This window comes from Bos indicus x Bos taurus, chromosome X (assembly GCF_003369695.1).
Source record: "Bos indicus x Bos taurus breed Angus x Brahman F1 hybrid chromosome X, Bos_hybrid_MaternalHap_v2.0, whole genome shotgun sequence".
Taxonomy (NCBI): Eukaryota; Metazoa; Chordata; class Mammalia; order Artiodactyla; family Bovidae; genus Bos; species Bos indicus x Bos taurus.
Window position 1 is genome coordinate 10,786,037 of NC_040105.1, and position 52,265 is coordinate 10,838,301.

A 52,265-nucleotide genomic window follows, 5' to 3' on the forward strand; every position below is an offset into this window, starting at 1 on the left:
TAAAATGAGACTTTAAAACTTTAAATAGGGGCATTTTTAAAATGCAGGTTCTGGAATGTTATACCAGATTAGTCAAATTTTTAAAGGTGATTCTAGGAATCTGTTTCTCTTTCAATATATTTCTAACAAGTCTGCCAGGAAATTCTATTGATCAAAGTCAGATTTGGGAGTTAAATAGGCCAGGTCTCTGGTTACTTTATGTTAAGGTCATTAGCCAATTATTTTTTGATTCACTTCTTAAGAAAGACCCTCAGTACATGGGGACCAAAGCTTGCTTAACTTAGTCCAAATCTTATTTCTTTGGTATAAGAAAGAATATAAGCAAACTGAACTTTCTCCCTCATCCTACTCCAGGTGCAATATATCACTTATGAATTTAGAATCTCGTCTCAAGCAACATTTTGGCATGTCAGTTACTGAAATAACCTGGACTTTGATTTGGAGTATAAGTGTTTTTCAGTTCAGTTCAGTCACTCAGTCATGTCCAACTCTTTGCACCCCCATGGACTGCATCACACCAGGCTTCCCTGTCCATCCCCACTCCTGGAGCTTGCTTAAATTCATGTCCATCGAGTTGGTGATACCATTCAACCATCTCATCCTCGTTGTCCCTTCTCCTCCAGCCTTCAATCTTTCCCAGCATCGGGTCTTTTCCAGTGGTCACTTCTTTGCATCAGTTTGGCCAAAGATATATAATAAAGGACATGTAGTTATTCTGTATGTTAGAAGTCTCTAAGCAGATTGGCTTTTTGCAGTGTTGTGTTTTCTTTAGGAATTAGGCAATGCTAATTTTCATGGGTACATTTGTGAAAGTATAGTCATGATAGAAAATCAAATGATAGGGCCTCTACAAAGACTTGGCTAATTTACGTGCAAGAGCGTACATGAATTTTAGCAATAACATGGCATGTTCTAGTTAAAGAAAAACAAAAACCTGATCTGTTCTTCTATAAATGAGTTCAGTAGAGCAGTAAGATATAAGTAATTTACTTGGAAAGAAAACGGAAACTAATTTGCTTCTCCTGTTACATAAGTATTTGTAGGCCACCTTTATTTAGGCAAAGAAAGAGTCCTGATGTATCTATTTTTTCCTGATCTTTAATAGATCATGTGCTAGTGGAAATAGAATTACACTGAGCTATTCTTTTTATTGTCTGGTTGCCCTTGTTAGCAGTATCATTTATTTTCAAGGTGACTGGCGCTGGTTAAGGGCTTATTCCATGACCTTGAAGCAAAGCAGAGTTAATTGATGTAGCGAAGGATTTGTTAGCACTGTAGCCTCAAACCATGAAACCAGATGGGCAGGGTAACCTAACTGAGAAATTAACTGTATCTTTTCTTTGCCTGTGGACTTTTCACACACAGATAAAGGAAGCATTTTTTCTTCTTCTTCTTTTAATGTAGGAAGGCAGGTATGGCAATTCTGTTTTGTCAAACTATAGTCCCACACATGGTCCTCTAGAACCATGCCATAATCCTATCAAGAGGTACAATCAATTTCCCTCCTCTGAGCCTGAGTAGAATTTTGATGGGTCGACAGATAGAATGTAGGGAAGGGACACTGTGTGAGTTCTGAGGCTAGGTCATAAGTAGTGTTATGACTGTACCTGGCTCTCTCTCTCTTCGGGACAGTGATCCTTGAAACCAGCCACCATGGTGTGACGATGTGTCAGCCACACGAGGAGACCATGTGCTCATTACTGACTTGGCAGCACCAGCCGGGACCTCTGGCCCCCACTCTGCCCCACCAGCCACCAGAAAACGTTAGTGTCCTAGCCTCCAGATAATTCCATATCCCAGTCCTCAGCCTTTGAGCAGTCCCAAGTCGAGGGGTTCCAGGCAAAATAGGAGTTGTTTATGCTTAAGATGCAAAGTTGGGATAATTTGTTAATCAGGATGACAGCATTCTGGAACCTCAGGGCTTCCTCTCTGGAGGTGTGTAGGTTTTTTCTTCAAGGGACAGCAAAGAGGCCCTTGTTTTGAGAAGTCAGGGAGGACAAGATCAGGCTCAAAGAGTTGAAGAAGTGAGGCAGCAGTCCAGCCCTGAGGAGCAAAGTTCCCAGCTCTGTGGGCTTCCCAGGTGGTTAAGTGGTAAAGAATCCGCCTGCCAATACAGGAAACTCAGCTTTGATCCCTGGGTCAGGAAGATCCCCTGGGAGCGAGGAAATGGCAGCCACTCCAGTATTCTTGCCTGGGAAATCCCGTGGACAGAGAAGCCTGGCGGGTTACAGTCCATGGGGTTGCAAAAGAGTTGGACATGAGTGAGCAACTAAACAACAACCATGTGGATAAGAGCTGGGAATTCTGAGAGCAGTGGATAAGGTGTCCCACTTCCAACTGGGCCTTACGGAGTGGCAGAACCTCTGACAGAACTGGCAATGTGGGAGCCTGTGGACCAAATACCGAGCTCAGTGATCTTGGAAGTAGTGGTAAAGGCTGTCATGATCTCTTAGGTGTGCGTGTAGGTTGTAGTGGGCAGAGGGTGTCAGAAAAGCCAGCTGCCTTCAGATGTGAGAACCAGAGCAAAGAGAAATGGCAGAGATACAACCAAATACTGAAAGATGTCCTTGGAATTCTCTTCTGATCCTGAGAAGTGGTAGGGACTCTCAGAATTCTTTTCAATATTTATTTATTTGGCTGCACCAGGTCTTAGTTGAGGCATGCAGAACATTTAGCTGCAGCATGTGGGATCTAGTTCCATGACCAGGGATCAAACCGGGACCCCCTGCATGAGAGTGTGGAGTCTTAGCCACTGTACCATCTGGGAAGTCCATCAGAATTTATTCTGATGAAGGCTTTATACATACATATATAAAAATTATTAGTTATTTGTTTATAACGTCATGTTCAACTGGCAAATTTGCAGGTTAATCCTTTTCTTACACTTGAAGAATGGATTATCATATACCAAATATTTTTATGTATTTGATTTTGCTATTTTCATTCTATTAATTTATCTGTAACCACTAAAATGACTCCATTTTAGTAATTATGTACTTATATTTTTTTCCTGAAAGTCTCTTGACTCTCTCATGAGTGAATTCCTCCAGACAGGCTCTCAAATCATTTGGAGAGATTATCCTTGCAAACTCTGATTGTGATGGTCTTCTATGCAAATAGTTAAGAATGGCAGATTGAAACACATACGTACTTTCATGTCTCTTCTTCCCAGAATTCCACTAAATGAGAGGAAAGGAATGTTAAAAAGAAGATACGAATAGACAAGGACCAAGAATGAGGAGACAATAGCGACAAATCTTAGAGGCCAGTAGGAAGGTAGATGGGAGTTAAATGACTTCCCAGACATGAGAAGCTGAATCCTAAGCTGGAAGTTGGGAAAGGAGAGAAATGACCTAATGTCCATTGCAGAATCCTCCAAAGGAGCATTATTTGGCAGGTGGAAGAACTGGTTGAAAGACTGTTTAAGAATTTAGCCCCTCATATCTCCATTCCAAATTTCGGCAGCTGAGCAAACATCCCTCTCCTGTTCTGGCCAGAGACTTGAGGTTTTATTCTGTAAAGGAGATAAACAGATGATCTTTGAATGAGGCAATATGAGGCACATGCTAAAACAGACCAAGTAGAAAGCATGGGGATTAAGATAAACCTTATATATGAGACTTGAGATCTCCAGCCTTCTCCCCTCCCATAGCTCAAGAGTTTTGGCAGCCAGACATGTACTTTCAACGCAGGAGGTCAGAAGTTTCTTCTCTGGAAATCTAAGTTGCAAAGAAGTGAACAGAAGATACTCAAATCAGAGATCTTCCAAATATCACCATAGAGACAAAAGCACCATTGACAACCATTGTCCCCAAGAGCTCCCAGTTATCTTTTTAGTGCCTCATCCTTAAATATGACCAGATGGTCAAGGACTGCCAGTTACTTTAGTTACTTTTAAAAAATAACTTGAAATTACCAATAACAATGGAAAGAAAATATGCAAAATGATTTTTATTAATATCTTCAGAGAAGATATAAATCTATGAAGCAAGAAGTGGATACTATAAAAAAATTTAGTGAACAGAAAATCTTAGACATTAAAAATATGGTAACACACACTGTTAGAAGACAAAATCAAGGGAACTGTCCAGAAAATAGGATAGAAAATACAGAAGAAAATAAGACAAAAGTTTTAAAAAGATAGAGATCCATATAGGGTGTTCTAGAATAATTGCTGTTCTATGACTTGAGGACAGATATCAGAGAAAAAGAAATCATCAATAAAATAATTTAAAAAATTCCCCAGAATTAGAGAACTTGAATGTTCCAGTTGAAAGGGATGTCTAAATGTACAGAACAAAGGATGAAGCAGACCAAATCCAAGGCACATTATCAACAAGTTTCAGAAACCCAGGGACAGAAAATAGATTCTACAAATTCTCAGGAAGGAAAAAAAAATTATACTAAGTATTAAGTATTTGAAGACATTAGAGTTACTACTAGCAACAGTGGAAGCAAAAAAGCAGTGTAGTAACACACAGTGAGAATTCTGAGGAAAAAGCAACTTCAAACTGAAAATTCCACTGCCAGTGTCTGCAAAACAGAACTTAGCTTCCCAAGCAATCCTTTTCAGGAAGCTATTTGAGACATGCTTCTGCAAATTAGGGAGTTAATCAAGAAAGAAGTCAAAGGGCCATGGAAACAGGGACTCCAACCCAAGAGAAAGTCTAAGGAAATTCCCATGATAGTAATGGAACAGGTTCTTGATGGCTTCCAGTTACTAGGTGTAGTAGTAGACAGAATTCTAAGACATGTCCTGTCCAGGATTTCCAATCCCTGATAGACATGCTCTAAATAGTCCCCTCCCTTGTATCTAGGTATGACCTGTGACCCTAATGTCACTTTCATGATTAAGTTTTACGGTGAAGGTGAAGAGATTTTGCAGATGTAATTAAAGCCCCTAATCAGTTGATTTTAAGCTCCTCAAAATGGAGGTTATTTTTGGTGGGACTGACTGGATCAGGTGAGCCCATTCAGAGGGTACAGAGATCATCAAGTGAAGAAGTCAGATTTGAGGTAGCAGATTGACTCTGCTGTTGGCTTTAAAGAAGCAGACAGCCATTTTATGGAGAGGACCACATGTTAGGGATTGGTGGGTGGTCTGTAGAAACTGAGGGTCTGTTTTATAACCTTAAGGAAATGAATTCTGCCAAGAGCCACATGAGCTTGGACGAGAACTCTGCCTCAGATGAGAATGCATCCCTGACCACCTTCTTGATTTCAGCCCCCTAAGACTCTGAATAGAGAATCAGTTATGCCACGCCTGGACCCCTGACCTAGAAAAACGTTGTGGTAATGAATGAGTATTGTTTTAAGCTAGTAAACTTATGTCAGTAGATAAATAATGAGGGTAGAGTTAGAAGTGGATCCAGATTGGAGCAGCTCAGAACATTCTGGAGGGATTTATCCAGAGGCGTCAGTATGTCCTAATGTCTGGAAAGGTGTACACAGCTTGAGGATAATTAGATGTGCTGATATTAAGTACATACAGAACTAAGCAGTCAACCACAAGACCATTAATAACTTTAAGAAAAACAAAATGTTGCATGGGAAAGCAGTCATAGTATATAACATGACTCAGTTATAAATAGGATTTACAGAGACATAATAATCTAAAAAGCACATGACAGTCTAAGCAAAATCACAGGATGAATACTGTTGAGGAGGAAAAAATTTTCCTCCATCCTCGTTGGGTCCCTGGCTGGGTCTGAAAATTGGACAAAAACAGGTTGACAGGAGAACAGCATACAAATTTATTTAGCATGAGTTTTATATGACAAGAGCCTTCATAAGGAAATGACCCAAAGAAATGATTGAATGGTGAGTGTTTTTGTGCCAGGTTTGATGAAGAGTAGACAGTTGTGGAAAGATATGAGAGGACAAAGGGTATGAAATTGGTGTAGTGAAGTGAGGGAAACTGAGCAAGACATTGATTCAGATTCCTGTCTTGGTCCCTTCGACTTTGGAGATAGGGATGCTCTTTTCAGTGGCACTAGGGGTCAAGAACCTGCCTGCCAGTGCAGGAGATGCAGGAGATCTGGATTGATCCCTGGGTTGGGAAGATCCCCTGGAGAAGGAAATGCAAACCCACTCTGGGATTCTTGCCTGGAGAATCCCATGGACAGAGGAGCCTGGCAGGCTACAGTCTATGGGGTCACAAAGAGTTGGATATGACTGAGTGACTAAGCTACACTTGCACGCATGTGTAGGGAGGTTACCTCTCACAGGAGGGTTTTCTGACCTGCTCCAGGGCAAGGTCAGAAAATTCTTCGCACACGTGCCTTTCCTCAAATCCCTTCAGCTGGAAAATGCACTGTGATAAGGTGCCATGTTTGGGGGTAGCGTGTCCTGAGCCCTCTGAGTACTTTGAAGGGTTGGAGATGGGAGCTGTCTGCGGGTGGGAAGAGGTGGGCGGAGGAGAGGCAGGAACCAAAACCTTCGTCTTCCATAATAGATAATGACTAGAGTGAAAATATTCAGAAGTAGCAATACATGTGTCTATAGGAAGGAGAAAATTGGAGTTGAGAGACTTTTCAGTGAATCGGAGACCTTGTTAAAAACTTGTGGAGGTACCTGACTCTCCATGTGATTGTACAGATGGGACAAAAATGAAAGTGAATCTGAAAGAATTGAAAGTTCAGTAGATGAATTTTAAGGTACCCAAGATTGGTTCTTGAGATGACATTTTCATATAATTGCACTTTCAAATTCGTCTCCCTTATGGGTTGTTGATAAATGAACAAGATTATAAGCAGTGAAATTCAATTAGCCTCTTCGATGTGTAAACAGATACCACAAAATAAAAGAATTTCTTTTTCTCCCAATTACATGCAGTGCCCTTGAAAAATGACCTTCAGGAAGCTAACCTGACAAAATAAACAAGAGCTGCCACTTCTCAATTTTTAGCCCATCATAGAGTGAAGGGGGTTGTATCTGTTTACCCATTTGTTCCTGAGAGTAGTTAAAATACTTGTGATATATTAACAAGCTCTGGTGAAAGATAGAACACTTCTTCAATGTCTGCCTTTTCGACAATCAGCTTCTTTTTTGAAATAGCAGGAACTCTAAATTCATTTATTTTCACTTTGTACTCTCCAATGGACATGAATTTGAGCAAACTCTGGGAGATAATGCAAGACAGGGAAGCCTGGTGTGCTGCAGTCCTTGGGGTCACAGAGTCAGACACAACTTAGCAACTGAACAACAGCAGTAACTATCCAGGAGCTGTGATTCAGCTAGATCAGGAAGGCCATGTGTTGTAGTTGTTCCTGTGTTTTCTAGTGAATAGTATTGACTAGCTGTGCATCAGCAGTGTGTACCTTTTACTGTTATACACAGTTTCTGTGCAAGTTTCTAAACTCTGTTACACAGCTATTGCTGTTTTCATCTGAAGGATATAGTGATGGCATGTAGGATTCTTGACTGGCTTAAATGAGGTAAGGGCGTGAGGACTTGTTAGCACAGTGACTCACACAAACTAAGCTTCACTGGTGGCTCAGACAGTAAAAGATTTGCTTGCAATGAGGGAGACCCGGGTTCAATCCCTGGGTTGGGAATATCCCCTAGAGAAAGGAAAGGCAACCCAATCCAGTATTCTTGCCTGGAGGATTCCATGGACAGAGGAGCTTGGCAGGCTACAGTCCATGGGTTACAAAGAGTCAGACATGACTGACTTTCACTTTCGCTTTTCACATAAAGTGAAGGTGAGAAATCAACAAGTGTTAGCTGTTGTTATCATTGTCTTTCAGGGGAACAGAATAGTTAGTAATAAGCATTTGTATTTGTGTTAAGTAAGTGGAAGAATGAAATTCTAACTCTAATCCAGTAGAGGCTGTTCAGTTCTGTAGATGGAAGTTTTGGCACCCACTCCAGGAAATAAACAGTGAATAGATCCATTTCTACCCTCTTTCTGAAACTAAATTAAACCTACAAAGCATGGTAATTCACATGTTATGGGAAAACTTTAAGCAACTTTTTGGCCAACCCAATACATTCATGAAAGATGGAACTTTGCAGACTTAGAATTTAGTAACAAATTTTGTTTAAAATCCTCATGCTCTTCAGGAAGCTGATAAGGAAATTATGTTTAGATATCATTGATTTCTAATTCTTAGCTGATATAAAATAATTATTTTATCTCATCTAGAAAACCACAGCACTCACTATCTGAGACCACTATTTGCATATGGAAAGCAAGAAGAAAGTGCTAAAGATTTATCCTTGTGAAAAATGTGGCTCTTTAGTTATTAAGGCTTTGTTCAGGAAAAGAGAGGGCAAAAATGGATATGAATGAGTTTCCAAGTTCAGCTTTTCTCATCAATTTTACCCATTTATTTCTTGCTCAAAAACAAAATTTAAAGCACAGATACAAGGGGTTTCATATTTCTGAAAAAAAATAAAAGATTAAAAATTCACTTCAGCAGAATGGTCATTTCTCAGGAAAGATTCCTAATATGAATGTAAAGAGTAAGAACCTACAAAGACATATTAATTTTTGTTCTGATTTATTCCTGTTGTTCCATTGCAATCCCATAAAGACACATGAATTAAGAACTTTTGAGTTAGGGACTGCTAAGTCGAAGATGTCTCTTGAATAGTTTCTTCCTTTAATAAGCCCATGGAGCCTAAATGCAAATATTGCTACCACAATATCTATGTGCACAGTTCAGTTTTTAGAACAGTTGTTAGGAAATTCCAAAAGTTCTCCAGCCCAATTACGTGGGTGTTGTGGCCTGAATGTAATTTTTCTACTCCTCTCTCCCTTGTAAGCTTATACTTTCAGTGCAGTTCTGTTCATGTGGTAAAAACTGTGTCATAATTTACCCAGACTATATAATATGTCCAAATTCTCATTGTTCCTAAGATCCTTAACTAGGCATTTCCTGACTTTTGATTCTTCACCCTTTTAAACACTTTTGCATTCATGCATTCCATACAGAATATCAGCTTGAGAGAATAGGAGGTAGGAGGATAAGTAGATTTATAAACTCATGGCGTCCACAAAAAACAGTTCAGTAAGACCACGTTTGCTGTTAGAATAAATACGCTTTGTGGGGCAGTCACCTGGTCCTTCTAAGCATAATGAGAGGAAGAGAAAGACATCATTATTTTGTATTTTGTACAAAAGCTAGACAAGACTTGCCTCATTTATCATAGAGCTACAAAATGGAAAGTTTTCCTGTGTTCACTCACAACTCTAATTTTTCAAGAAAATGGTGCAGAGGTTTGAACAACTCCCACTTCTTCTGAGTGGTCAACATGAAACCCAAAGTTTTTGGAACTTAGAAAAAAATAGAAAAAAATTTCAACAAGATAAGAAAGAGTTTTATTTGGAGATTCAAACCATTAAATAATGGGGATCTTGAAGGGGATTGGCAATGAAGAGAGATCAGAGCTGTCCACAAACCACAGTTGAAATAAAGTAGTTCTGATGTGATGCAAAGATAAACTGATGTTACCATAATTGGTTAGTATCAAACATGAGTTTGAGCAGACTCCAGCAGATAGTGAAGGACAAGGAAGCCTGTTACCCAGCCTGGCATGGTTAGCAGGTTCCCACTCTCTTGGGTGATCCCAGACTCCCAATTTTGTTCCATGAGACTTAGGAGACTGTCAGAAGTTCTGCTCAATTTCTCAGCTCCTCATTCCCTTCTCGTGGACTTGACAAATGTTCCAAAGGGAGAAAGAGCACCCAAAAGGCAAGATTACCTCTTTGCGACTCTCTCTCTAGTTCCTTGATTTTAAAATGGTTTTCTCCCTTGTTAGTTGCTGAATACCATAAATCAGCTGTTTTAAATACTCTCACCACTACGGTTCAACATAGTTTTGGAAGTTTTAGCCACAGCAATCAGAAAAGAAAAAGAAATAAAAGAAATCCAGATTGGAAAAGAAGTAAAACTCTCACTGTTTGCAGATGACATAATCTTCTACATAGAAAACCCTAAAGACACCACCAGAAAATTACTAGAGCTAATCAATGAATATAGTAAAGTTGCAGGATATAAAATTAACATACAGAAATCCCTTGCATTCCTATACACTAACAATTAGAAAACAGAAATTAAGGAAACAATTCCATTCACCATTGCAACAAAAAGAATAAAATACTTAGGAATAAATCTACCTAAAGAAACAAAAGACCTATATATAGAAAACGATAAAACACCAATGAAAGAAATCAAAGATGACTCAAATAGATGGAGAAATATACCATGTTCATGGCTCAGAAAAATCAATAGAGTGAAAATGAGTATACTACCTAAAGCAATCTTTTAATACAATCTCTAACAAGCTACCAATGGTATTTTTCAGAGAACTAGAACAAATAATTTCACAGTGTGTATGGAAATATAAAAAACCTCGAATAGCCAAACCAATCTTGAGAAAGAAGAATAGAACTGGAGGAATCAACCTGCCTGCCTTCAGACTATACTACAAAGCTACAGTTATCAAGACAGTATGGTACTGGCACAAAGACGGAAATAGAAATCAATGGAACAAAATAGAAAGCACAGAGATAAATCCATGCACCTGTGGACACCTTATCTTTGACAAAGGAGGCAAAAATATACAAGCAGCTCATGCAGGTCAATACCAAAAAAATAAACGACCATATCAAAAAATGGGCCAGGAACTAAACAGGCACTTCTCCACAGAAGACATACAGATGGCTAACAAACACATGAAAAGATGCTCAACATCATTCATGATCACAGAAATGCAAATCAAAATCACAATGAGGTACTATCTCACACTGGTCAGGATGGCTGCTATCCAAAAATCTACAAGCAATAAATGCTGGAGAAAAGGGAACCCTCTTACACTGTTGGTGCGAATGCAAACTAGTACAGCCACTATGGAGAACAGTGTGGAGATTCCTGAAAAACTGGAACTAGAACTGCCATATGACCCAGCAATCACACTGCTGGGCATACACACCGAGGAAACCAGAATTGAAAGAGACATGTGGACCCGAATGATCAACACTGCACTGTTTAAAATATGCAGGACATGGAAGCAACCTAGATGTCCATCAGCAGACCAATGGACAAGAAAGCAGTGGTACATATACACAATGAAATATTACTCAGACATTAAAAAGAATACACTTGAATCCGTTTTAATGAGGTGGATGAAACTGGAGCCGATTATACAGAGTGAAGTAAGTCAGAATGAAAAACACCAATATAGTATACTAACACATATATATGGAATTTAGAAAGATGGTAATGATAACCCTGTATGCGAGACCGCAAAAGAGACACAGACGTACAGAACAGTCTTTATTTTGGACTCTGTGGGAGAAGGCGAGGGTGGGATGATCTGAGAGAATAGGTTTTAAACATGTATATTATCATATGTGAATCAGATCACCAGTCCAGGTTCGATGCATGAGACAGGGTGCTCGGGGCTGGTGCACTGGGATGACCCAGAGGAATGGGATGCGGAGGGAGGTGGGAGGGGGGTTTAGGATGGGGAAGACGTGTACACCCGTGATGGATTCATGTCAAGTATGGCAAAAACCACTACAGCATTGTAAAGTAATTAGCCTCCAATGAAAATAAATGAATTAAAAAAAATAAACTACATTCCTTTGCTAAAAATGGCCTAATCAATGTTGGCTTTGTGATGTCCAAAAACACCATGCTTTCCTTCCTTTCTTCCCTCCTTCCTCCCCCCTCTTCCTTTCCTTTTCTTTCTTATTATACAACTGTTAACGTTTGCTTTCCATTTATAGTTAATACAGAGTACTGGCACTCTTCCCCACGTTGTACAATACATCCTTGAGCTCATCTTACACCTAACACGGTGTGCCTCCCACTCCCCCACCTCTGTATAGCCCTTCCCTCATCCCCTCCCCGCTGGTAACCAGTAGATTGTTCTCTGTATTTGTGAGCCTCCATTTTTGTTATATTCTCTACTTGGTGGTGTTTTTAGATTCTATAAGTGATATCATACAGTATTTGTCTATCTCTGTCTGAGTTATTTTACTTCATAGTATACCTTCCATGTTGCTGCAAATGTCAATATTCCATTCCTTTTATGGGGCAACTTCCTTCTATGCCTTTTTAGCAAATGGCACTGCCACCGCACACATGACACGGCTCCCCGGCTCAGTTTCCATCTCTGCACGCACGCAGAAAAACACCAAGTCCTCTTCCTCTTCTCCCATGGGAAGTGTATCTTTGAAGCTGAGTCTGGAACCAGTTCTTTCCCCCCCTACTTTCTGGCAAACTGGACCTTCTGGGCCCATCTCCAACCCCACAGGACCCATCTCTCTCCCTCTTCACACATTTATCCCTGCCCTGCCCTCTCTGCCCCCACTCTCAGAGAACTCAGAGACAAACATAATTTCACATCAGGTTGATTTTATTTTCATTCTTAATGTATGGAGTTGGTATAATAGTCACGTCTGTACTGTTGGCCAGTACTCAGCAGCAAGACCCCCGAAGAATTCTGAGGTCTCGAGCCATGCCTTCAAGTCACTGGCTGCCCACTGGTCCCGCTGGAATGACAGGGATCTCCACACTCTCTGGGACCTCCTCTGGTCCGTTCTGATTCAGCTCTTCATTCACCTTGCAACACTGGCTACAGAGCTTTGAGCCTCCGTTTTTGCTAAGGTTCCTTGTGGTGGGTGGTTTCTGAGAAGTTTTCTTGGTCAGCTTTGCCCGAAGGTGATTATTCACTCTCGCACTTGCCCTGGCCACCTGGAGAAAACAAGAGAGGGGTAGAGAATGGCATTGGTTTGGGGAAGAGGGTGAAGGTGGACAGGAACGACAGCTTCAGGAGAAGGGGTGTGGGCAGAGAAGGGTTATGTGCCAGGCAAGGCCAGGGCAGGGGTCTGATGGGGTGGGGTCAATGGGAAGAGGAGTTTGGGTGGCCTCAGCTGACCTTGACATTTTTTGGGGCCTCAGTTGAGAGGAGGTCTTCATCCTTTTGTCCCGGGTAACAGGAGGCAGGTGTTTCCTAACTACTCTGGAGCCTTGGGGCTTCCCAGTCCGCTTAGTCATTTTGAGGCCTCCCAGTGGTCTGCTCCAGAGCCCCTGAGCACCGCTATATATACCCCTCCCCAGGGAGACACACCCTCATGCTTTATGAGGTCAGCAAGTCTCCTGCCCAGCCAATGGTGGCCCTGGGTGGGCCTTGACATCACAAAGCCCCATCCTGACACCTCTAGCGGAGGATGGGGAGCAATTCAGATGTTTCGGTGGAGAAATGAGGCATTTGTAATTCCCCTAAAGAGGCCTCCAAACTCCCTGCCAGCCTCATCTCTCTAAGTCAACTCTGATGGGTCACATGGCAGGGAGAGTGTGTCTCCTCCAAACCTTGTCTATTCTATCTATTTATGACTGTAAAAGTGTAAAGGAAATAAAAAAAAAATCTGAAAAAGATACAGCTTAAGCAGCCCCAGTGAACATAAGTTTATTTTCTTTGTTCCATAGTCTCAAAATAACTGACAATTAAGTATGAATTTCATTTAAAACCTATTTTTCAAATTCTGCAAGATACTTTGTGTTCAAATATAAGACGATTTTGTTCTTTGCAAGCTCAAAAAAGTTTGTACCTTGCAGTGAATACTTTGTTTCACTGATTTAGACCTAAATAAAAGTGCATCGTGTGCATTACCTTGACAATTTTTGTGGTATCACCGTGTATTTAGAATCAACTGTTTGAATGTGGGGTGCGTATTAGTACATTCCCTCGGGGACTGCAGGCTGTGCAGGAAGTGATCTCAAGGCCTTGCAAACCATTAAGGATGCTCTGGGGAAGGGAGCAGTGGTAACCATGGCAGCCTGTGTTGGTGACAATTGTTGAACAGGGTCTTCTCTTAATGAACTCCCTCATAGAAGACAATGAATTGTTAAAGATAAGTACTAAGACTGTGGCCGTATGAATTTATATATATATATATATATATATATATATATATATATATTTATACATACATACACATGCACACACTTGTGTGCGTTTATATATATGTACACTAAACTTTATACCTTGTGAATAATATGTAAAATATTAAAACCTGACATATATGACAACCAACTTTTCAAACTTAAACCAACACAATTTGGTTTTGCAGAGGAAACGTATTTAATTACTGACATTATTTTAGAATACTGGAGTATGGAGATGGTAATCAAAACAGAACCAGCGTTTACTTGGGTTTATTCTTGTAATAAAAGTCTTCGTGGGCAATGCCCCCCAGTATTGCCTGCACGGGAGGTGGGAGGTGGGCTACTCCCCCTGCTCCACCTGTGGGAGCCCATTGCTCCATTCTAAAGGCCTTTGGTCCAAAGAAGACATACAGATGGATAACAAACACATGAAAAGATGCTGAACATCACTCATTATCAGAGAAATGCAAATCAAAACCACAATGAGGTACCATCTCACGCCGGTCAGGATGGCTGCTATCCAAACATCTACAAGCAATAAATGCTTGAGAAAAGGGAACCCTCTTACTCTGTTGTGGGGAATGCAAACTAGTACAGCCACTATGGAGAACAGTGTGGAGATTCCTTAAAAAACTGGAACTGGAACTGCCATAGGACCCAGCAATCTCACTGCTGGGCATACACATCGAAGAAACCAGAATTGAAAGAGACCGCGTGTACCCCTTTGTTCATCACAGCACTGTTTCCAATAGGCAGGACATGGAAGCAACCTAGATGTCCATCAGCAGGCGAACGGACAAGAAAGCACTGGTGCATATACACAATGGAATATTACTCAGCCATTCAAAAGAATACACTTGAATCCGTTCTAATGAGGTGGATGAAACTGGAGCCTATTATACAGAGTGAAATAAGTCAGAAAGAAAAACACCAATACAGAATACTAACGCATATATATATGGAATTTAGAAAGATGGTAATGATAACCCTGTATGCGAGACCATTAAAGAGACACAGATGTACAGAACAGTCTTTTGGACTCTGTGGGAGAAGGCGAGGGTGGGATGGTCTGAGAGAATAGGTTTTAAACATGTATATTATCGTAAGTGAATCAGATCGCCAGTCCAGGTTCGATGCATGAGACAGGGTGCTCGGGGCTGGTGCACTGGGATGACCCAGAGGAATGGGATGGGGAGGGAGGTGGGAGGGGGGTTTAGGATGGGGAAGACGTGTACACCCGTGATGGATTCATGTCAAGTATGGCAAAAACCACTACAGCATTGTAAAGTAATTAGCCTCCAATGAAAATAAATGCATTAAAAAAAAATAAACTACATTCCTTTGCTAAAAATGGCCTAATCAATGTTGGCTTTGTGATGTCCAAAAACACCATGCTTTCCTTCCTTTCTTCCCTCCTTCCTCCCCCCTCTTCCTTTCCTTTTCTTTCTTATTATACAACTGTTAACGTTTGCTTTCCATTTATAGTTAATACAGAGTACTGGCACTCTTCCCCACGTTGTACAATACATCCTTGAGCTCATCTTACACCTAACACGGTGTGCCTCCCACTCCCCCACCTCTGTATAGCCCTTCCCTCATCCCCTCCCCGCTGGTAACCAGTAGATTGTTCTCTGTATTTGTGAGCCTCCATTTTTGTTATATTCTCTACTTGGTGGTGTTTTTAGATTCTATAAGTGATATCATACAGTATTTGTCTATCTCTGTCTGAGTTATTTTACTTCATAGTATACCTTCCATGTTGCTGCAAATGTCAATATTCCATTCCTTTTATGGGGCAACTTCCTTCTATGCCTTTTTAGCAAATGGCACTGCCACCGCACGCATGACATGGCTCCCCGGCTCAGTTTCCATCTCTGCACGCACGCAGAAAAACACCAAGTCCTCTTCCTCTTCTCCCATGGGAAGTGTATCTTTGAAGCTGAGTCTGGAACCAGTTCTTTCCCCCCCTACTTTCTGGCAAACTGGACCTTCTGGGCCCATCTCCAACCCCACAGGACCCATCTCTCTCCCTCTTCACACATTTATCCCTGCCCTGCCCTCTCTGCCCGCACTCTCAGAGAACTCAGAGACAAACATAATTTCACATCAGGTTGATTTTATTTTCTTTTCATTCTTAATGTATGGAGTTGGTATAATAGTCACGTCTGTACTGTTGGCCAGTACTCAGCGGCAAGACCCCCGAAGAATTCTGAGGTCTCGAGCCATGCCTTCAAGTCACTGGCTGCCCACCGGTCCCGCTGGAATGACAGGGATCTCCACACTCTCTGGGACCTCCTCTGGTCCGTTCTGATTCAGCTCTTCATTCACCTTGCAACACTGGCTACAGAGCTTTGAGCCTCCGTTTTTTCTAAGGTTCCTTGTGGTGGGTGGTTTCTGAGAAGTTTTCTTGGTCAGCTTTGCCCGAAGGTGATTATTCACTCTCGCACTTGCCCTGGCCACCTGGAGAAAACAAGAGAGGGGTAGAGAATGGCATTGGTTTGGGGAAGAGGGTGAAGGTGGACAGGAACGACAGCTTCAGGAGAAGGGGTGTGGGCAGAGAAGGGTTATGTGCCAGGCAAGGCCAGGGCAGGGGGTCTTATGGGGTGGGGTCAATGGGAAGAGGAGTTTGGGTGGCCTCAGCTGACCTTGACATTTTTTGGGGGCCTCAGTTGAGAGGAGGTCTTCATCCTTTTGTCCCGGGTAACAGGAGGCAGGTGTTTCCTAACTACTCTGGAGCCTTGGGGCTTCCCAGTCCGCTTAGTCATTTTGAGGCCTCCCAGTGGTCTGCTCCAGAGCCCCTGAGCACCGCTATATATACCCCTCCCCAGGGAGACACACCCTCATGCTTTATGAGGTCAGCAAGTCTCCTGCCCAGCCAATGGTGGCCCTGGGTGGGCCTTGACATCACAAAGCCCCATCCTGACACCTCTAGCGGGGGATGGGGAGCAATTCAGATGTTTCGGTTGGAGAAATGAGGCATTTGTAATTCCCCTAAAGAGGCCTCCAAACTCCCTGCCAGCCTCATCTCTCTAAGTCAACTCTGATGGGTCACATGGCAGGGAGAGTGTGTCTCCTCCAAACCTTGTCTATTCTATCTATTTATGACTGTAAAAGTGTAAAGGAAATTAAAAAAAAAAAATCTGAAAAAGATACAGCTTAAGCAGCCCCAGTGAACATAAGTTTATTTTCTTTGTTCCATAGTCTCAAAATAACTGACAATTAAGTATGAATTTCATTTAAAACCTATTTTTCAAATTCTGCAAGATACTTTGTGTTCAAATATAAGACGATTTTGTTCTTTGCAAGCTAAAAAAGTTTGTACCTTGCAGTGAATACTTTGTTTCACTGATTTAGACCTAAATAAAAGTGCATCGTGTGCATTACCTTGACAATTTTTGTGGTATCACCCGTGTATTTAGAATCAACTGTTTGAATGTGGGGTGCGTATTAGTACATTCCCTCGGGGACTGCAGGCTGTGCAGGAAGTGATCTCAAGGCCTTGCAAACCATTAAGGATGCTCTGGGGAAGGGAGCAGTGGTAACCATGGCAGCCTGTGTTGGTGACAATTGTTGAACAGGGTCTTCTCTTAATGAACTCCCTCATAGAAGACAATGAATTGTTAAAGATAAGTACTAAGACTGTGGCCGTGTGAACTTTATATATATATATATATATATATATATATATATATATACATACATACACATGCACACACTTGTGTGCGTTTATATATATGTACACTAAAACTTTATACCTTGTGAATAATATGTAAAATATTAAAACCTGACATATATGACAACCAACTTTTCAAACTTAAACCAACACAATTTGGTTTTGCAGAGGAAACGTATGTCATTACTGACATTATTTTAGAATACTGGAGTATGGAGATGGTAATCAAAACAGAACCAGCGTTTACTTGGGTTTATTCTTGTAATAAAAGTCTTCGTGGGCAATGCCCCCCAGTATTGCCTGCACGGGAGGTGGGCTACTCCCCCTGCTCCACCTGTGGGAGCCCATTGCTCCATTCTAAAGGCCTTTGGTCCAAAGAAGACATACAGATGGATAACAAACACATGAAAAGATGCTGAACATCACTCATTATCAGAGAAATGCAAATCAAAACCACAATGAGGTACCATCTCACGCCGGTCAGGATGGCTGCTATCCAAACATCTACAAGCAATAAATGCTTGAGAAAAGGGAACCCTCTTACTCTGTTGTGGGGAATGCAAACTAGTACAGCCACTATGGAGAACAGTGTGGAGATTCCTTAAAAAACTGGAACTGGAACTGCCATAGGACCCAGCAATCTCACTGCTGGGCATACACATCGAAGAAACCAGAATTGAAAGAGACAGCGTGTACCCCTTTGTTCATCACAGCACTGTTTCCAATAGGCAGGACATGGAAGCAACCTAGATGTCCATCAGCAGGCGAACGGACAAGAAAGCACTGGTGCATATACACAATGGAATATTACTCAGCCATTCAAAAGAATACACTTGAATCCGTTCTAATGAGGTGGATGAAACTGGAGCCTATTATACAGAGTGAAATAAGTCAGAAAGAAAAACACCAATACAGAATACTAACGCATATATATATGGAATTTAGAAAGATGGTAATGATAACCCTGTATGCGAGACCATTAAAGAGACACAGATGTACAGAACAGTCTTTTGGACTCTGTGGGAGAAGGCGAGGGTGGGATGGTCTGAGAGAATAGGTTTTAAACATGTATATTATCGTAAGTGAATCAGATCGCCAGTCCAGGTTCGATGCATGAGACAGGGTGCTCGGGGCTGGTGCACTGGGATGACCCAGAGGAATGGGATGGGGAGGGAGGTGGGAGGGGGGTTTAGGATGGGGAAGACGTGTACACCCGTGATGGATTCATGTCAAGTATGGCAAAAACCACTACAGCATTGTAAAGTAATTAGCCTCCAATGAAAATAAATGCATTAAAAAAAATAAACTACATTCCTTTGCTAAAAATGGCCTAATCAATGTTGGCTTTGTGATGTCCAAAAACACCATGCTTTCCTTCCTTTCTTCCCTCCTTCCTCCCCCCTCTTCCTTTCCTTTTCTTTCTTATTATACAACTGTTAACGTTTGCTTTCCATTTATAGTTAATACAGAGTACTGGCACTCTTCCCCACGTTGTACAATACATCCTTGAGCTCATCTTACACCTAACACGGTGTGCCTCCCACTCCCCCACCTCTGTATAGCCCTTCCCTCATCCCCTCCCCGCTGGTAACCAGTAGATTGTTCTCTGTATTTGTGAGCCTCCATTTTTGTTATATTCTCTACTTGGTGGTGTTTTTAGATTCTATAAGTGATATCATACAGTATTTGTCTATCTCTGTCTGAGTTATTTTACTTCATAGTATACCTTCCATGTTGCTGCAAATGTCAATATTCCATTCCTTTTATGGGGCAACTTCCTTCTATGCCTTTTTAGCAAATGGCACTGCCACCGCACGCATGACATGGCTCCCCGGCTCAGTTTCCATCTCTGCACGCACGCAGAAAAACACCAAGTCCTCTTCCTCTTCTCCCATGGGAAGTGTATCTTTGAAGCTGAGTCTGGAACCAGTTCTTTCCCCCCCTACTTTCTGGCAAACTGGACCTTCTGGGCCCATCTCCAACCCCACAGGACCCATCTCTCTCCCTCTTCACACATTTATCCCTGCCCTGCCCTCTCTGCCCGCACTCTCAGAGAACTCAGAGACAAACATAATTTCACATCAGGTTGATTTTATTTTCTTTCATTCTTAATGTATGGAGTTGGTATAATAGTCACGTCTGTACTGTTGGCCAGTACTCAGCGGCAAGACCCCCGAAGAATTCTGAGGTCTCGAGCCATGCCTTCAAGTCACTGGCTGCCCACCGGTCCCGCTGGAATGACAGGGATCTCCACACTCTCTGGGACCTCCTCTGGTCCGTTCTGATTCAGCTCTTCATTCACCTTGCAACACTGGCTACAGAGCTTTGAGCCTCCGTTTTTTCTAAGGTTCCTTGTGGTGGGTGGTTTCTGAGAAGTTTTCTTGGTCAGCTTTGCCCGAAGGTGATTATTCACTCTCGCACTTGCCCTGGCCACCTGGAGAAAACAAGAGAGGGGTAGAGAATGGCATTGGTTTGGGGAAGAGGGTGAAGGTGGACAGGAACGACAGCTTCAGGAGAAGGGGTGTGGGCAGAGAAGGGTTATGTGCCAGGCAAGGCCAGGGCAGGGGGTCTTATGGGGTGGGGTCAATGGGAAGAGGAGTTTGGGTGGCCTCAGCTGACCTTGACATTTTTTGGGGCCTCAGTTGAGAGGAGGTCTTCATCCTTTTGTCCCGGGTAACAGGAGGCAGGTGTTTCCTAACTACTCTGGAGCCTTGGGGCTTCCCAGTCCGCTTAGTCATTTTGAGGCCTCCCAGTGGTCTGCTCCAGAGCCCCTGAGCACCGCTATATATACCCCTCCCCAGGGAGACACACCCTCATGCTTTATGAGGTCAGCAAGTCTCCTGCCCAGCCAATGGTGGCCCTGGGTGGGCCTTGACATCACAAAGCCCCATCCTGACACCTCTAGCGGGGGATGGGGAGCAATTCAGATGTTTCGGTTGGAGAAATGAGGCATTTGTAATTCCCCTAAAGAGGCCTCCAAACTCCCTGCCAGCCTCATCTCTCTAAGTCAACTCTGATGGGTCACATGGCAGGGAGAGTGTGTCTCCTCCAAACCTTGTCTATTCTATCTATTTATGACTGTAAAAGTGTAAAGGAAATTAAAAAAAAAAAATCTGAAAAAGATACAGCTTAAGCAGCCCCAGTGAACATAAGTTTATTTTCTTTGTTCCATAGTCTCAAAATAACTGACAATTAAGTATGAATTTCATTTAAAACCTATTTTTCAAATTCTGCAAGATACTTTGTGTTCAAATATAAGACGATTTTGTTCTTTGCAAGCTAAAAAAAGTTTGTACCTTGCAGTGAATACTTTGTTTCACTGATTTAGACCTAAATAAAAGTGCATCGTGTGCATTACCTTGACAATTTTTGTGGTATCACCCTGTATTTAGAATCAACTGTTTGAATGTGGGGTGCGTATTAGTACATTCCCTCGGGGACTGCAGGCTGTGCAGGAAGTGATCTCAAGGCCTTGCAAACCATTAAGGATGCTCTGGGGAAGGGAGCAGTGGTAACCATGGCAGCCTGTGTTGGTGACAATTGTTGAACAGGGTCTTCTCTTAATGAACTCCCTCATAGAAGACAATGAATTGTTAAAGATAAGTACTAAGACTGTGGCCGTGTGAATTTATACATATATATATATATATATATATATATATATATATATACACATACACATGCACACACTTGTGTGCGTTTATATATATGTACACTAAAACTTTATACCTTGTGAATAATATGTAAAATATTAAAACCTGACATATATGACAACCAACTTTTCAAACTTAAACCAACACAATTTGGTTTTGCAGAGGAAACGTATGTCATTACTGACATTATTTTAGAATACTGGAGTATGGAGATGGTAATCAAAACAGAACCAGCGTTTACTTGGGTTTATTCTTGTAATAAAAGTCTTCGTGGGCAATGCCCCCCAGTATTGCCTGCACGGGAGGTGGGCTACTCCCCCTGCTCCACCTGTGGGAGCCCATTGCTCCATTCTAAAGGCCTTTGGTCCAAAGAAGACATACAGATGGATAACAAACACATGAAAAGATGCTGAACATCACTCATTATCAGAGAAATGCAAATCAAAACCACAATGAGGTACCATCTCACGCCGGTCAGGATGGCTGCTATCCAAACATCTACAAGCAATAAATGCTTGAGAAAAGGGAACCCTCTTACTCTGTTGTGGGGAATGCAAACTAGTACAGCCACTATGGAGAACAGTGTGGAGATTCCTTAAAAAACTGGAACTGGAACTGCCATAGGACCCAGCAATCTCACTGCTGGGCATACACATCGAAGAAACCAGAATTGAAAGAGACAGCGTGTACCCCTTTGTTCATCACAGCACTGTTTCCAATAGGCAGGACATGGAAGCAACCTAGATGTCCATCAGCAGGCGAACGGACAAGAAAGCACTGGTGCATATACACAATGGAATATTACTCAGCCATTCAAAAGAATACACTTGAATCCGTTCTAATGAGGTGGATGAAACTGGAGCCTATTATACAGAGTGAAATAAGTCAGAAAGAAAAACACCAATACAGAATACTAACGCATATATATATGGAATTTAGAAAGATGGTAATGATAACCCTGTATGCGAGACCATTAAAGAGACACAGATGTACAGAACAGTCTTTTGGACTCTGTGGGAGAAGGCGAGGGTGGGATGGTCTGAGAGAATAGGTTTTAAACATGTATATTATCGTAAGTGAATCAGATCGCCAGTCCAGGTTCGATGCATGAGACAGGGTGCTCGGGGCTGGTGCACTGGGATGACCCAGAGGAATGGGATGGGGAGGGAGGTGGGAGGGGGGTTTAGGATGGGGAAGACGTGTACACCCGTGATGGATTCATGTCAAGTATGGCAAAAACCACTACAGCATTGTAAAGTAATTAGCCTCCAATGAAAATAAATGCATTAAAAAAAATAAACTACATTCCTTTGCTAAAAATGGCCTAATCAATGTTGGCTTTGTGATGTCCAAAAACACCATGCTTTCCTTCCTTTCTTCCCTCCTTCCTCCCCCCTCTTCCTTTCCTTTTCTTTCTTATTATACAACTGTTAACGTTTGCTTTCCATTTATAGTTAATACAGAGTACTGGCACTCTTCCCCACGTTGTACAATACATCCTTGAGCTCATCTTACACCTAACACGGTGTGCCTCCCACTCCCCCACCTCTGTATAGCCCTTCCCTCATCCCCTCCCCGCTGGTAACCAGTAGATTGTTCTCTGTATTTGTGAGCCTCCATTTTTGTTATATTCTCTACTTGGTGGTGTTTTTAGATTCTATAAGTGATATCATACAGTATTTGTCTATCTCTGTCTGAGTTATTTTACTTCATAGTATACCTTCCATGTTGCTGCAAATGTCAATATTCCATTCCTTTTATGGGGCAACTTCCTTCTATGCCTTTTTAGCAAATGGCACTGCCACCGCACGCATGACATGGCTCCCCGGCTCAGTTTCCATCTCTGCACGCACGCAGAAAAACACCAAGTCCTCTTCCTCTTCTCCCATGGGAAGTGTATCTTTGAAGCTGAGTCTGGAACCAGTTCTTTCCCCCCCTACTTTCTGGCAAACTGGACCTTCTGGGCCCATCTCCAACCCCACAGGACCCATCTCTCTCCCTCTTCACACATTTATCCCTGCCCTGCCCTCTCTGCCCGCACTCTCAGAGAACTCAGAGACAAACATAATTTCACATCAGGTTGATTTTATTTTCTTTTCATTCTTAATGTATGGAGTTGGTATAATAGTCACGTCTGTACTGTTGGCCAGTACTCAGCGGCAAGACCCCCGAAGAATTCTGAGGTCTCGAGCCATGCCTTCAAGTCACTGGCTGCCCACCGGTCCCGCTGGAATGACAGGGATCTCCACACTCTCTGGGACCTCCTCTGGTCCGTTCTGATTCAGCTCTTCATTCACCTTGCAACACTGGCTACAGAGCTTTGAGCCTCCGTTTTTTCTAAGGTTCCTTGTGGTGGGTGGTTTCTGAGAAGTTTTCTTGGTCAGCTTTGCCCGAAGGTGATTATTCACTCTCGCACTTGCCCTGGCCACCTGGAGAAAACAAGAGAGGGGTAGAGAATGGCATTGGTTTGGGGAAGAGGGTGAAGGTGGACAGGAACGACAGCTTCAGGAGAAGGGGTGTGGGCAGAGAAGGGTTATGTGCCAGGCAAGGCCAGGGCAGGGGGTCTTATGGGGTGGGGTCAATGGGAAGAGGAGTTTGGGTGGCCTCAGCTGACCTTGACATTTTTTGGGGGCCTCAGTTGAGAGGAGGTCTTCATCCTTTTGTCCCGGGTAACAGGAGGCAGGTGTTTCCTAACTACTCTGGAGCCTTGGGGCTTCCCAGTCCGCTTAGTCATTTTGAGGCCTCCCAGTGGTCTGCTCCAGAGCCCCTGAGCACCGCTATATATACCCCTCCCCAGGGAGACACACCCTCATGCTTTATGAGGTCAGCAAGTCTCCTGCCCAGCCAATGGTGGCCCTGGGTGGGCCTTGACATCACAAAGCCCCATCCTGACACCTCTAGCGGGGGATGGGGAGCAATTCAGATGTTTCGGTTGGAGAAATGAGGCATTTGTAATTCCCCTAAAGAGGCCTCCAAACTCCCTGCCAGCCTCATCTCTCTAAGTCAACTCTGATGGGTCACATGGCAGGGAGAGTGTGTCTCCTCCAAACCTTGTCTATTCTATCTATTTATGACTGTAAAAGTGTAAAGGAAATTAAAAAAAAAAATCTGAAAAAGATACAGCTTAAGCAGCCCCAGTGAACATAAGTTTATTTTCTTTGTTCCATAGTCTCAAAATAACTGACAATTAAGTATGAATTTCATTTAAAACCTATTTTTCAAATTCTGCAAGATACTTTGTGTTCAAATATAAGACGATTTTGTTCTTTGCAAGCTAAAAAAAGTTTGTACCTTGCAGTGAATACTTTGTTTCACTGATTTAGACCTAAATAAAAGTGCATCGTGTGCATTACCTTGACAATTTTTGTGGTATCACCCTGTATTTAGAATCAACTGTTTGAATGTGGGGTGCGTATTAGTACATTCCCTCGGGGACTGCAGGCTGTGCAGGAAGTGATCTCAAGGCCTTGCAAACCATTAAGGATGCTCTGGGGAAGGGAGCAGTGGTAACCATGGCAGCCTGTGTTGGTGACAATTGTTGAACAGGGTCTTCTCTTAATGAACTCCCTCATAGAAGACAATGAATTGTTAAAGATAAGTACTAAGACTGTGGCCGTGTGAATTTATACATATATATATATATATATATATATATATATATATACACATACACATGCACACACTTGTGTGCGTTTATATATATGTACACTAAAACTTTATACCTTGTGAATAATATGTAAAATATTAAAACCTGACATATATGACAACCAACTTTTCAAACTTAAACCAACACAATTTGGTTTTGCAGAGGAAACGTATGTCATTACTGACATTATTTTAGAATACTGGAGTATGGAGATGGTAATCAAAACAGAACCAGCGTTTACTTGGGTTTATTCTTGTAATAAAAGTCTTCGTGGGCAATGCCCCCCAGTATTGCCTGCACGGGAGGTGGGCTACTCCCCCTGCTCCACCTGTGGGAGCCCATTGCTCCATTCTAAAGGCCTTTGGTCCAAAGAAGACATACAGATGGATAACAAACACATGAAAAGATGCTGAACATCACTCATTATCAGAGAAATGCAAATCAAAACCACAATGAGGTACCATCTCACGCCGGTCAGGATGGCTGCTATCCAAACATCTACAAGCAATAAATGCTTGAGAAAAGGGAACCCTCTTACTCTGTTGTGGGGAATGCAAACTAGTACAGCCACTATGGAGAACAGTGTGGAGATTCCTTAAAAAACTGGAACTGGAACTGCCATAGGACCCAGCAATCTCACTGCTGGGCATACACATCGAAGAAACCAGAATTGAAAGAGACAGCGTGTACCCCTTTGTTCATCACAGCACTGTTTCCAATAGGCAGGACATGGAAGCAACCTAGATGTCCATCAGCAGGCGAACGGACAAGAAAGCACTGGTGCATATACACAATGGAATATTACTCAGCCATTCAAAAGAATACACTTGAATCCGTTCTAATGAGGTGGATGAAACTGGAGCCTATTATACAGAGTGAAATAAGTCAGAAAGAAAAACACCAATACAGAATACTAACGCATATATATATGGAATTTAGAAAGATGGTAATGATAACCCTGTATGCGAGACCATTAAAGAGACACAGATGTACAGAACAGTCTTTTGGACTCTGTGGGAGAAGGCGAGGGTGGGATGGTCTGAGAGAATAGGTTTTAAACATGTATATTATCGTAAGTGAATCAGATCGCCAGTCCAGGTTCGATGCATGAGACAGGGTGCTCGGGGCTGGTGCACTGGGATGACCCAGAGGAATGGGATGGGGAGGGAGGTGGGAGGGGGGTTTAGGATGGGGAAGACGTGTACACCCGTGATGGATTCATGTCAAGTATGGCAAAAACCACTACAGCATTGTAAAGTAATTAGCCTCCAATGAAAATAAATGCATTAAAAAAAATAAACTACATTCCTTTGCTAAAAATGGCCTAATCAATGTTGGCTTTGTGATGTCCAAAAACACCATGCTTTCCTTCCTTTCTTCCCTCCTTCCTCCCCCCTCTTCCTTTCCTTTTCTTTCTTATTATACAACTGTTAACGTTTGCTTTCCATTTATAGTTAATACAGAGTACTGGCACTCTTCCCCACGTTGTACAATACATCCTTGAGCTCATCTTACACCTAACACGGTGTGCCTCCCACTCCCCCACCTCTGTATAGCCCTTCCCTCATCCCCTCCCCGCTGGTAACCAGTAGATTGTTCTCTGTATTTGTGAGCCTCCATTTTTGTTATATTCTCTACTTGGTGGTGTTTTTAGATTCTATAAGTGATATCATACAGTATTTGTCTATCTCTGTCTGAGTTATTTTACTTCATAGTATACCTTCCATGTTGCTGCAAATGTCAATATTCCATTCCTTTTATGGGGCAACTTCCTTCTATGCCTTTTTAGCAAATGGCACTGCCACCGCACGCATGACATGGCTCCCCGGCTCAGTTTCCATCTCTGCACGCACGCAGAAAAACACCAAGTCCTCTTCCTCTTCTCCCATGGGAAGTGTATCTTTGAAGCTGAGTCTGGAACCAGTTCTTTCCCCCCCTACTTTCTGGCAAACTGGACCTTCTGGGCCCATCTCCAACCCCACAGGACCCATCTCTCTCCCTCTTCACACATTTATCCCTGCCCTGCCCTCTCTGCCCGCACTCTCAGAGAACTCAGAGACAAACATAATTTCACATCAGGTTGATTTTATTTTCTTTTCATTCTTAATGTATGGAGTTGGTATAATAGTCACGTCTGTACTGTTGGCCAGTACTCAGCGGCAAGACCCCCGAAGAATTCTGAGGTCTCGAGCCATGCCTTCAAGTCACTGGCTGCCCACCGGTCCCGCTGGAATGACAGGGATCTCCACACTCTCTGGGACCTCCTCTGGTCCGTTCTGATTCAGCTCTTCATTCACCTTGCAACACTGGCTACAGAGCTTTGAGCCTCCGTTTTTTCTAAGGTTCCTTGTGGTGGGTGGTTTCTGAGAAGTTTTCTTGGTCAGCTTTGCCCGAAGGTGATTATTCACTCTCGCACTTGCCCTGGCCACCTGGAGAAAACAAGAGAGGGGTAGAGAATGGCATTGGTTTGGGGAAGAGGGTGAAGGTGGACAGGAACGACAGCTTCAGGAGAAGGGGTGTGGGCAGAGAAGGGTTATGTGCCAGGCAAGGCCAGGGCAGGGGGTCTTATGGGGTGGGGTCAATGGGAAGAGGAGTTTGGGTGGCCTCAGCTGACCTTGACATTTTTTGGGGGCCTCAGTTGAGAGGAGGTCTTCATCCTTTTGTCCCGGGTAACAGGAGGCAGGTGTTTCCTAACTACTCTGGAGCCTTGGGGCTTCCCAGTCCGCTTAGTCATTTTGAGGCCTCCCAGTGGTCTGCTCCAGAGCCCCTGAGCACCGCTATATATACCCCTCCCCAGGGAGACACACCCTCATGCTTTATGAGGTCAGCAAGTCTCCTGCCCAGCCAATGGTGGCCCTGGGTGGGCCTTGACATCACAAAGCCCCATCCTGACACCTCTAGCGGGGGATGGGGAGCAATTCAGATGTTTCGGTTGGAGAAATGAGGCATTTGTAATTCCCCTAAAGAGGCCTCCAAACTCCCTGCCAGCCTCATCTCTCTAAGTCAACTCTGATGGGTCACATGGCAGGGAGAGTGTGTCTCCTCCAAACCTTGTCTATTCTATCTATTTATGACTGTAAAAGTGTAAAGGAAATTAAAAAAAAAAAATCTGAAAAAGATACAGCTTAAGCAGCCCCAGTGAACATAAGTTTATTTTCTTTGTTCCATAGTCTCAAAATAACTGACAATTAAGTATGAATTTCATTTAAAACCTATTTTTCAAATTCTGCAAGATACTTTGTGTTCAAATATAAGACGATTTTGTTCTTTGCAAGCTAAAAAAAGTTTGTACCTTGCAGTGAATACTTTGTTTCACTGATTTAGACCTAAATAAAAGTGCATCGTGTGCATTACCTTGACAATTTTTGTGGTATCACCCTGTATTTAGAATCAACTGTTTGAATGTGGGGTGCGTATTAGTACATTCCCTCGGGGACTGCAGGCTGTGCAGGAAGTGATCTCAAGGCCTTGCAAACCATTAAGGATGCTCTGGGGAAGGGAGCAGTGGTAACCATGGCAGCCTGTGTTGGTGACAATTGTTGAACAGGGTCTTCTCTTAATGAACTCCCTCATAGAAGACAATGAATTGTTAAAGATAAGTACTAAGACTGTGGCCGTGTGAATTTATACATATATATATATATATATATATATATATATATATATATATACATACACATGCACACACTTGTGTGCGTTTATATATATGTACACTAAAACTTTATACCTTGTGAATAATATGTAAAATATTAAAACCTGACATATATGACAACCAACTTTTCAAACTTAAACCAACACAATTTGGTTTTGCAGAGGAAACGTATGTCATTACTGACATTATTTTAGAATACTGGAGTATGGAGATGGTAATCAAAACAGAACCAGCGTTTACTTGGGTTTATTCTTGTAATAAAAGTCTTCGTGGGCAATGCCCCCCAGTATTGCCTGCACGGGAGGTGGGCTACTCCCCCTGCTCCACCTGTGGGAGCCCATTGCTCCATTCTAAAGGCCTTTGGTCCAAAGAAGACATACAGATGGATAACAAACACATGAAAAGATGCTGAACATCACTCATTATCAGAGAAATGCAAATCAAAACCACAATGAGGTACCATCTCACGCCGGTCAGGATGGCTGCTATCCAAACATCTACAAGCAATAAATGCTTGAGAAAAGGGAACCCTCTTACTCTGTTGTGGGGAATGCAAACTAGTACAGCCACTATGGAGAACAGTGTGGAGATTCCTTAAAAAACTGGAACTGGAACTGCCATAGGACCCAGCAATCTCACTGCTGGGCATACACATCGAAGAAACCAGAATTGAAAGAGACAGCGTGTACCCCTTTGTTCATCACAGCACTGTTTCCAATAGGCAGGACATGGAAGCAACCTAGATGTCCATCAGCAGGCGAACGGACAAGAAAGCACTGGTGCATATACACAATGGAATATTACTCAGCCATTCAAAAGAATACACTTGAATCCGTTCTAATGAGGTGGATGAAACTGGAGCCTATTATACAGAGTGAAATAAGTCAGAAAGAAAAACACCAATACAGAATACTAACGCATATATATGGAATTTAGAAAGATGGTAATGATAACCCTGTATGCGAGACCATTAAAGAGACACAGATGTACAGAACAGTCTTTTGGACTCTGTGGGAGAAGGCGAGGGTGGGATGGTCTGAGAGAATAGGTTTTAAACATGTATATTATCGTAAGTGAATCAGATCGCCAGTCCAGGTTCGATGCATGAGACAGGGTGCTCGGGGCTGGTGCACTGGGATGACCCAGAGGAATGGGATGGGGAGGGAGGTGGGAGGGGGGTTTAGGATGGGGAAGACGTGTACACCCGTGATGGATTCATGTCAAGTATGGCAAAAACCACTACAGCATTGTAAAGTAATTAGCCTCCAATGAAAATAAATGCATTAAAAAAAATAAACTACATTCCTTTGCTAAAAATGGCCTAATCAATGTTGGCTTTGTGATGTCCAAAAACACCATGCTTTCCTTCCTTTCTTCCCTCCTTCCTCCCCCCTCTTCCTTTCCTTTTCTTTCTTATTATACAACTGTTAACGTTTGCTTTCCATTTATAGTTAATACAGAGTACTGGCACTCTTCCCCACGTTGTACAATACATCCTTGAGCTCATCTTACACCTAACACGGTGTGCCTCCCACTCCCCCACCTCTGTATAGCCCTTCCCTCATCCCCTCCCCGCTGGTAACCAGTAGATTGTTCTCTGTATTTGTGAGCCTCCATTTTTGTTATATTCTCTACTTGGTGGTGTTTTTAGATTCTATAAGTGATATCATACAGTATTTGTCTATCTCTGTCTGAGTTATTTTACTTCATAGTATACCTTCCATGTTGCTGCAAATGTCAATATTCCATTCCTTTTATGGGGCAACTTCCTTCTATGCCTTTTTAGCAAATGGCACTGCCACCGCACGCATGACATGGCTCCCCGGCTCAGTTTCCATCTCTGCACGCACGCAGAAAAACACCAAGTCCTCTTCCTCTTCTCCCATGGGAAGTGTATCTTTGAAGCTGAGTCTGGAACCAGTTCTTTCCCCCCCTACTTTCTGGCAAACTGGACCTTCTGGGCCCATCTCCAACCCCACAGGACCCATCTCTCTCCCTCTTCACACATTTATCCCTGCCCTGCCCTCTCTGCCCGCACTCTCAGAGAACTCAGAGACAAACATAATTTCACATCAGGTTGATTTTATTTTCTTTTCATTCTTAATGTATGGAGTTGGTATAATAGTCACGTCTGTACTGTTGGCCAGTACTCAGCGGCAAGACCCCCGAAGAATTCTGAGGTCTCGAGCCATGCCTTCAAGTCACTGGCTGCCCACCGGTCCCGCTGGAATGACAGGGATCTCCACACTCTCTGGGACCTCCTCTGGTCCGTTCTGATTCAGCTCTTCATTCACCTTGCAACACTGGCTACAGAGCTTTGAGCCTCCGTTTTTTCTAAGGTTCCTTGTGGTGGGTGGTTTCTGAGAAGTTTTCTTGGTCAGCTTTGCCCGAAGGTGATTATTCACTCTCGCACTTGCCCTGGCCACCTGGAGAAAACAAGAGAGGGGTAGAGAATGGCATTGGTTTGGGGAAGAGGGTGAAGGTGGACAGGAACGACAGCTTCAGGAGAAGGGGTGTGGGCAGAGAAGGGTTATGTGCCAGGCAAGGCCAGGGCAGGGGGTCTTATGGGGTGGGGTCAATGGGAAGAGGAGTTTGGGTGGCCTCAGCTGACCTTGACATTTTTTTGGGGCCTCAGTTGAGAGGAGGTCTTCATCCTTTTGTCCCGGGTAACAGGAGGCAGGTGTTTCCTAACTACTCTGGAGCCTTGGGGCTTCCCAGTCCGCTTAGTCATTTTGAGGCCTCCCAGTGGTCTGCTCCAGAGCCCCTGAGCACCGCTATATATACCCCTCCCCAGGGAGACACACCCTCATGCTTTATGAGGTCAGCAAGTCTCCTGCCCAGCCAATGGTGGCCCTGGGTGGGCCTTGACATCACAAAGCCCCATCCTGACACCTCTAGCGGGGGATGGGGAGCAATTCAGATGTTTCGGTTGGAGAAATGAGGCATTTGTAATTCCCCTAAAGAGGCCTCCAAACTCCCTGCCAGCCTCATCTCTCTAAGTCAACTCTGATGGGTCACATGGCAGGGAGAGTGTGTCTCCTCCAAACCTTGTCTATTCTATCTATTTATGACTGTAAAAGTGTAAAGGAAATTAAAAAAAAAAAATCTGAAAAAGATACAGCTTAAGCAGCCCCAGTGAACATAAGTTTATTTTCTTTGTTCCATAGTCTCAAAATAACTGACAATTAAGTATGAATTTCATTTAAAACCTATTTTTCAAATTCTGCAAGATACTTTGTGTTCAAATATAAGACGATTTTGTTCTTTGCAAGCTAAAAAAAGTTTGTACCTTGCAGTGAATACTTTGTTTCACTGATTTAGACCTAAATAAAAGTGCATCGTGTGCATTACCTTGACAATTTTTGTGGTATCACCCTGTATTTAGAATCAACTGTTTGAATGTGGGGTGCGTATTAGTACATTCCCTCGGGGACTGCAGGCTGTGCAGGAAGTGATCTCAAGGCCTTGCAAACCATTAAGGATGCTCTGGGGAAGGGAGCAGTGGTAACCATGGCAGCCTGTGTTGGTGACAATTGTTGAACAGGGTCTTCTCCTAATGAACTCCCTCATAGAAGACAATGAATTGTTAAAGATAAGTACTAAGACTGTGGCCGTGTGAATTTATATATATATATATATATATATATATATATATATATATATATACATACACATGCACACACTTGTGTGCGTTTATATATATGTACACTAAAACTTTATACCTTGTGAATAATATGTAAAATATTAAAACCTGACATATATGACAACCAACTTTTCAAACTTAAACCAACACAATTTGGTTTTGCAGAGGAAACGTATGTCATTACTGACATTATTTTAGAATACTGGAGTATGGAGATGGTAATCAAAACAGAACCAGCGTTTACTTGGGTTTATTCTTGTAATAAAAGTCTTCGTGGGCAATGCCCCCCAGTATTGCCTGCACGGGAGGTGGGCTACTCCCCCTGCTCCACCTGTGGGAGCCCATTGCTCCATTCTAAAGGCCTTTGGTCCAAAGAAGACATACAGATGGATAACAAACACATGAAAAGATGCTGAACATCACTCATTATCAGAGAAATGCAAATCAAAACCACAATGAGGTACCATCTCACGCCGGTCAGGATGGCTGCTATCCAAACATCTACAAGCAATAAATGCTTGAGAAAAGGGAACCCTCTTACTCTGTTGTGGGGAATGCAAACTAGTACAGCCACTATGGAGAACAGTGTGGAGATTCCTTAAAAAACTGGAACTGGAACTGCCATAGGACCCAGCAATCTCACTGCTGGGCATACACATCGAAGAAACCAGAATTGAAAGAGACAGCGTGTACCCCTTTGTTCATCACAGCACTGTTTCCAATAGGCAGGACATGGAAGCAACCTAGATGTCCATCAGCAGGCGAACGGACAAGAAAGCACTGGTGCATATACACAATGGAATATTACTCAGCCATTCAAAAGAATACACTTGAATCCGTTCTAATGAGGTGGATGAAACTGGAGCCTATTATACAGAGTGAAATAAGTCAGAAAGAAAAACACCAATACAGAATACTAACGCATATATATGGAATTTAGAAAGATGGTAATGATAACCCTGTATGCGAGACCATTAAAGAGACACAGATGTACAGAACAGTCTTTTGGACTCTGTGGGAGAAGGCGAGGGTGGGATGGTCTGAGAGAATAGGTTTTAAACATGTATATTATCGTAAGTGAATCAGATCGCCAGTCCAGGTTCGATGCATGAGACAGGGTGCTCGGGGCTGGTGCACTGGGATGACCCAGAGGAATGGGATGGGGAGGGAGGTGGGAGGGGGGTTTAGGATGGGGAAGACGTGTACACCCGTGATGGATTCATGTCAAGTATGGCAAAAACCACTACAGCATTGTAAAGTAATTAGCCTCCAATGAAAATAAATGCATTAAAAAAAATAAACTACATTCCTTTGCTAAAAATGGCCTAATCAATGTTGGCTTTGTGATGTCCAAAAACACCATGCTTTCCTTCCTTTCTTCCCTCCTTCCTCCCCCCTCTTCCTTTCCTTTTCTTTCTTATTATACAACTGTTAACGTTTGCTTTCCATTTATAGTTAATACAGAGTACTGGCACTCTTCCCCACGTTGTACAATACATCCTTGAGCTCATCTTACACCTAACACGGTGTGCCTCCCACTCCCCCACCTCTGTATAGCCCTTCCCTCATCCCCTCCCCGCTGGTAACCAGTAGATTGTTCTCTGTATTTGTGAGCCTCCATTTTTGTTATATTCTCTACTTGGTGGTGTTTTTAGATTCTATAAGTGATATCATACAGTATTTGTCTATCTCTGTCTGAGTTATTTTACTTCATAGTATACCTTCCATGTTGCTGCAAATGTCAATATTCCATTCCTTTTATGGGGCAACTTCCTTCTATGCCTTTTTAGCAAATGGCACTGCCACCGCACGCATGACATGGCTCCCCGGCTCAGTTTCCATCTCTGCACGCACGCAGAAAAACACCAAGTCCTCTTCCTCTTCTCCCATGGGAAGTGTATCTTTGAAGCTGAGTCTGGAACCAGTTCTTTCCCCCCCTACTTTCTGGCAAACTGGACCTTCTGGGCCCATCTCCAACCCCACAGGACCCATCTCTCTCCCTCTTCACACATTTGTCCCTGCCCTGCCCTCTCTGCCCGCACTCTCAGAGAACTCAGAGACAAACATAATTTCACATCAGGTTGATTTTATTTCTTTTCATTCTTAATGTATGGAGTTGGTATAATAGTCACGTCTGTACTGTTGGCCAGTACTCAGCGGCAAGACCCCCGAAGAATTCTGAGGTCTCGAGCCATGCCTTCAAGTCACTGGCTGCCCACCGGTCCCGCTGGAATGACAGGGATCTCCACACTCTCTGGGACCTCCTCTGGTCCGTTCTGATTCAGCTCTTCATTCACCTTGCAACACTGGCTACAGAGCTTTGAGCCTCCGTTTTTTCTAAGGTTCCTTGTGGTGGGTGGTTTCTGAGAAGTTTTCTTGGTCAGCTTTGCCCGAAGGTGATTATTCACTCTCGCACTTGCCCTGGCCACCTGGAGAAAACAAGAGAGGGGTAGAGAATGGCATTGGTTTGGGGAAGAGGGTGAAGGTGGACAGGAACGACAGCTTCAGGAGAAGGGGTGTGGGCAGAGAAGGGTTATGTGCCAGGCAAGGCCAGGGCAGGGGGTCTTATGGGGTGGGGTCAATGGGAAGAGGAGTTTGGGTGGCCTCAGCTGACCTTGACATTTTTTGGGGGCCTCAGTTGAGAGGAGGTCTTCATCCTTTTGTCCCGGGTAACAGGAGGCAGGTGTTTCCTAACTACTCTGGAGCCTTGGGGCTTCCCAGTCCGCTTAGTCATTTTGAGGCCTCCCAGTGGTCTGCTCCAGAGCCCCTGAGCACCGCTATATATACCCCTCCCCAGGGAGACACACCCTCATGCTTTATGAGGTCAGCAAGTCTCCTGCCCAGCCAATGGTGGCCCTGGGTGGGCCTTGACATCACAAAGCCCCATCCTGACACCTCTAGCGGGGGATGGGGAGCAATTCAGATGTTTCGGTTGGAGAAATGAGGCATTTGTAATTCCCCTAAAGAGGCCTCCAAACTCCCTGCCAGCCTCATCTCTCTAAGTCAACTCTGATGGGTCACATGGCAGGGAGAGTGTGTCTCCTCCAAACCTTGTCTATTCTATCTATTTATGACTGTAAAAGTGTAAAGGAAATTAAAAAAAAAAATCTGAAAAAGATACAGCTTAAGCAGCCCCAGTGAACATAAGTTTATTTTCTTTGTTCCATAGTCTCAAAATAACTGACAATTAAGTATGAATTTCATTTAAAACCTATTTTTCAAATTCTGCAAGATACTTTGTGTTCAAATATAAGACGATTTTGTTCTTTGCAAGCTCAAAAAAGTTTGTACCTTGCAGTGAATACTTTGTTTCACTGATTTAGACCTAAATAAAAGCGCATCGTGTGCATTACCTTGACAATTTTTGTGGTATCACCGTGTATTTAGAATCAACTGTTTGAATGTGGGGTGCGTATTAGTACATTCCCTCGGGGACTGCAGGCTGTGCAGGAAGTGATCTCAAGGCCTTGCAAACCATTAAGGATGCTCTGGGGAAGGGAGCAGTGGTAACCATGGCAGCCTGTGTTGGTGACAATTGTTGAACAGGGTCTTCTCTTAATGAACTCCCTCATAGAAGACAATGAATTGTTAAAGATAAGTACTAAGACTGTGGCCGTATGAATTATATATATATATATATATTATATATACATACACATGCACACACTTGTGTGCGTTTATATATATGTACACTAAAACTTTATACCTTGTGAATAATATGTAAAATATTAAAACCTGACATATATGACAACCAACTTTTCAAACTTAAACCAACACAATTTGGTTTTGCAGAGGAAACGTATTTAATTACTGACATTATTTTAGAATACTGGAGTATGGAGATGGTAATCAAAACAGAACCAGCGTTTACTTGGGTTTATTCTTGTAATAAAAGTCTTCGTGGGCAATGCCCCCCAGTATTGCCTGCACGGGAGGTGGGAGGTGGGCTACTCCCCCTGCTCCACCTGTGGGAGCCCATTGCTCCATTCTAAAGGCCTTTGGTCCAAAGAAGACATACAGATGGATAACAAACACATGAAAAGATGCTGAACATCACTCATTATCAGAGAAATGCAAATCAAAACCACAATGAGGTACCATCTCACGCCGGTCAGGATGGCTGCTATCCAAACATCTACAAGCAATAAATGCTTGAGAAAAGGGAACCCTCTTACTCTGTTGTGGGGAATGCAAACTAGTACAGCCACTATGGAGAACAGTGTGGAGATTCCTTAAAAAACTGGAACTGGAACTGCCATAGGACCCAGCAATCTCACTGCTGGGCATACACATCGAAGAAACCAGAATTGAAAGAGACAACGTGTACCCCTTTGTTCATCACAGCACTGTTTCCAATAGGCAGGACATGGAAGCAACCTAGATGTCCATCAGCAGGCGAACGGACAAGAAAGCACTGGTGCATATACACAATGGACTATTACTCAGCCATTAAAAAGAACACCCTTGAATCCGTTCTAATGAGGTGGATGAAACTGGAGCCTATTATACAGAGTGAAATAAGTCAGAAAGAAAAACACCAATACAGAATACTAACGCATATATATGGAATTTAGAAAGATGGTAATGATAACCCTGTATGCGAGACCATTAAAGAGACACAGATGTACAGAACGGTCTTTTGGACTCTGTGGGAGAAGGCGAGGGTGGGATGATCTGAGAGAATAGGTTTTAAACATGTATATTATCGTAAGTGAATCAGATCGCCAGTCCAGGTTCGATGCATGAGACAGGGTGCTCGGGGCTGGTGCACTGGGATGACCCAGAGGAATGGGATGGGGAGGGAGGTGGGAGGGGGGTTTAGGATGGGGAAGACGTGTACACCCGTGATGGATTCATGTCAAGTATGGCAAAAACCACTACAGCATTGTAAAGTAATTAGCCTCCAATGAAAATAAATGAATTAAAAAAATAAACTACATTCCTTTGCTAAAAATGGCCTAATCAATGTTGGCTTTGTGATGTCCAAAAACACCATGCTTTCCTTCCTTTCTTCCCTCCTTCCTCCCCCCTCTTCCTTTCCTTTTCTTTCTTACTATACAACTGTTAACGTTTGCTTTCCATTTATAGTTATTACAGAGTACTGGCACTCTTCCCCACGTTGTACAATACATCCTTGAGCTCATCTTACACCTAACACGGTGTGCCTCCCACTCCCCCACCTCTGTATAGCCCTTCCCTCATCCCCTCCCCGCTGGTAACCAGTAGATTGTTCTCTGTATTTGTGAGCCTCCATTTTTGTTATATTCTCTACTTGGTGGTGTTTTTAGATTCTATAAGTGATATCATACAGTATTTGTCTATCTCTGTCTGAGTTATTTTACTTCATAGTATACCTTCCATGTTGCTGCAAATGTCAATATTCCATTCCTTTTATGGGGCAACTTCCTTCTATGCCTTTTTAGCAAATGGCACTGCCACCGCACACATGACACGGCTCCCCGGCTCAGTTTCCATCTCTGCACGCACGCAGAAAAACACCAAGTCCTCTTCCTCTTCTCCCATGGGAAGTGTATCTTTGAAGCTGAGTCTGGAACCAGTTCTTTCCCCCCCTACTTTCTGGCAAACTGGACCTTCTGGGCCCATCTCCAACCCCACAGGACCCATCTCTCTCCCTCTTCACACATTTATCCCTGCCCTGCCCTCTCTGCCCCCACTCTCAGAGAACTCAGAGACAAACATAATTTCACATCAGGTTGATTTTATTTTCATTCTTAATGTATGGAGTTGGTATAATAGTCACGTCTGTACTGTTGGCCAGTACTCAGCGGCAAGACCCCCGAAGAATTCTGAGGTCTCTAGCCATGCCTTCAAGTCACTGGCTGCCCACCGGTCCCGCTGGAATGACAGGGATCTCCACACTCTCTGGGACCTCCTCTGGTCCGTTCTGATTCAGCTCTTCATTCACCTTGCAACACTGGCTACAGAGCTTTGAGCCTCCGTTTTTGCTAAGGTTCCTTGTGGTGGGTGGTTTCTGAGAAGTTTTCTTGGTCAGCTTTGCCTGAAGGTGATTATTCACTCTCGCACTTGCCCTGGCCACCTGGAGAAAACAAGAGAGGGGTAGAGAATGGCATTGGTTTGGGGAAGAGGGTGAAGGTGGACAGGAACGACAGCTTCAGGAGAAGGGGTGTGGGCAGAGAAGGGTTATGTGCCAGGCAAGGCCAGGGCAGGGGGTCTGATGGGGTGGGGTCAATGGGAAGAGGAGTTTGGGTGGCCTCAGCTGACCTTGACATTTTTTGGGGGCCTCAGTTGAGAGGAGGTCTTCATCCTTTTGTCCCGGGTAACAGGAGGCAGGTGTTTCCTAACTACTCTGGAGCCTTGGGGCTTCCCAGTCCGCTTAGTCATTTTGAGGCCTCCCAGTGGTCTGCTCCAGAGCCCCTGAGCACCGCTATATATACCCCTCCCCAGGGAGACACACCCTCATGCTTTATGAGGTCAGCAAGTCTCCTGCCCAGCCAATGGTGGCCCTGGGTGGGCCTTGACATCACAAAGCCCCATCCTGACACCTCTAGCGGGGGATGGGGAGCAATTCAGATGTTTCGGTGGGAGAAATGAGGCATTTGTAATTCCCCTAAAGAGGCCTCCAAACTCCCTGCCAGCCTCATCTCTCTAAGTCAACTCTGATGGGTCACATGGCAGGGAGAGTGTGTCTCCTCCAAACCTTGTCTATTCTATCTATTTATGACTGTAAAAGTGTAAAGGAAATAAAAAAAAAAAATCTGAAAAAGATACAGCTTAAGCAGCCCCAGTGAACATAAGTTTATTTTCTTTGTTCCATAGTCTCAAAATAACTGACAATTAAGTATGAATTTCATTTAAAACCTATTTTTCAAATTCTGCAAGATACTTTGTGTTCAAATATAAGACGATTTTGTTCTTTGCAAGCTCAAAAAAGTTTGTACCTTGCAGTGAATACTTTGTTTCACTGATTTAGACCTAAATAAAAGCGCATCGTGTGCATTACCTTGACAATTTTTGTGGTATCACCGTGTATTTAGAATCAACTGTTTGAATGTGGGGTGCGTATTAGTACATTCCCTCGGGGACTGCAGGCTGTGCAGGAAGTGATCTCAAGGCCTTGCAAACCATTAAGGATGCTCTGGGGAAGGGAGCAGTGGTAACCATGGCAGCCTGTGTTGGTGACAATTGTTGAACAGGGTCTTCTCTTAATGAACTCCCTCATAGAAGACAATGAATTGTTAAAGATAAGTACTAAGACTGTGGCCGTATGAATTTATATATATATATATATTATATATACATACACATGCACACACTTGTGTGCGTTTATATATATGTACACTAAAACTTTATACCTTGTGAATAATATGTAAAATATTAAAACCTGACATATATGACAACCAACTTTTCAAACTTAAACCAACACAATTTGGTTTTGCAGAGGAAACGTATTTAATTACTGACATTATTTTAGAATACTGGAGTATGGAGATGGTAATCAAAACAGAACCAGCGTTTACTTGGGTTTATTCTTGTAATAAAAGTCTTCGTGGGCAATGCCCCCCAGTATTGCCTGCACGGGAGGTGGGAGGTGGGCTACTCCCCTGCTCCACCTGTGGGAGCCCATTGCTCCATTCTAAAGGCCTTTGGTCCAAAGAAGACATACAGATGGATAACAAACACATGAAAAGATGCTGAACATCACTCATTATCAGAGAAATGCAAATCAAAACCACAATGAGGTACCATCTCACGCCGGTCAGGATGGCTGCTATCCAAACATCTACAGGCAATAAATGCTTGAGAAAAGGGAACCCTCTTACTCTGTTGTGGGGAATGCAAACTAGTACAGCCACTATGGAGAACAGTGTGGAGATTCCTTAAAAAACTGGAACTGGAACTGCCATAGGACCCAGCAATCTCACTGCTGGGCATACACATCGAAGAAACCAGAATTGAAAGAGACAACGTGTACCCCTTTGTTCATCACAGCACTGTTTCCAATAGGCAGGACATGGAAGCAACCTAGATGTCCATCAGCAGGCGAACGGACAAGAAAGCACTGGTGCATATACACAATGGACTATTACTCAGCCATTAAAAAGAACACCCTTGAATCCGTTCTAATGAGGTGGATGAAACTGGAGCCTATTATACAGAGTGAAATAAGTCAGAAAGAAAAACACCAATACAGAATACTAACGCATATATATGGAATTTAGAAAGATGGTAATGATAACCCTGTATGCGAGACCATTAAAGAGACACAGATGTACAGAACGGTCTTTTGGACTCTGTGGGAGGAGGCGAGGGTGGGATGATCTGAGAGAATAGGTTTTAAACATGTATATTATCGTAAGTGAATCAGATCGCCAGTCCAGGTTCGATGCATGAGACAGGGTGCTCGGGGCTGGTGCACTGGGATGACCCAGAGGAATGGGATGGGGAGGGAGGTGGGAGGGGGGTTTAGGATGGGGAAGACGTGTACACCCGTGATGGATTCATGTCAAGTATGGCAAAAACCACTACAGCATTGTAAAGTAATTAGCCTCCAATGAAAATAAATGAATTAAAAAAAATAAACTACATTCCTTTGCTAAAAATGGCCTAATCAATGTTGGCTTTGTGATGTCCAAAAACACCATGCTTTCCTTCCTTTCTTCCCTCCTTCCTCCCCCCTCTTCCTTTCCTTTTCTTTCTTACTATACAACTGTTAACGTTTGCTTTCCATTTATAGTTATTACAGAGTACTGGCACTCTTCCCCACGTTGTACAATACATCCTTGAGCTCATCTTACACCTAACACGGTGTGCCTCCCACTCCCCCACCTCTGTATAGCCCTTCCCTCATCCCCTCCCCGCTGGTAACCAGTAGATTGTTCTCTGTATTTGTGAGCCTCCATTTTTGTTATATTCTCTACTTGGTGGTGTTTTTAGATTCTATAAGTGATATCATACAGTATTTGTCTATCTCTGTCTGAGTTATTTTACTTCATAGTATACCTTCCATGTTGCTGCAAATGTCAATATTCCATTCCTTTTATGGGGCAACTTCCTTCTATGCCTTTTTAGCAAATGGCACTGCCACCGCACACATGACACGGCTCCCCGGCTCAGTTTCCATCTCTGCACGCACGCAGAAAAACACCAAGTCCTCTTCCTCTTCTCCCATGGGAAGTGTATCTTTGAAGCTGAGTCTGGAACCAGTTCTTCCCCCCCTACTTTCTGGCAAACTGGACCTTCTGGGCCCATCTCCAACCCCACAGGACCCATCTCTCTCCCTCTTCACACATTTATCCCTGCCCTGCCCTCTCTGCCCCCACTCTCAGAGAACTCAGAGACAAACATAATTTCACATCAGGTTGATTTTATTTTCATTCTTAATGTATGGAGTTGGTATAATAGTCACGTCTGTACTGTTGGCCAGTACTCAGCGGCAAGACCCCCGAAGAATTCTGAGGTCTCTAGCCATGCCTTCAAGTCACTGGCTGCCCACCGGTCCCGCTGGAATGACAGGGATCTCCACACTCTCTGGGACCTCCTCTGGTCCGTTCTGATTCAGCTCTTCATTCACCTTGCAACACTGGCTACAGAGCTTTGAGCCTCCGTTTTTGCTAAGGTTCCTTGTGGTGGGTGGTTTCTGAGAAGTTTTCTTGGTCAGCTTTGCCTGAAGGTGATTATTCACTCTCGCACTTGCCCTGGCCACCTGGAGAAAACAAGAGAGGGGTAGAGAATGGCATTGGTTTGGGGAAGAGGGTGAAGGTGGACAGGAACGACAGCTTCAGGAGAAGGGGTGTGGGCAGAGAAGGGTTATGTGCCAGGCAAGGCCAGGGCAGGGGGTCTGATGGGGTGGGGTCAATGGGAAGAGGAGTTTGGGTGGCCTCAGCTGACCTTGACATTTTTTGGGGGCCTCAGTTGAGAGGAGGTCTTCATCCTTTTGTCCCGGGTAACAGGAGGCAGGTGTTTCCTAACTACTCTGGAGCCTTGGGGCTTCCCAGTCCGCTTAGTCATTTTGAGGCCTCCCAGTGGTCTGCTCCAGAGCCCCTGAGCACCGCTATATATACCCCTCCCCAAGGAGACACACCCTCATGCTTTATGAGGTCAGCAAGTCTCCTGCCCAGCCAATGGTGGCCCTGGGTGGGCCTTGACATCACAAAGCCCCATCCTGACACCTCTAGCGGAGGATGGGGAGCAAATTAAGATGTTTCGGTGGGAGAAATGAGGCATTTGTAATTCCCCTAAAGAGGCCTCCAAACTCCCTGCCAGCCTCATCTCTCTAAGTCAACTCTGATGGGTCACATGGCAGGGAGAGTGTGTCTCCTCCAAACCTTGTCTATTCTATCTATTTATGACTGTAAAAGTGTAAAGGAAATAAAGAAAAAAAATCTGAAAAAGATACAGCTTAAGCAGCCCCAGTTAACATAAGTTTATTTTCTTTGTTCCATAGTCTCAAAATAACTGACAATTAAGTATGAATTTCATTTAAAACCTATTTTTCAAATTCTGCAAGATACTTTGTGTTCAAATATAAGACGATTTTGTTCTTTGCAAGCTCAAAAAAGTTTGTACCTTGCAGTGAATACTTTGTTTCACTGATTTAGACCTAAATAAAAGCGCATCGTGTGCATTACCTTGACAATTTTTGTGGTATCACCGTGTATTTAGAATCAACGGTTTGAATGTGGGGTGCGTATTAGTACATTCCCTCGGGGACTGCAGGCTGTGCAGGAAGTGATCTCAAGGCCTTGCAAACCATTAAGGATGCTCTGGGGAAGGGAGCAGTGGTAACCATGGCAGCCTGTGTTGGTGACAATTGTTGAACAGGGTCTTCTCTTAATGAACTCCCTCATAGAAGACAATGAATTGTTAAAGATAAGTACTAAGACTGTGGCCGTATGAATTTATATATATATGTGTATATACATACACATGCACACATATGTGTGTGTGTTTGTATATATATACACTGAAACTTTATACCTTGTGAATAATATGTAAAATATTCCAGTTGGTTACCTTGCTCACTCTTTACTATGGCACCCTACCTACACTTGGTCCCTAAGATATATAGTCACTCTCACTCAGGAGTCGTTCAAAGTATTGCGTTTTGGAAGAACCAATTAAGTGAATTTGGAAATGCTATTGTCTAATTTTAACTAGAATAAATCATTTCTAGTAACCACATACAGGTGTGAGAGTTGGACCATAAAGGTCGAGCACTGAAGAATTGATGCTTTTGAACTGTGGTGCTGGAGAAGACTGTTGAGAGTCCCTTGGACAGCAAGGAGTTCCAACCTGTCATCCTAAGAGTACAGGGTGGAAAGATTAAAACATCTACTCATATTTATTTTAAACCAGAAAATAAGAAAGAAATTAAAATTTGAAAATTTAATCTTTCCACCCTGTACTCCAGTTGGTTAACTTGCTCACTCTCAGTAGTATATATACCTCACTTTGGAGATGAAGAGAGGGGTCCTAGGGATCTGGACTCTTGAGAACCTACAGTGTGAATTGCTTCTCATCAAATGAGAGCTCAAATGTCCCCTCTCCAGAGATATCTTCCCTTAGAATTCCCTTCCCTCTGCCACAAACACAGCCCAACCCATCACTGTCACCATAGCTTTTACCCTTCTTAGAATTACACTGTTCCTGTGTTGGCTCACTTATCTGTTTGTATATTACTTCCCTGTCATCTTCCACTCAGATGTAGGCACCACGAAAGAAGGTGCCCTTTCTGCTTACACCACCCTTGTCCCTTAACCTGGCAATCAGTTAGCCTTTGGATCAATACAAATTTTGTCAGGTAGCCATTTACTGCACTGTTTTCCCTATAGTATGCTGCTGATACCTCCTCAGTGCTAGGACAACCTGGCCTTCTTCACATCTGGCAATCACCTTCTCAGTTGCTCAAATGGATAATCACGTATGATGGTTGGCTTCTTCTTTGGGGCAAGAATTCCAAGCTGCTGCCACAGAAACCTAAAAATGTTTCTAGTTCCTATCTTGTAGAAAGCCAAACCCCAAACTACATATAAGTGAAAATTATATGTAGACTCAAAAATTGTGTTTCTCTTGTATTAATTTTGAAGATGAGAGGATACCAAGTATGAACTTGTTTCATGGAGCTTTCCAATCACAAATTAACATCTGAAAGCTAAACAGTTATCATTATCACTACTGAAATCTTTATGTTTCCTAACTCAGGGAAAATGGTTTGTGATGACTGTGGAACGATTTCAAGCACTGTCTCTATAACAGTAATTTTACCTACATTATTAATTTCAAATTCAAAAATTAAAACCCTTTGAAGTGGTTGTTTTTATACTCTTTTAAGATGTAAAGACATCAGGCAACAGATGTGTCTAGGGAATTTTTGTGGCTATAGAGAAAAACTAAAAACACTCATAAAATAGCTTTAATTTCCACTACTTTTCATTATTTATAACTTCAAAAGGAGAGGTTTCAAAATTTTTAAATAATTATTCAATAGGAGCTGTAGTAGACAGAGTAAAGGCCCCCAAGGATGTTCCCATCCTAACTTCTGGAGCCTATAGCTATGTTACCTTATGTGACAAAAGGGACTTACCAGATGTCATTTAGTTATGATCTTGAGATGGGGAGGTTATCCTGGATTATCCAGGTGAGTTCAGTATAATTAGAAGGATCCTATAAGTGAAAGAGGGAGACAGGAGAGGTGGAGAAGGAGATGTGAGAATGAGGCAGTATCACAGTGATATAATATGAGAAAGGTTTGGCCAGCCATTGCTGGCTTTGAAGATGGAAAAGGGGGCCATGAGCCAAGGAATGCAGGCAGCCTCTCAAAGCTGGAAGAGACAAGGAAATGGATTCCCCCCAGAGCCTGCAGAAAGAGCACAGCCCCACCGACACCTTGAATTTCATCCAGTGAGACCCATTTTGGACTTCTGATGTCCAGAACTGTAAAACAATAAGTTGGCTTTGTTTTAGGTCACTAAATTTGTGAAAATTTGTTACAGCAGCCATAGGAAAGTAGCACAGCAGTGTTTTTAGAAGACATGATTTGTAAATTCACCAATTCCTCATGTAGCCTCTCACATTTAGTACGTGACACATTTTGATGGCTTCAACAAAACAGTTCAGTTAGAGCTTTTGAAATCTGAGCTTTGATCATATTAGAGAAACACTGCAAATGGTGAAAATGGGGTAATAATGCCAAGTCCTTGTGGGTGATTATTAATAACTCGAAGTTCACATGCAAAAAGACACTGACTTGACACAAAGGGATGGTTATATCATAAACTATTTGAATATTCAGTCCAAGCCTCCTATTTCTATGGAATTGAGCAAGTAAGGCTGTGGTCTGTAAGGAGTGTGTGCTCAACAGACACTAACAGATCAACACAAGACACACAGGTGTCTGGGAGGTGGTCTTTGGACCTACAGATCTTCCCCGGTTTTTCAGTCTGATACATGTCTGTCTGGAGCCTATTCTTATAATGGAACTTATGGTATCACATATCAGCTTTGTTTTTCAAGTGGAACTAGAAATAACTGCCTGGAGAATGTACCATTAGTTGGAACTGAAAAAAAAAAATCATGATACTTGAAGAGTTTTAGCACTTGGGATGGACTATGATTTTCCATTAAGCAAGTCAAATGCTACTACCCAGTCGTCATGAGGAAAGTGCACTATAGCAAGATCCACAGGTCCAATGCTTTAAGAACATTCCATATGGAAACCATTGGCAATAACACATGCTGGCATATGGCAAATGACATGTCTACATATAAAAATAAAAACTAGAAACAGTGCAGGCTATTTTAATAATGAAATCATACTCTTCCCCACCATCACTTCTCCCACAAAATACAGCCAAGAAACCGCCCCCCCGACCCCTCTGCCACCTGAACCCCCAGCAGGAATGTGAATTGGACGGTAATGGCTGTGCTCCATCATTGTACCAGTTATGGTCCCAATAGGATTCAGATGACACACTCAATCTTGCCAAAGCCTCCTTTTGGCCAAAGTCAAGCAAACTGCAGCTGGTTAGCAGTCCAGATGCTGCAGTCCATGGAGCTCTCTCTCTGGCAGAGAGAACTGGACAAAGAAAGGTGTGAGAATGGAATGGAGGCGAGAGAATGTCTAGCACAGATTTTTCAGTTCAGCAAATATTTTAATGAGCACTTACTGTGAGTTCTTCTCTGGGACATACATGTGGTAGAAGTGATCAAAGTAGTTTAATTTGCCTTAAAAACTCAGAGAGTGCCAGGGGACAAGTCAGTAAATGGCAATATGATGGCAATGATAACATGATACAACAGAAACAGAGTATTATGGACACATTTATTTAAAGGAACAAGCTCGTACATATGGGATCAGAGACAGTTTCTAAAAGGAAGCCAAATCTAAGCCAAAACACGAAGAATTCATTGGTCATCACTAACTTTCAGTGAGGACTGTCCTAAGGGCTTCACGCATTGTAATACACTTAATCCTTCCAAGGACTCTCTGAGTGGGAACAGAAATTAACCATCCGTAGTAAAGAAGGATCTCTTTGGGGTGATGGAAATGTTCTAAAACTAGATGACAGGGAGAGTTGTACCACTTGGTGAACTTACTAAAAATCATGTACACCAGAATGGGAGTGAGTTTTATAAAATGGAAATTCTACTTCAGTAACTTTTGCAAAAGCCAGACCAAACAAGCTGGTGTGATTATGCAAGGAAGACAGGATGGCTTGAACCGAAGTAAGGGTAGTGGGGATAAAAAGTAGACAAGTGCTTGTGACTGGGAGTAGCCACTTGTGACTGGGAGAGATGATGGCAAATTTGGCACCTGACCTAGAGGTTTTGAGAAAGGAACTGTGGTTCTTTGCCTTCCTGGTGTTGGCTGTTAACTCTATTGGAAGAGAGTGATCTTCAGCTTTGGAAGGAAAGTTACCTAGCAGGCCTCGCCTTTAGATTGAGCAGTAGCTCTCTGCTGATAATAATGCATAGATTTCTTCCAGGTTTTCTGACATCAGAGGTGAGGCTTTAAGAATGAGCGCCATATTTTGGACTGAACTCTAAGGAGGCACTGAGAACAAGTGTACCAGAAGACCTTTTTAGATGACTGCCCTCATCTATGTCAATCAACTTGCCAAAACAAAGAGGAGGATATCTGGATTCTTGAGGTAATACCCCTTTCCACATGAATTATAGTGACATTTGGTATCCCTTGAGGAATTTTTGGGTTGTGAAGTCCCCTCATGTAGCTCAAGAGCCAAGAAAATGTCAGTGATCCTTCTGCTTTCCCCTCGAGCCACAATAAAATCCAGGCTCTGATTAGTTGTTTGGGTGACACCTAGTCTTGTTTTGATGGAATTTGGTTAAACAAGTAAGAAGATCCATTTTTCCCAGGCCCATGAAATGCATGTAGTGGTGAAAAAAAAAAAAAAAATTGGGTTAGACTGTGTTTCCCCTGCCAGGACATAGAGTTCTCCGTGTAGTTCGATACTCCCAGAGGGGATGGTGGAACCTTTCCGCATATGGTTAGTTAATCTCTCTTATGCTGGGTTATCAGTTGGTCAGCTGAAAGGTCAGAAGCCATGATAAGAACATGAGAAGTCTGAGCTTCAAGTTCTGAATTGTAGGATGACTTTTACAAACTTGGGATGGGGGTGAGGGATGTCTCGGTAGGGTAAGAAGAGGAATTGCTGTTCTGTTTTGGCAACTTTTCTCTGTGTTGCCATTTCTCTTCCAAGAGATCGAAATTTCCTGCATCTCTGAGAGAAAATTTGCTCAATGTATGTACATTTCTGGCAGCTGGTTGGCAGATGTAGCCAAGTCCTACCCCGCAGAATGCTCTTGGAGCAGCACTGATTTTAAGCCGAGACCTGGGACTCCTGATTTAAAGCAAAATATTTCTTCTGGTTAAAATATCTTGAGGGAGATGATCTGAACCAACAATATAAGCTAAGAACTGTGTGTGCATGTCTGCATGCTCAGTTGTATCTGATTCTTTAGAGATTCCATGGACTGTAGGCCTGCCAGGCCCCTCTGTCCATGGGATTTCCCAGGCAAGAGTACTGAAGTGAGTAGCCATTCCCCTCTCCAGGGGATCTTCTCAACCCAGGGATCAAACCCGGGTCTCCTGCATTGGCAGGCAGATTCTTTACCACTGAGCCACCTGGGAAGCCTCAAGAATTATGCACAGAGGGAGATAAATATATCCTGGCATATTCATGTCATCTTAGTTGTGAGGCTTAACATGGGCAAGTTGGGGTGATGAGAAAGAAGCGTTTTGCATCAACTATTGATCAGTAATATATCCTCTTGGTATTAACACATGCTCTTCCCGTACCCTTGAGAATCATCCATGGGGCAACCAAGAAAATCCCTTATTTACAAAAGTTTTTCTTTTAAGGTCTCCTTTGTATTGAAAACAAAGTCAAGTCCTGCTTCCCTGTGAATAATAAAAACTGAGAGATCACATATTGAGGAACTAGGGCCTTGTTTTCTTTCTTATCCTTTAATGCCTGATAAGTCTTCCAGTTGTGTTGTTTGCTTTGAGAATAACAGACTTCTTTCAGCCTGGGTTCTTGGGAAGCTACTGAGCAAACTGAATTCTCTGCTGCCCAATGGAGTCCCGAGTAAAATGCCAAAGCTCAAATTGGATTACTGGACTATTATTAAGAGAAAAGATTGAAGGGGCAGATGGAAGAAAAGCTAGATTTCTCTTGCTGTGTTGAGGACCTTTCAACTTGGAATAACATGTCTTGGTTCTAAATAAATTTATTAGAGAATGACCAAGAGAGAATACGTATAGAATGCTATATTCTGGTTTGAGAGGACTCTTGTCAACAACAGCACGGGCAAATCTGGACACAAAAACTTGAAAGAAAATTCGAGTCACAGAGAAGAAACACTTAAGAGTGATGTGGAGAACTTTTAATATAAAGGCATAATAGTTTATATTTCTTTGTTTAAACTACACCTGCCCACTTACTTCATAATGCTTTTGTTTTGGAAACTTGAGATTGACTTAGCTCACAGGGAACGTCCTTGAAAATATATTTTTGGTAGCAAATTCAGGAGTTAACTCCATTTGCTTCTTTGGATGAGAGAGGTTCTTCAGTTATCTCTGGTCTGAATAGGAATGTCAGCATTTGTATCTGTTTCCCTTAAGCAATGAGGTATTTTTGGAAGCCCTAGTTCCCCTGAGGAAAAACAGTCATTCTTCTAACACTGAAAACTAAATGTAAATGTTGCTACAAGTCTGATGGAGATCTTAATGAAACATTAGTAAAATCTCATCTAAGTGTCAGCAAAGGAGATTATTTGCTTTGGAGATTCTGTTTTAAAAGAAAATACATGTGAACACTTATGCTCATCACATTTCTTTTTCTTTTTTTTTAGTTTTTTATTTTTATTTTTTTTAATTTTATTTTATTTTTAAACTTTACAATATTGTATTAGTTTTGCCAAATATCGAAATGAATCCGCCACAGGTATACCCGCGTTCCCCATCCTGAACCCTCCTCCCTCCTCCCTCCCCTACCTCCCTCTGGGTTCCTCCCAGTGTACCAGGCCCAAGCATCAAGCTGTCAGTGTCAAGACAGTGAAATGTATCCTCATGTTTCGTATCTGTTCTAAGTAATTTAAAAAGTAGCCGGTTATTAATTAGTACATTCTTTTTCTTTAAGTAACTCTACTAGGTCCCAGAGAGTTAGGTGAGAATTTAAAGTCTTAAACTTTAGGTATCCTGATGAGGAAGAAAGAAAGTTCCATCCATATGGCCAGAAATTTAAACTGGATGGATTGGAAGGTAAATTGGTACAGTCACTATGGAAAACAATAAGGAGATTCCTCAAAAAATTAAAAATACTGAAACTACCATATGATCCAGCAACTGCACTTCTGGCTACATATCTAAAGGAAATGAAAATAGTTATTGAAAAACGATATCTCTACTCCCATGTTTATTACAATATTATTCACAATAACCAGAAGATACAAAATAACACCACGTGTCTGACAACAGATAAATGGATAAAGAAGATGTTTTTAACACACACACACACACACAACACACACACAATGGGATGCTACCAGCCATAAGAAAGAAGGAAATTATGGCAATTCAGGCAAAATAGATGGACTTTGAAAAGCATTATGCTTCGTGGGATAAGCCAGACAAAGAAAGAATAGTTGAGTCCCCCCAGGTACATGTGATAATGAACAGAGACAAACTTGGTTCTCACAACTAGAGGAAAGGCCACTGGCATCCAGTGGGGTAGAGACATGCCATGTTGTCAAATATCCTCCAAGGCCTAGGACAGCCTCCCCTCTACCCATAAACAGTCCAGCCCCAAAAGATACTAGTGGTGAAGTTGAAAAACCTCATTATACAACCATGACCGTGAGAGGCTTGTGACATGAGGTCAGTGTAATAGAATTTTAGAAATGTAACCAAATGCTGGTTAGAAAATTTAAATTACATCAAGACTTCATTACTCCATGCTATGGAAGAATGCTCAAAACTACCGCACAATTGCAACTCATACTCACACGCTAGTAAAGTTAATGCTCAAATTCGCCAAGCCAGGCTTCAGCAATATGTGAACTGTGAGACTTCCTGATGTTCAAGCTGGTTTAGAAAGGCAGAGGAACCAGAGATCAAAATTGCCAACATCCGCTGGATCATGGAAAAAGCAAGAGAGTTCCAGAAAAGCATGCTATTTCTGCTTTTTTTTTGACTATGCCAAAGCCTTTGACTATGTGGATGCACAATGAACTGTGGAAAATTCTTGAAAGAGATGGGAATACCAAGACCCCACTGATCTCCTCTTGAGAATTTGTATGCAGGTCAGGAAGCAACAGTTAGAACTGGAACATGGAACAACCAGACTGGTTCCAAATAGGATAAAGGAGTACATCAAGGCTTGATATAGTCCACCTTTTATTTAACTTCTATGCAGAGTACATCATGAGAAACAACTGGGCTGGAAGAAGCACAAGCTGGAATCAAGATTGCCGGGAGAAATATCAATCACCTCAGAGATGCAGATGACACACCCTTATGGCAGAAAGGTGAAGAGGAACTCAAAAAAGCCTCTTGAATGGAAAGTGAAAGTGGAGAGTGACAAAGTTGGCTTATAAGCTCAACATTCAGAAAACGAAGATCATGGTATCCGTCCCATCACTTCATGGGAAATAGATGGGGAAACAGTGGAAACAGTGTCAGACTTTATTTTTTGGGCTCCAAAATGACTGCAGATGGTGACTGCAGCCATTGAAATTAAAAGACGATTACTCCTTGGAAGGAAAGTTATGACCAACCTAGATAGCATATTCAAAAAGCAGAGACATTACTTTGCCAACAAAGGTTTGTTTAGTCAAGGCTATGGTTTTTCCTGTGGTCATGTATGGATGTGAGAGTTGGACTGTGAAGAAGGCTGAGTGCCAAAGAATTGATGCTTTTGAAGTGTAGGGTGTTGGAGAAGACTCTTGAGATCCCTTGGGACTGCAAGGAGATCCAACCAGTGGCATTCTGAAGGAGATCAGCCCTGGATTTCTTTGGAAGGAATGCTGCTAAACTGAAACCTCCAGTACTTTGGCACCTGATGGGAAGAGTTGACTCATTGGAAAGACTCTGATTGCTGGAGGGATTGGGGGGCAGAGAGATAAAAGGGACGACAGAGGATGAGATGGCTGGATAGCATCACGGACTCGCATGGACGTGAGTTGAGTGAACTCCGGGAGTTGGTGATGGACAGGGAGGCCTGGCGTGCTGCGATTCATGGGGTCGCAAAGAGTTGGACACAACTGAGCGACTGATCTGATCTGATGGAATGAATTAATGCATGTGTCCTCAGTTGCTCAGTCGTGTTTGACTTTTTGTAGCACACCAGGCTCCTCTGTCCATGGGATTTCCCAGGCAAGAATACTGGAGTGGATTGCCATTCCCTTGCCAGGGGACCTTCCCAACCCAGGGAACAAACCCCTGTCTCCTGCATTGCAGGTGGATTCTTTACCATACAAGCCACCAGGGAAGCCCCATGGACTGTATTGTGTCCCCTCAAAATTCATATGTTGAAACCCTAATCCCTAATGTGATGACAGTTGAAGGTGGGGCCTTTAGAAGGTAATTAGATTTAG

At 42.8% G+C, this 52,265-nt stretch overlaps 6 protein-coding genes across 6 annotated transcripts; all 6 read right to left on the minus strand.

Annotated features, from left to right (window-relative positions):
- Positions 1–15,997: 15,997 nt before the first annotated feature.
- Positions 15,998–16,825, minus strand: LOC113887447. Its single transcript, XM_027534583.1, has 2 exons — positions 16,547–16,825; positions 15,998–16,361 (listed from the first exon to the last, which is right to left on the minus strand). Exons 1-2 carry the CDS (start codon positions 16,664–16,666, stop codon positions 16,137–16,139), a joined length of 345 nt encoding a protein of 114 aa, XP_027390384.1. The 5' UTR covers positions 16,667–16,825; the 3' UTR covers positions 15,998–16,136.
- Positions 16,826–23,292: 6,467 nt separating this feature from the next.
- On the minus strand, positions 23,293–24,120 carry LOC113887452. Its single transcript, XM_027534590.1, has 2 exons — positions 23,842–24,120; positions 23,293–23,656 (listed from the first exon to the last, which is right to left on the minus strand). The coding sequence occupies exons 1-2, from the start codon at positions 23,959–23,961 to the stop codon at positions 23,432–23,434; spliced, it is 345 nt and encodes a 114-aa protein (XP_027390391.1). The 5' UTR covers positions 23,962–24,120; the 3' UTR covers positions 23,293–23,431.
- A 2,818-nt stretch (positions 24,121–26,938) lies between these two features.
- Positions 26,939–27,766, minus strand: LOC113887443. The gene is made up of 2 exons (XM_027534582.1): positions 27,488–27,766; positions 26,939–27,302 (listed from the first exon to the last, which is right to left on the minus strand). The coding sequence occupies exons 1-2, from the start codon at positions 27,605–27,607 to the stop codon at positions 27,078–27,080; spliced, it is 345 nt and encodes a 114-aa protein (XP_027390383.1). The 5' UTR covers positions 27,608–27,766; the 3' UTR covers positions 26,939–27,077.
- Positions 27,767–30,587: 2,821 nt separating this feature from the next.
- On the minus strand, positions 30,588–31,415 carry LOC113887507. The gene is made up of 2 exons (XM_027534678.1): positions 31,137–31,415; positions 30,588–30,951 (listed from the first exon to the last, which is right to left on the minus strand). Exons 1-2 carry the CDS (start codon positions 31,254–31,256, stop codon positions 30,727–30,729), a joined length of 345 nt encoding a protein of 114 aa, XP_027390479.1. The 5' UTR covers positions 31,257–31,415; the 3' UTR covers positions 30,588–30,726.
- Positions 31,416–37,867: 6,452 nt separating this feature from the next.
- Positions 37,868–38,581, minus strand: LOC113887640. The gene is made up of 2 exons (XM_027534813.1): positions 38,412–38,581; positions 37,868–38,226 (listed from the first exon to the last, which is right to left on the minus strand). The coding sequence occupies exons 1-2, from the start codon at positions 38,529–38,531 to the stop codon at positions 38,002–38,004; spliced, it is 345 nt and encodes a 114-aa protein (XP_027390614.1). The 5' UTR covers positions 38,532–38,581; the 3' UTR covers positions 37,868–38,001.
- Positions 38,582–41,494: 2,913 nt separating this feature from the next.
- Positions 41,495–42,237, minus strand: LOC113887615. The gene is made up of 2 exons (XM_027534797.1): positions 42,039–42,237; positions 41,495–41,853 (listed from the first exon to the last, which is right to left on the minus strand). The coding sequence occupies exons 1-2, from the start codon at positions 42,156–42,158 to the stop codon at positions 41,629–41,631; spliced, it is 345 nt and encodes a 114-aa protein (XP_027390598.1). The 5' UTR covers positions 42,159–42,237; the 3' UTR covers positions 41,495–41,628.
- Positions 42,238–52,265: the final 10,028 nt, after the last annotated feature.

Bases quoted from the DNA above. Each gene is read 5' to 3' on its own strand.
- LOC113887447 (XM_027534583.1), bottom strand. From the start codon at position 16,666: ATGACTAAGCGGACTGGGAAGCCCCAAGGCTCCAGAGTAGTTAGGAAA. The intron at 16,362-16,546 runs GTCAGCTGAGGC...TGTTTTCTCCAG, and splicing joins GGCCCCCAAAAAATGTCAAG to GTGGCCAGGGCAAGTGCGAG.
- LOC113887452 (XM_027534590.1), bottom strand. From the start codon at position 23,961: ATGACTAAGCGGACTGGGAAGCCCCAAGGCTCCAGAGTAGTTAGGAAA. The intron at 23,657-23,841 runs GTCAGCTGAGGC...TGTTTTCTCCAG, and splicing joins GGCCCCCAAAAAATGTCAAG to GTGGCCAGGGCAAGTGCGAG.
- LOC113887443 (XM_027534582.1), bottom strand. From the start codon at position 27,607: ATGACTAAGCGGACTGGGAAGCCCCAAGGCTCCAGAGTAGTTAGGAAA. The intron at 27,303-27,487 runs GTCAGCTGAGGC...TGTTTTCTCCAG, and splicing joins GGCCCCCAAAAAATGTCAAG to GTGGCCAGGGCAAGTGCGAG.
- LOC113887507 (XM_027534678.1), bottom strand. From the start codon at position 31,256: ATGACTAAGCGGACTGGGAAGCCCCAAGGCTCCAGAGTAGTTAGGAAA. The intron at 30,952-31,136 runs GTCAGCTGAGGC...TGTTTTCTCCAG, and splicing joins GGCCCCAAAAAAATGTCAAG to GTGGCCAGGGCAAGTGCGAG.
- LOC113887640 (XM_027534813.1), bottom strand. From the start codon at position 38,531: ATGACTAAGCGGACTGGGAAGCCCCAAGGCTCCAGAGTAGTTAGGAAA. The intron at 38,227-38,411 runs GTCAGCTGAGGC...TGTTTTCTCCAG, and splicing joins GGCCCCCAAAAAATGTCAAG to GTGGCCAGGGCAAGTGCGAG.
- LOC113887615 (XM_027534797.1), bottom strand. From the start codon at position 42,158: ATGACTAAGCGGACTGGGAAGCCCCAAGGCTCCAGAGTAGTTAGGAAA. The intron at 41,854-42,038 runs GTCAGCTGAGGC...TGTTTTCTCCAG, and splicing joins GGCCCCCAAAAAATGTCAAG to GTGGCCAGGGCAAGTGCGAG.